Source organism: Triticum urartu, chromosome 1A (assembly GCF_056163025.1).
Source record: "Triticum urartu cultivar PI428250 chromosome 1A, HENAU_Tu73, whole genome shotgun sequence".
NCBI lineage: Eukaryota > Viridiplantae > Streptophyta > Magnoliopsida > Poales > Poaceae > Triticum > Triticum urartu.
Genome location: NC_141873.1, coordinates 544,615,973 through 544,687,400, shown reverse-complemented (window position 1 = coordinate 544,687,400; position 71,428 = coordinate 544,615,973). Strand labels below are relative to the sequence as shown.

General features: G+C 44.5%; 5 protein-coding genes and 1 pseudogene across 5 annotated transcripts; 2 read left to right on the top strand and 4 right to left on the bottom strand.

The window, feature by feature from the left end:
• The first annotated feature begins 30,292 nt into the window (after window positions 1-30,292).
• LOC147992457 (uncharacterized) lies at window positions 30,293-31,303 on the top strand (annotated as a pseudogene).
• A 4,245-nt stretch (window positions 31,304-35,548) lies between these two features.
• Window positions 35,549-40,471, top strand: LOC125527795 (U4/U6 small nuclear ribonucleoprotein Prp31 homolog). The gene is made up of 9 exons (XM_048692308.2): window positions 35,549-35,838; window positions 36,323-36,361; window positions 36,466-36,528; window positions 36,617-36,754; window positions 37,372-38,264; window positions 38,428-38,498; window positions 38,598-38,700; window positions 39,391-39,466; window positions 40,005-40,471. Exons 2-9 carry the CDS (start codon window positions 36,359-36,361, stop codon window positions 40,113-40,115), a joined length of 1,458 nt encoding a protein of 485 aa, XP_048548265.1. The 5' UTR covers window positions 35,549-35,838; window positions 36,323-36,358; the 3' UTR covers window positions 40,116-40,471.
• A 6,687-nt stretch (window positions 40,472-47,158) lies between these two features.
• LOC147992456 (uncharacterized) lies at window positions 47,159-47,932 on the bottom strand. Its single transcript, XM_087540610.1, has one exon. It carries the CDS (start codon window positions 47,915-47,917, stop codon window positions 47,159-47,161), a length of 759 nt encoding a protein of 252 aa, XP_087396736.1. The 5' UTR covers window positions 47,918-47,932.
• A 35-nt stretch (window positions 47,933-47,967) lies between these two features.
• On the bottom strand, window positions 47,968-49,569 carry LOC147992455 (uncharacterized). Its single transcript, XM_087540615.1, has one exon. It carries the CDS (start codon window positions 49,552-49,554, stop codon window positions 48,004-48,006), a length of 1,551 nt encoding a protein of 516 aa, XP_087396741.1. The 5' UTR covers window positions 49,555-49,569; the 3' UTR covers window positions 47,968-48,003.
• A 4,854-nt stretch (window positions 49,570-54,423) lies between these two features.
• On the bottom strand, window positions 54,424-56,392 carry LOC147992454 (FBD-associated F-box protein At4g10400-like). Its single transcript, XM_087530435.1, has 3 exons — window positions 55,239-56,392; window positions 55,008-55,142; window positions 54,424-54,899 (listed from the first exon to the last, which is right to left on the bottom strand). Exons 1-3 carry the CDS (start codon window positions 56,244-56,246, stop codon window positions 54,510-54,512), a joined length of 1,533 nt encoding a protein of 510 aa, XP_087386561.1. The 5' UTR covers window positions 56,247-56,392; the 3' UTR covers window positions 54,424-54,509.
• A 1,606-nt stretch (window positions 56,393-57,998) lies between these two features.
• On the bottom strand, window positions 57,999-61,787 carry TK1A (Thymidine kinase). The gene is made up of 4 exons (XM_087530439.1): window positions 61,060-61,787; window positions 60,335-60,479; window positions 58,920-59,041; window positions 57,999-58,729 (listed from the first exon to the last, which is right to left on the bottom strand). Exons 1-4 carry the CDS (start codon window positions 61,398-61,400, stop codon window positions 58,474-58,476), a joined length of 864 nt encoding a protein of 287 aa, XP_087386565.1. The 5' UTR covers window positions 61,401-61,787; the 3' UTR covers window positions 57,999-58,473.
• Window positions 61,788-71,428: the final 9,641 nt, after the last annotated feature.

Here is a 71,428-nt window from a genome sequence, read left to right as displayed (position 1 = left end):
TAGTTACTCCTGTCTTTCTACTTCCTTTCGCTGATATGTGAAGCAATCGGCAATGGGGTCCACGTGCCATATGCACAAATTAGAGTGAACAACTTCACGGTAGACACACCCCAGTCATAGCGCCGCAGTAATGCCCAATGAGCCGTCAAATCACAACCCCCCTTTCCAGCTTTAGCAGTAAGCTGGACGGACAAAGCGGCAATATTTCACTGGGCCTGAATCCCCTTCTCCCTCATCTGCTTGTTCAGAGAAAACCCCCTCTCGGCGATTGCATAGGGTTTTCTCATGGAGAACCAGGTACGAATTCTTCATCCATCCCCGATAAATCCAAGTCCCTTGGTTGCAGGTAATGCTAGGATGGCAGCCGCCGCCATTGATGCATTTTTCTTCCTACTGAATCTAATGTGTTTCATTTGTAGTGTCCAAAGTGCGAGTACCCTACAGGTTTCTGCGCCCTTGGCGAGACGCCACACTTGTTCCTTCTCATCCTAACACAGCATTTTGAAACACGCACAGTATGTTCCTAGAATCCTCTTTTCTATCCGGGAGGGTGGGATTTTTTTGAACATGCTGGGTTCTCATATTATTTTTCCTGCAGTGTATTATTTGCTCTGCCAGAACACATGTACTCAAGATGCTCGGCCTTGCCATAACTGAATACACTAGTTTAATGGTCACAGTGAAGACAAGCCATGGATATAAGTTCCGAGTTGGGTTCATGAACCAAGAAGATCGCTGCTTTTTTATGGCCGAACTTGGATAAACTTTCTCAAGTCTTACAGACTGAAAGTTGGCGCACGAATGTTGATGGAAATAGCAGAACCTGGTCTCATCTTCATTGTGATCTTCCACCCCGACGTCGTTCCAATTGTTCATCCATGTTAGTTTTGTATCTGGTTCTTGCGTGTTGCCTCGATTACTTCTTAATCCACCTATTATGTCTAACTAATCACAATTTAACTTTAGAAGTAGCAACGAATCTCTCACGAAGATGCTACTTCTAACTAATATTTTCTTATAATTGGTGGCACATGTAGGTTTTTCAGAGTTAAGCAGTCTGCTCGTTTGTTACTCTGTAATAACTCGGCTGTTACTAATGGCACTGAAGTTGACTGGATCGACACCCACAAGTTCCTACACTTTATTGATCATCTTGAGGTCCTTGTGGGGCGTTTCAATGGTGGAAGGCCACGTGGGATATGTGTGCCACTGCTGCACTCGTTGAACAGGTCCAACTGTGTCGAGAAACTTATGGTACGAGCTGTTTTCTGTTATATATGTTGTTCATAAACTATTGCTTATACACAGTTTTACAGCTGTGGTCTTCTTGAAACAGGAACTGCCGAGTTCTGTTGTTCCTATACAGATGCCTGACCATGGTCGGGTCAGACTTGCGCTTGGTCACAACATGATGTTTATGTCGACCTACTCAATTCCCCTTGGAGGTGAAAAGATACTTATTCATGGGTGGTCTCAAATAATGAAGGCCCGTCCATCTTGGAGAATAGGACAGAAGATTATGTTCATGCTTTTCCATGGCTCTAAAGCGAATATCCTGTTTATTGACCACGTTGCGAGATGAAGCCGCTTTCAGAAGGTTGTGGATGCGCGGGGTGGCGCCTGGGCCTTGTCCTGGGGCTTGGCGGCCTCACCCTTGGTTAACTGTAGGCAAAGTAGCACTGTTCGAGGCGTGCTTTGTACGGTTGAACCTGTATAAGTACTCATACTGCTTCCAGCTTTGGTTGTTAAGTGCCCCTGCTGGTTTCAGTTAAGGTTGTTAAGTACTCATGCTGATTTTATAGTCTGTCGTGTTTCTTCAGTCCTCTCTTCCTCCAGCCGCCAAAACCAAACCAGTGCCGGCGGGGCCGCCTGCTTCCGCCTCCCACGGCTGGCTGCGCCTCAGCGCACGCATCGCCGCCCCACCGTCTCCTAAATCGTTAACGCCGACGTCCTCCGCGCGCTTTGGTGCGCTCGTTGCGGCGCCGCCCTCTCGCGTTGTCAACATGGTCAACAAACAACAGGAATCGGCAGAAGTACGTGGAGAGGATGACAGTAGGGGCCCACCACGTTAGCGTATGGAAAAATAAAATGCTTCCTCCTAGCGTTTTCCTGACATCTGGGAGCCACGACATTGTGAGCGCATATAGTCAATAGACAAGAGAACAGCACAAGATCGGCTGACACCTGGGATGTAGCTACTCGAGTAGTATTTTTTTGTTTGGTATTGTTTAGACGGAGCAGGGTTTGAACTGGGTTGTGGCCCGTCTAGCCCAGGCTTATATTTTATGTTCACCATGTGACCAGCCCAGCTATTTTTTATTTGTGAAAATGAGCCCAGTTTATTTTTTCTGAAGAATACCCAATCCAGGCCTACTTATTTTTCTACGCCCTGATGGGCTGCAACTCTTTCAAGACGCCTGCAAATCTTGAAAGTAATATGAAATGGGTTGTAAATATAAAAACAGTTGACAAATTGGCAATTACTATATAATTTCTGAATTTTTTCACATTTTCAAATTTCTATTTCACTGGGCATTAACCTAATTTAAATATATCTTCAAAGTAATTTAAATCTGGCTTGACATTTCGGTATTAAAAATAGTTTGGAACCCATAGAAATATGCGAAATTGGCCCTGGCCAACCAAAAAAACGACTGCAATAAATTGCATAAGAAGTTGCCATGAGCTATATATAAATTATTAAAAAAAGAGGGAGTGGTCTAACTTGTGGGCCTGTTTAGTTGACGCGTATGCAAGATTTTTTTTAGTTATTATATACGTCAACAAACGATTCTAGCAGATGTAACCATTGGATGTCAATCCAACGGCCGTCGTGTTTCTTCAATCTCTGATCTTCTTGCTCCAGCCGCCAAAGCAGCGCCGGCGGGACCGCCTACTCCCGCCTCCCGTGGCCGGCTGTGCTGCCACGCAGGCCTCAGCGCCCTCTACTACTCCCACCGCTGGCCAGGGCATCCCTGTACTCACCCACACCCCCTGTTATTCTGCAGCGACGGCAGCCTCACACCGCAGCCGAACCGGTGAACCCTTGTACTCCTCTCCGCGCGGGCTTCCACTGCCGCGTCTTCCCCGGCTCCGCGTAGTCCCCTTCCTAGGCCTCGCCGTCGTCCACCGTCGTGGTGCTCTCGGCGCGGTGTGGTCAATGTGGTCAACGACCGACTTCCATCGGAAGAGTACTGTACGTGGAGAGGCTGACAGCTGGGTCCACGGCAGCCGCAAGGAAGTGCCTCCTTATTACGCGAAAAATAATTATTCTTCCACCTGACAGCAGGGACCCACCGGACAGGCCACCAGTATTTCACAAAAAAAACATTTCCCCCTAACTGCTGGGACCCACAGGACGGGCCACCGTATTTTGCGAAAAAATGTTCCCCCCACTGTCAGCTCGGACCCACCGGAAGTGCCTCCTTATTACGCACAAAAAATGAATACCCCCTGCTAGCTGGGACCCACCTTGGTGGGAGGCTGACTTGTGGGCCTACTAAGTTGAGTGGGACGGAGGCCTTTGTCAACTTTAGTCAATATATGAACGATTCTAGCTCCAGTGACCGTACGATGTCCATCCAACGGCCGTAGTGCTTCTTCAACCTCTGGTCTTCTTGCTCCAGCCGCCCAAAGCAGCGCCGGTCGTGCCGCCTGCTCCTGCCGCCCGTGGCCGGCTGTGATGCCGCGGAGGCCTCACCGCCCCTACTACTCCCATCGCTGGCCAGGCCATCCCTCTACGCACCCACACCCCCTGTTATTCTGCGGCGACGACAGCCTCACACCGCAGCCGAACGAGTGAACCCTCATACTCCTCTACGCGTGGGCATCCACTGCCGCGTCTTCCCCGGCTCCGCGTCATCCCCTTCCTAGGCCTCGCCATCGTCCACCGCCCTGGTGCTCTCGGTGCGGCGTGCTCAACGTGGTTAAGGAATGGCTTCCATCGGACGTGGACTATACGTGGAGAGGCTGACAGCTGGGTCCACGGCCGCAGCAAGGAAGTGCCTCCTTATTACGCGCAAAATAATTATTCCTCCAGCTGACAGCGAGGACCCACCGGATGGGCCACCGTATTTCGCGAAAAAAACGTTTCCCCCTGACTGCTGGGACCCACCAGCTACATCTTTGCATGCAAGGAAGTGCATCCGGAAAAAAACGATTCGCCCCCTGACTGCTGGGACCCACCAGCTACATCTTCGCACGCAAGGAAGTGCGTCTGAAAAAAAAAACGATTCGCCCCCTTGACTGCTAGGACCCACCAGCTACATCTTCGCACGCAAGGAAGTGCGTCCGGGCAAAAAAACGATTCCCCCCCTGACTGCTGGGACCCAGCAGCTACACCTTCGCACGCAAGGAAGTGCGTCCGGACAAAAAAACAAAAAAAACGATTCGCCCCCTGACTGCTGGGACCCAGCAGCTACATCTTCGCAGGCAAGGAAGTGCCTGACAGTCGGGACCCACCGGTCGAAGCGTACGTAGCGTTGTCATTTTGGTCGCGAACGTGTACGTACATATATACTGGTCGATGTAGAGGCGCACACGTGTCGTAGTAGAGGCGCGTACGTGTCGTAGTAGAGACGCGCACGTAGCATGTACACGTACGTACAGCGGCCAGGGTGCAAGAAAGAAAATACGGCCACATACGTACATACGGGTAGGGTCTCGAACGCCTACTCGCGCATACGTACGGCTAGGGCTCGTGTACATGGCTGGGTCGGAACGGAGAAACAGCGTCGTCGTCGTGTTCATGGGGAGGCAACGGAATGCGTCGTGTTCATGGGGAGGCAACAGAATGCGTCGTGTTCATGGGGAGGCAACGGAAAGCGTCGTGTTCATCGGGGGGCAATGGAACGCGTGGGTGCCAACCGGCTGGGTCGGAACGGAATGCGTGGTCGTGTTCATCGGGAGGGCTTGGACGGAACAGGCGATGGAAACGAGGCCTGGCATACCGCAAAACGGAGGAAACGACCTTGTGTTCGACCGGCCACATTCGAAACGTGATCCTGTTCATTGGGAGGGGTCTGGCGTACCGCAAAACGGAGGAAACGTACCTCCTACGGTCGAAACGGGGTCCTGTTGATCGGGAGGGGTGTGGCGTACCGCAAAACGGAGGAAACGGACTTGTGTTGGAGCGCTACGGTCGAAACGGGGGTCCTGTTGATCGGGAGGGGTGTGGCGTACCGCAAAACGGGACTCCACAGGATACTGTTCATCTCCACCGTCGACCTCCTCCAGCCTCCACGGGCTACCGTCGACCTCCTCTAGCCTCCACGGGCTCCTGTTCATCCAGCCTCCACCGCGCGCTACTCCACCGGCTACTGTTCAACCACCCCTCCACGGTCACCCCTCCATCGTCTACTGTTCATCCAGCCCTCCACACCACGGGGTCCTGTTCAACCACCCCTCCACGAGCACCCCTCCATCGTCTAATGTTCATCCAGCCCTCCACACCACGGGGTCCTATTCATCTAGAGGCAACGCCACCGGTCACTGTTCATCCAACCCCCCCGCAACGCTCATTGTTCATCCAATCGATCGGCTTCAGTTAGTAGCAGTAGCGAAGGAATCGCTCGATCGGGTTCAGTTAACAGCCATCGATCGATCGCTCGGGTTCAGTAACGCGTAGCCTGCAGTGCAATCGCTTGGGTTCAGTTAGAGCCCAACGCCTCGCTCGGGTTCAGTTAGAGCCAATGCCTCGCACACACGCGCGTACGTGTACGAGAGAAACGCGCATCGCTCGGCCCCCGACCTCCCACCGTAACCGGGAACTCCCCGAAATTTTCCTCCCCCTCGCTTCTACCATGGTTTTTCCGTCATGGACGGCCCAAAGAATGTCATGCAGCTGCTTCTCCGACCCGCCCAGGATGAAAAGCCTATTTTCTGTCATGATTTTTTTTCATAGAAGTAGGAGCCCACCACATCTATGATGATACCGGGTTTTGTCACAATTATCGTCATAGAAGTGTCATATGTATGACAGAATTTTTTTTCATTCGGCCCAAAATGTCACGGATGTGTCTTTTTTTTGTAGTGAACACAATGTGCTTGCCAAAGGATAAAATGTAAAAAGGAAAGTTATGACTCTTGCATAAGGGTAGAAGATAAAAGTAAAAGATAGACCCTTCGCAGAGGGAAGCAGATGTTGTCATGCGTTTTTATGGTTGGATGCACAAAATCTTAATGCAAAAGAACATCACTTTATATTGCCACTTGTGATATGGACCTTTATTATGCAGTCCGTCGCTTTTATTTCTTCCACATCACAAGATCGTATAAAGCTTATTTTCTCCACATTAATAGATCATACATATTTAGAGGGTAATTTTTTATTGCATGCACCAATGACAACTTACTTGAAGGATCTTACTCAATCTATAGGTAGGTATGGTGGACTCTCATGGCAAAACTGGTTTAAGGAATGTTTAGAAGAACAAGTAGTATCTCTACTTGGTGCAAAGAATTTGGCTAGCATGAGGGGGGAAAGCAAGCTCAACATGTTGGATGATCCAAGACAATATACTTTATTTCGGATATAAGAAAACATAACCCATTATGTTGTCTTCCTTGTCCGATATCAACCTTTTAGCATGTCATATTTTAATGAGTGCTCACAATTACAAAAGATGTCCAAGATAGTATATTTATATGTGAAATCTCTCTTCCTTCAATATTCTTTCATGAATTGTTCAAGTGACCAATTCTACGTTTACTAACTTTCAATAAGTTTACTACCTATACTTATTCTATGTGAAGTCATTACTCCCCATGGTATAAGCATATGAAACATATATAAATTCAGATTTATTATATTCAATTATGCAACCATTTACTCATAGGATATACGTGAAGCACGTGAGTAAATGGCAAACTACTCCAAAAGATAATAGTGAAGGACACTGAGTAGTCAAATAATTAACTAGCCATGGGAGGATTCTTTTTCATTTAATATTTTAGATCCAATGATTTTATTCAAACAGCAAGTAAAACTGAAAATACGCTCCAAGCAAAACACATATCATGTGACGAATAAAAATATAGCTCCGAGTAAGGTATACCGGTAGTTTTGAAGACGAAAGAGGGGATGACTTCCGGGGCATCCCCAAGCTTAGGCGCTTGAGTCTTCCTTGAATATTACCTTGGGGTGCCTTGGGCATCCCCAAGCTTAGGGTCTTTCCACTCCTTATTCTCCTCATATCGATATCTCACCCAAAGCTTGAAAACTTCAATCACACAAAACTTAACGGAACTTCGTGATATAGGTTAGTATGATAAAGAGTAAACCATTCACCTTGGTACTGTCAAAGACAAAGATCATAATTGTTATCACACAATGCCTACTGTACCATATCATTTCTACAATTTATATTGAGGAATATAAGTCATAGAAACTAGAAAACAAGCAAACTATGCAATGAAAATAGAATCTGTCAGAAACAGAACAGTCTGTAATGATCTGAACACTAACCATACTTCTGCTACTCAAAAAAATATGAAATAAATTGGTGGACGTGAGGAATTTGTCTATTAATATTATTCAAAAAGAATCAGCACCAAATAACTCTTCTGTAAAAAATGGCAGCTAATCTCGCGAGGGCAAAGTTTCTGTTTTTTACAGCAAGATCACATTAACTTTCACCCAAGTCTTCCCAAAGGTCTTACTTGGCACTTTATTGAAACAAAAGCTATTAAACATGATTGCTACAGTAGCTTAATCATGTAAACACACAAAAACAGTAATGGTAAATATTGGGTTGTCTCCCAACAAGCGCTTTTCTTTACTGGCTTTTAGCTAGGCATGATGATTTCAATGATGCTCACATGAAAGATAAGACTTGAACATAAAGAGAGCATCATGAAGAATATAACTAGCACATTTAAACATAACCCACTTCCTATGCCTAGGTATTTTTTGAGCACACAATTTATGGGAACAAGAATCAACTAGCATAGGAAGGCAAAACAAGTATAACTTCAAAACTTTAAGCACATAGAGAGGAAAACTTGATATTATTGCACTCCTACAAGCATGTATTCCTCCCTCATAATAATTTTCAGTAGCATAATGAATGATTTCAACAATATTACCATCACATAAAGCATTCTTTTCATGATCTATGAGCATAGAAATTTTACTACTCTCCACATAAGCAAAATTCTCCTCATTTGGAATCGCGGGATCACTAGTTCCTAAAGTTGACACTCTTCCAAACCCGCTTTAGATGATAGTATTATTCATACTCCAAAAGATATAAGTGAAGTTCATGGAGCATTCTACAATTAATATAAACTAACCAATGTCCAAGCTCAAAATGTATGAGTGAAGCACACGAAGCATTCTATAAAACCATACTCAAAAGATTTAAGTGAAGCACAAAGAGCCATTCTATAAGATCATACTTAAAAGATATAAGTGAAGCACATGAAGCATTCTATAAATCAATGAAGGGCTATCTCATACTAGCATGGTTCATAAAGGAAGAACAAAAAACACAAAGGACACAAATCATGTGAACGAAACAAAAATCGAGGTATACCGATAATTGTTGAAGAAGAAAGATGGGATGCCAACCGGGGCATCCCCAAGCTTAGATGCTTGAGTATCCTTATAATATTTACTTGGGGTGCCTTGGGCATCCCCAAGCTTGAGCTCTTGCCTCTCTTTATTCTTCTCACATCGGTAACTCCTCGTTCTTCGAACACTTCGTCCACATAAAACTTTAAGAAAAACTTTGTGAGATCCGTTGGTATAATAAAGCAAATCACTACCTTTAGGTACTGTTGCAAACTCATTCCAATTTCATATTAGAACTATATCTACTGTATTCCAACTTCTCTATGGTTCATACCCTCCGATACTAGCCATAGATGCATCAAAATAAGCAAACAACACACGAATAACAGAATCTTTCTAAAACAGGACAGTCTGTAGTAATCTGGAGGTTTAGTAAACTTGTGTAACTCCAAAAAATTATGAAATAAATTTGAACAATTTGAACAATTTGTATAGAAGTAATGTGCAAAAAGTTTCAGAACCATTTCACTTTCCAGTAAAAAAAATGTAAAATCACGCGCTACAGCCAAAGATTCTGTTTTTGTTCTGCACATAGTAAACAAGCAATCTAATCATCCTAAAACCAAAGCTTGGCACATTATTTTTGTAATACAATGGATATATATAAGGGGATAATTATTTACAGAGAAACTTCCATGAAAAATTCTACATTGTTTCCATGAGCATGAACACAAGTGCTTAAGGTCGACCCTCACTTCTTCAATGCATAACTTTCCAATCACTTCTCTTTTTGAAAAACTTTTTAGGCATGAGAGGCAAGTATTTTTTTGGGTATTTTCATTCATTTAAAAAAAGTTGTATGTTTCACCCACAACTAAACAGAAACAAAAAGGAAAAAGGAAATCTACTTAGTGAAGAAAGCAAACAAGCATACACGAGAATATCAACCCTACGCTATTGCTCCCCGGCAACGGCGCCAGAAAAGAGCTTGATAATCCCCAAGTGGGAGGAATCACCGTAGCAATTTCCAAAGGTGGAAATGATAAGTATGGAGTGTCGAACCCACAAGGAGAGAAAGGTAAAATCAATATTCTCTCAAGCCCTATCTGCCACCGATACGACTCTACGTACACCGAACGTTTGCTTCCAACTAGCAATGAGAAATAAAACTATGTTGTGGGTATGAAGAGGATAACTTTGTATGATATCGGAGAGCTAAAATATAAAAGTAGGTGCTGTTAGCATAAAGTTAGAATATATTACTAAATATTATAAATAGCGAGTGTGGAATAATGGTGGATCAGTGTGCGGAATTGTCCTAGGCAATCGTTAACAAGACTGGTAATCACTATTACAATTTCATATGAGGGAGAGGCATAAGCTAACATACTTTCTCTACTTGTATCATATGCACTTATGATTGGAACTCTAGCAAGCATCCGCAACTACTAAAGATCATTAAGGTAAAACCCAACCATAGCATTAAAGCATCAAGTCCCCTTTATCCCATACACAACAATCCCCTTACTCGGGTTTGTGTTTCAGTCACTCACCAACCCACTATAAGCGAATCATGAACGTATTGCAACACCCTACAGCGGGAACCCCTCATGCTTGCACGACACGGAGGGCACCATAGGACAGCATCAAAGTAAAACATACAACTCATACCAATCTAGATCATCAATCAACCCAAAGACAAAAGATATCTACTCAAAACATCATAGGATGGCAACACATCATTGGATCATAATATGTGGCATAAAGCACCATATTCAAGTAGGGATTACAGCAGGGTGCGGGAGAGTGGACCGCGTAAAAGAGATGAGGATGGTGATGAGGATGGTGATGTTGATGAAGACGATCACCGCGGCGATGATTCCCCTCCCGATGGCACTCTGGTGCCACCAAGAGAGAGGAGGAGAGGTTCTCCCCCTTGTGCTTCCTCCTCCATGGCCTCCCTTTGGTCCTTGGCCTTCATGACGATAATGGCCCCTCCGGGATCCTCCTCCATGCCCTCCGGTGATGATGGCCCCCTCCGGCAGGGGGCCGGAGAGGGCCTAGATTGGTTTTCGGTGGCTACGGAGGCTTCTGGCAGCGGAACTCCTGATCTAGGTTAATTTTCCGAGGTTTCTGTATTTATAGGAATTTTTGGCGTCGTTCTCATGTCAAGGAGGTGCTCGAGGCGTCCACGAGATAGGCCCACGCGCCTGGGGGGGCGCCCCCACCCTCGTGGATGCCCCGGGACTCTCCTGGCCCAACTTTTTTACTCCGGGGTCTTCTTTTGGTCCATAAAAAATCGTCAAAATTGGCACGTCAATTGGACTCCGTTTGATATTCCTTTTCTATAAAACTCAAAAACAAGGAAAAACCAGAAACTGGAACTAGGCACTAGGTTAATAGGTTAGTCCCAAAAATCATATAAAATAGCATATAAATGCATATAAAACATCCAAGGTTGATAATATAATAGCATGAATACTTCATAAATTATAGATACGTTGGAGACGTATCACCTGCTCGCGACCGAGCATCTGCTCGTGCCCGAGATGCTGCTCGCGGGCGCATCGGCCTCATGGCCTACCAGCGCCCGAGTGCCTGCCCCGCGTCGTCCTCATGGTCTGCCGCGCTGGCCGCTTCGAGCTCTAGAGACGATGATGCATCTCCATTTTTCCTCCTCTACGCTCGGTAAGGTCACCGGAGGCTACGAGCCATCTCCATCTCAACCTCAGCCATCGCATTTTTTTATTTGGCAGGAATCGAGCTTGTAAGGTGGCAGTCTCGATTGCAACGAGAGCGGTTGGCGCTGAAATTTCTGTCCCGTCAACCATTTTTTTGTTTTACACGTCCCTGCAAAAACTGCCTCCTGATACGTCTCCAACGTATCAATAATTTTTTATTGCTCCATGCTATTATATTATCTGTTTTGGATGTTAATGGGCTTTATTCTACACTTTTATATCATTTTTGGGACTAACCTACTAACCGGAGGCCCAGCCCAAATTGCTGTTTTTTTTCCTATTTTAGGGTTTCGCCGAAAAGGAATATCAAACGGAGTCCAAACGGAATGAAACCTTCGGGGACGTGATTTTGTCAACAAACATGATCCAGGAGACTTGGAGTGGGCATCAAGAAACAAACGAGGAAGCCACGAGGCAGGGGGCGCGCCTACCCCCCTGGGCGCGCCCTCCACCCTCGTAGGCCCCTCGTTGCTCCACCGACCTACTTCTTCCTCCTATATATATCCACGTACCCCCCAAACATCCAGGAGCACCACGAAAACCTAATTCCACCGCCGCAACCTTCTGTACCCGAGAGATCCCATCTTGGGGCATTTCCGGAGCTCCGCCGGAGGGGGCATTGATCACGGAGGGCCTCTACATCAACTCCATGGCCTCTCCGGTGATGTGTGAGTAGTTTACTTCCAACCTACAGGTCCATAGTTATTAGCTAGATGGCTTCTTATCTCTCTTTGGATCTCAATACAAAGTTCTACTCGATCTTCTTGGAGATCTATCCGATGTAATCTTCTTTTGCGGTGTGTTTGTCGAGATCCGATGAATTGTGGGTTTATGATCAAGTTTATCTATGAACAATATTTGATTCTCCTCTGAATTCTTTTATGTATGATTGGTTTATCTTTGCAAGTCTCTTCAAATTATCAGTTTGGTTTGGCCTACAAGATTGATTTTTCTTGCAATGGGAGAAGTGCTTAGCTTTGGGTTCAATCTTGCGGTGCTCGATCCCAGTGACAGAAAGGGAAATGACACGTATTGTATTTTTGCCATCAAGGATAAAAAGATGGGGTTTATATCATATTGCATGAGTTTATCCCTCTACATCATGTCATCTTACTTAAAGCATTACTCTGTTCTTATGAACTTAATACTCTAGATGCATGCTGGATAGCGGTCGATGTGTGGAGTAATAGTACTAGATGCAGAATTGTTTCGGTCTACTTGTCGCGGACGTGATGCCTATATACATGATCATACCTAGATATTCTCATAACTATGCTCAATTCTATCAATTGCTCGACAGTAATTCGTTTACCCACCGTAATACTTATGCTCTTGAGAGAAGCCACTAGTGAAACCTATGGCCCCCGGGTCTATCTTCCATCATATTAATTTTCCAACCCTTAGCTATTTCTATTGCCATTTATTTTACTTTGCATCTTTATTTCTCTTTATCATAGAAGACCAAAAATAGTATCTTATCATATCTGTCAGATCTCACTCTCGTAAGTGACCGTGAAGGGATTGACAACCCCTTTATCGCGTTGGTTGCGAGGTTCTTATTTTTTTTGTGTAGGTGCGTGGGACTCCAGCGTGATCTCCTACTGGATTGATACCTTGGTTCTCAAAAACTGAGGGAAATACTTATGCTACTTTACTGCATCACCCTTTCCTCTTCAAGGGAAAACCAACGCAGTGCTCAAGAGGTAGTGATACGTCTCCAACGTATCTATAATTTTTGATTGCTCCATGCTATATTATCTACTGTTTTGGACATTATTGCGCTTTATTGTCCACTTTTATATTATTTTTGGGACTAACCTATTAACCGGAGGCCCAGCCCAGAATTGCTGTTTTTTGCCTGTTTTAGGGTTTTGAAGAAAAGGAATATTTTGTGTGGTGAAGATAGAGCATAGCCAGACTGTATAATTTTGTAGGGATAACTTTCTTTAGCCATGTTATTTTGAGAAGACATAATTGCTTTGTTAAGTATGCTTGAAGTATTATTATTTTCATGTCAATATGAACTTTTGTCTTGAATCTTTCGGATCTGAATATTCATACCACAATTAAGAAGAATTACATTAAAATTATGCCAAGTAGCACTCCACATCAAAAATTCTGTTTTTATCATTTACCTACTCGAGGACGAGCAAGAATTAAGCTTGGGGATGCTTGATACGTCTCCAACGTATCTATAATTTTTGATTGCTCCATGCTATATTATCTACTGTTTTGGACATTATTGGGCATTATTACCCACTTTTATGTTATTTTTGGGACTAACCTATTAACCGGAGGCCCAACCCAGAATTGTTGTTTTTTGCCTGTTTTAGGGTTTCAAAGAAAAGGAATATCAAACGGAGTCCAAACGGAATGGAACCTTAGAGAACGTGATTTTCTCAACGAACAAGACCCGGGAGACTTGGACCCTACGTCAAGAAAGAAAAGAGGAGGCCACGAGGTAGGGGGTGCGCCTGCCCCCCCCAGGCGCGCCCTCCACCCTCGTGGTCCCCCTGTTGCTCCACCGACGTACTCCTTCCTCCTATATATACCTACGTACCCCCAAACGATCAGATACAGAGCCAAAAACCTAATTCCACCGCCGCAACAATTCTTATGGAAATTATAATAAGATGCCCTCTGATTTTGAATCTAATATTAAAGAATTTATTACTTTGCAAAAGAATTTTAATGCTATGATTGTAGAAAAATTGCTTAAGATTGATGATTTGGCTAGGAACGTTGATAGAATTTCTCTTGATGTTGATTCTTTTAAACTTAGATCTATTCCACCTAAGCATGATATCAATGAGTCTCTCAAAGCCATGAGAATTTCCATTGATGAGTGCAAAGAAAGAACCGCTAGGATGTGTGCTAAGAAAGATGCCTTTATAAGAGCGTGTTCTTCTAGTTCCTATGAAAATAAAGATGAAGATCTAAAAGTTATTGATGTGTCCCCTATTAAATCTTTGTTTTGCAATATGAATCTTGATAATAATGGGACTGAATATGATCCACCTTTACCTAGAAGGCGTTCCAAGAATTCGGAATTTGTTGATCTTGATGCTAAATTTGGTAAAAGTGGGATTGAAGAAATTAAAACCCTAGATGTTGCTAAACCCACTATTATAGATTTCAAGGAATTTAACTATGAAAATTGCTCTTTGATTGATTGTATTTCCTTGTTGCAATCCGTGCTAAATTCTCCTCACGCTTATAGTCAAAATAAAGTGTTTACTAAACATATCGTTGATTGCCTTGATGCAATCTTATGAAAAAAAACTTGAATTGGAAGTTTCTATCCCTAGAAAACTTTATGATGAGTGGGAACCAACTATTAAAATTAAAATTAAAGATCATGAATAATATGCTTTATGTGATTTGGGTGCTAGTGTTTCCACGATTCCAAAGACTTTGTGTGATTTGTTAGGTTTTCGTAATTTTGATGATTGCTCTCTAAACTTGCACCTTGTGTGTTCCACTATTAAGAAACCTATGGGAATAATTAATGATGTTCTTATTGTTGAAAATAGGAATTATGTGCCCATAGATTTTACTGTTCTTGACATAGATTGCAATCCTTCATGTCCTATTATTCTTTGTAGACCTTTCCTTAGAATGATTGGTGCAATTATTGATATGAAGGAAGGAAATATTAGATTCCAATTTCCATTAAGGAAAGGCATGGAACACTTTCCTAGAAAGAAAACTAAATTACCTTATGAATCTATTATGAGAGCCACTTATGGATTGCCTACCAAAGATGGCAATACCTAGATCTATTCTTGCTTGTTATGCCTAGCTAGGGGCGTTAAACGATAGCGCTTGTTGGTAGGCAACCCAATTTTATTTTTATTCCTTGCTTTTTTCTCCTGTTTAGTAATAAATAATTTATATAGCCACTATTTTGGTTGTGTTTAATTAGTGTTTGTGCCAAGTAGAACCGTTGGGAAGACTTGGGGAAAGTCTTGTTGATACGCCTAGTTGATGTGAGACTATCTTCCCCCTTTTTGTCTTCTTCACCACCACCACTCTATTCCACCTATAGTGCTCTATCCATGGCTCACGCTCATGTATTGCGTGAAGATTGAAAAAGTTTTGAGAATGTCAAAAGTATGAAACAATTGCTTGGCTTGTCATCGGGGTTGTGCATGATTTAAATATTTTGTGTGGTGAAGATAGAGCATAGCCAGACTGTATGATTTTGTAGGGATAACTTTCTTTAGCCATGTTATTTTGAGAAGACATAATTGCTTTGTTAAGTATGCTTGAAGTATTATTATTTTCATGTCAATATGAACTTTTGTCTTGAATCTTTCGGATCTGAATATTCATACCAAAATTAAGAAGAATTACATTAAAATTATGCCAAGTAGCACTCCACATCAAAAATTCTGTTTTTATCATTTACCTACTCGAGGACGAGCAAGAATTAAGCTTGCGGATGCTTGATACATCTCCAACGTATCTATAATTTTTGATTGCTCCATGCTATATTATCTACTGTTTTGGACATTATTGGGCGTTATTACCCACTTTTATGTTATTTTTGGGACTAACCTATTAACCGGAGGCCCAGCCCAGAATTGTTGTTTTTTGCCTGTTTTAGGGTTTCGAAGAAAAGGAATATCAAACGGAGTCCAAACGGAATGGAACCTTCGGGAACGTGATTTTCTCAATGAACAAGACCCGGGAGACTTGGACCCTACGTCAAGAAAGAAAAGAGGAGGCCACGAGGTAGGGGGGCGCGCCTGTCCCCCCCCCCCCCCAGGCGCGCCCTCCACCCTCGTGGGCCCCCTGTTGCTCCAACGACGTACTCCTTCCTCCTATATATACCTACGTACCCCCAAACGATCAGATACGGAGCCAAAAACCTAATTCCACCACCGCAACTTTCTGTATCCACGAGATCCCATCTTGCGGCCTGTTCCGGAGCTCCGCCGGAGGGGGCATTGATCACAGAGGGCTTCTACATCAACACCATAGCCCCTCTGATAAAGTGTGAGTAGTTTACCTCAGACCTACGGGTCCATAGTTATTAGCTAGATGGCTTCTTCTCTCTTTTTGGATCTCAATACAATGTTCTCCCCCTCTCTTGTGGAGAACTATTCGATGTAATCTTCTTTTTGCGGTGTGTTTGTTGAGACCGATGAATTGTGGGTTTATGATCAAGTCTATCTATGAACAATATTTGAATCTTCTCTAAATTATTTTATGTATGATTGGTTATCTTTGTAAGTCTCTTCGAATTATCAGTTTGGTTTGGCATACTAGATTGATCTTTCTTGCAATGGGAGAAGTGCTTAGCTTTGGGTTCAATCTTGCGGTGTCCTTTCCTAGTGACAGTAGGGGAAGCAAGGCACGTATTGTATTGTTGCCATCGAGGATAACAAGATGGGGTTTTCATCATATTGCATGAGTTTATCCCTCTACATCATGTCATCTTGCTTAATGTGTTACTCTATTTTTAACTTAATACTCTAGATGCATGCTGGATAGCGGTCGATGAGTGGAGTAATAGTAGTAGATGCAGGCAGGAGTCGGTCTACTTGTCTCGGACGTGATGCTATATACATGATCATACCTAGATATTCTCATAACTATGCTCAATTCTATCAATTGCTCAACAGTAATTGGTTCACCCACCGTGAAATACTTATGCTCTCGAGAGAAGCCACTAGTGAAACCTATGGCCCCCGGGTCTATCTTCATCATATTAATCTCCTACTACTTAGTTATTTCCTTTGCTATTTCCTTTGCCTTTATTTTACTTTGCATCTTTATCATAAAAATACCAAAAATATTATCTTATCATATCTATCAGATCTCACTCTCGTAAGTGGCCTTATAGGGATTGACAACCCCTATTTGCGTTGGTGGTGAGGATTTATTTGTTTTGTGCAGGTACGAGGGACTCGCGCGTAGCCTCCTACTGGATTGATACCTTGGTTCTCAAAAACTAAGGGAAATACTTACGCTACTTTGCTGCATCATCCCTTCCTCTTCGGGGAAAACCAACACAGTGCTCAAGAGGTAGCAGGTAGCAAGAAGGATTTCTGGCGCCGTTGCCGGGGAGATTCGCGCCAAGTCAAGTCAAGATTTGACTCCCGCAACGAGCCATTTCTGGCGTCGTTGCCAAGTCAAGACATACCAAGTACCCATCACAAACTCTTATCCCTCGCATTACATTATTTTCCATTTGTCTCTTGTTTTCCTCTCCCCCACCTCACCCTTGTCGTTTCATTCGCCCTCTCTTTTTCTGTCTGCCTCTTTTTTGCTTGATTCTTGTTTGCTCGTGTGTTGGATTGCTTGCTTGTCACGATGGCTCAAGATTATACTAAATTGTGTGAATTTACCAATACCAACAACAATGATTTTCTTAGCACTCCGGTTGCTCCTCTTACCGATGTTGAATCTTGTGAAATTAATGCTGCTTTGTTGAATCTTGTCATGAAAGACCAATTCGCCGGCCTTCCTAGTGAAGATGCCGCTACCCATCTAAACAACTTTGTTGATTTGTGTGATATGCAAAAGAAGAAAGATGTGGACAATGATATTGTTAAATTGAAGCCATTTCCATTTCGCTTAGAGATCGTGCTAAAGCTTGGTTTTCGTCTTTGCCTAAAAATAGTATTGATTCATGGAATAAGTGCAAAGATGCTTTTATCTCTAAGTATTTTCCTCCCGCTAAAATCATCTCTCTTAGAAACGATATTATGAATTTTAAGCAACTTGATCATGAACGTGTTGCACAAGTTTGGGAGAGGATGAAATTAATGATATGTAATTTCCCTACACATGGTTTGAATCATTGGATGATTATACAACTTTTTTATGCCGGGTTGAATTTTGCTTCTAGAAATCTTTTAGATTTGGCCGCGGGAGGCACTTTTATGGAAATCACTTTAGGAGGAGCTACTAAACTCCTAGATAATATTATGGTTAATTATTCTCAATGGCACACCGAAAGATCTACTAGTAAAAAAGTGCATGCAATTGAAGAGATTAATGTTTTGAGTGGAAAGATGGATGAACTTATGAAATTGTTTGCTACTAAGGGTGCTTCCTCTTATCCTAATGATGTGCCTTTTTCTACCTTGATTGAGAATAATAATGAATCTATGGATGTGAATTTTGTTGGTAGGAACAATTTTGGTAACAATGCGTATAGAGGAAATTTTAATTCTAGGCCGTTTCCTAGTAATTCCTCTAATAATTATGGTAATTCCTACAACAATTCGTATGGAAATTTTAATAAAATGCCCTTTGAATTTGAGACTAGTGTTAAGGAGTTTATGAATTTGCAAAATAATAATAATGAATCTATGGATGTGAATTTTGTTGGTAGGAACAATTTTGGTAACAATGCGTATAGAGGAAATTTTAATTCTAGGCCGTTTCCTAGTAATTCCTCTAATAATTATGGTAATTCCTACAACAATTCGTATGGAAATTTTAATAAAATTCCCTTTGAATTTGAGACTAGTGTTAAGGAGTTTATGAATTTGCAAAAGAATTTCAATGCTTTGCTTGAAGAAAAATTGCTTAAGATTGATGAATTGTATAGGAACGTTGATAGAATTTCTCTTGATGTTGATTCTTTGAAACTTAGATCTATTCCACCTAAGCATGATATCAATGAGTCTCTCAAAGCCATGAGAATTTCCATTGATGAGTGCAAAGAAAGAACCGCTAGGATGCGTGCTAAGAAATATTGCTTTGTGAAAGCGTGTTCTTCTAGTTTTCATGATAATAAAGATGAAGATCTAAAAGTGATTGATGTGTCTCCTATTAAATCTTTGTTTTGCAATATGAATCTTGATAATGATGGTACTGAAGATGAGCCACCTTTACCTAGAAGGCGTTCCAAAAATTCGGAGTTTTTAGATCTTGATGCAAAAGTTGGTAAAAGTGGGATTGAAGAGGTCAAAACTTTAAATAGCAATGAACCCACTATTTTGGATTTCAAGGAATTTAATTTTGATAATTGCTCTTTGATAGATTGTATTTCCTTGTTGCAATCCGTGCTAAATTCTCCTCATGCTTATAGTCAAAATAAAGCTTTTACTAAACATATCGTTGATGCTTTGATGCAATCTTATGAAGAAAAACTTGAGTTGGAAGTTTCTATCCCTAGAAAACTTTATGATGAGTGGGAACCTACAATAAAAATTAAAATTAAAGATCATGAGTGCTATGCTTTGTGTGATTTTGGTGCTAGTGTTTCCACGATTCCAAAAACTTTGTGTGATTTGCTAGGTTTCCGTGATTTTGATGATTGTTCTTTAAACTTGCACCTTGCGGATTCCACTATTAAGAAACCTATGGGAAGAATTAATGATGTTCTTATTGTTGCAAATAGGAACTATGTGCCCATAGATTTCATTGTTCTTTATATAGGTTGCAATCCTTCATGTCCTATTATTCTCGGTAGACCTTTCCTTAGAACGATTGGTGCAATTATTGATATAAAGGAAGGGCATATTAGATTCCAATTTCCGTTAAGGAAAGGCATGGAACACTTCCCTAGAAAGAAAATTAAATTACCATATGAATCTATTATGAGAGCCACTTATGGATTGCATACCAAAGATGGCAATACCTAGATCTATCATTGCTTTTATGCCTAGCTAGGGGCGTTAAACGATAGCGCTTGTTGGGAGGCAACCCAATTTTATTTTTATTCCTTGCTTTTTGCTCCTGTTTAGTAATAAATAATTTATCTATCCTCTGTTTTGGTTGTGTTTTTTGTGTTTAATTAGTGTTTGTGCCAAGTAGAACCGTTGGGAAGACTTGGGGAAAGTCTTTTTGATCTTGCTGTAAAAAACAGAAACTTTAGCGCTCACGAGAATCGCTGCCATTTTTATTTGGAAGGTGATATTTAGCCCTGTTCAAGAATTCATCCGATTAACTAGTTAACTTGCCGATTAATCCCTACTCATAGGGTCACCGAGTAGCCGATAAACCGAAAAATCGTCCGATTAATTGATTAAATGGCCGATTAACTTGCCGATTAGCCGATTAATCCCCTACTCGCTAGCCAACCGAGGAGCTATCAGTTAACGATTTCCTCAACAATGATATTTAGTTAATTATTTTTGCAGATGATTAATAGATAAATTCCTCACGTCCATCAATTTATTTTAGAATTTTTGGGGTTCCATAAGTTTGCGTTAGCTATAGATTACTACAGACTGTTCTGTTTTTGACACATTCTGTTTTTGGTGTGTCGTTTGCTTATTTTGATGAATCTATGGCTAGTAAAAGAGTTTATAAACCATAGAGAAGTTGGAATATAGTAGGGGTTTAACACCAATATAAATAAAGAATGAGTTCATTATAGTACCTTGAAGTGGTGTTTTGTTTTCTTTCGCTAACGGAGCTTACGAGATTTTCTATTTTGAGTTTTGTGTTGTGAAGTTTTAAGTTTTGGGTAAAGATTTGATGGATTATGGAACAAAGAGTAGCAGGAGCCTAAGCTTGGGGATGCCCATGGCACCCCAAGGTAAAATTCAAGGACACCAAAAAGCCTAATCTTGGGGATGCCCCGGAAGGCATCCCCTCTTTCGTCTTCGTCTATCGGTAACTTTACTTGGAGCTATATTTTTATTCACCACATGATATGTGTTCTACTTGGAGCGTCTTGTATGATTTGAGTCTTTGCTTGTTAGTTTACCATAATCATCCTTGATGTACACACCTTTTGAGAGAGACTCACATGATTTGAAATTTATTAGAATACTCTATGTGCTTCACTTATACCTTTTGAGCTATATAGTTTTTGCTCTAGTGCTTCACTTATATCTTTTAGAGCACGGCGGTGGTTTTATTTTATAGAAATAATTGATCTCTCATGCTTCACTAATATTATTTTGAGAGTCCTTTAGAACAACATGGAAATTTTCTTTAATATAAAAACTTTCATAGAAGTGCATTGAATACTATGAGAAATTTGATACTTGATAATTGTTTTGAGATATGGAGATGGTGATATTAGAGTCATGCTAGTTGAGTAGTTGTGAATTTGAGAAATACTTGTGTTGAAGTTTGTGATTCCCGTAGCATGCACGTATGGTGAACCGTTATGTGATGAAGTCAGAGCATGATTTATTTATTGATTGTCTTCCTTATGAGTGGCAGTCGGGGACGAGTGATGGTCTTTTCCTACCAATCTATCCCCCTAGGAGCATGCGCGTAATACTTTGTTTCGATAACTAATATATTTTTGCAATAAGTATGTGAGTTCTTTATGACTAATGTTGTGTCCATGGATTATACGCACTCTCAGCCTTCCACCATTGCTAGCCTCTCTAGTATCGTGCAACTTTCGCCGTAACCATAAACCCACCATATACCTTCCTCAAAACAGCCACCATAACTACCTATTATGGCATTTCCATAGCCATTCCGAGATATATTGCCATGCAACTGTCCACCGTTCCGTTATTATGACACACTTCATCATTGTCATATTGCTTGCATGATCATGTAGTTGACATCGTATTTGTGGCAAAGCCACCGTTCATAATTCTTCATACATGTCACTCATGCATCATTGCACATCCCGGTACACCGTCGGAGGCATTCACATAGAGTCATATTTTGTTCTAAGTATTGAGTTGTAATTCTTGAGTTGTAAGTAAATAAAGTGTGATGATCATCATTATTAGAGCATTGTCCCAAGTGAGGAAAGGATGATGGAGACTATGATTCCGCCACAAGTCGGGATGAGACTCCGGACGAAAAAAAGGAGAAAAGAGGCCAAAAAAGGCCCAAATAAAAAAAGAGAGAAAAAGAGAGAAGGGACAATGCTACTATCATTTTTCCACACTTGTGCTTCAAAGTAGCACCATGATCTTCATGATAGAGAGTCTCCTATGATATCGCTTTCATATACTAGTGGGAATTTTTCATTATAGAACTTGGCTTGTATATTCCAATGATGTGCTTCCTCAAAATGCCCTAGGTCTTCATGAGCAAGCAAGTTGGATGCACACCCACTTAGTTTCTTTTGTTGAGCTTTCATACACTTATAGCTCCAGTGCATCCGTTGCATGGCAATCCCTACTCACTCACATTGATATCTATTGATGGGCATCTCCATAGCCCGTTGATATGCCTAGTTGATGTGAGACTATCTTCTCCTTTTTTGTCTTCTCCACAACCACCATTCTATTCCACATATAGTGCTATATCCATGGCTCACGCTCATATATTGCGTGAAGATTGAAAAAGTTTGAGAACATCAAAAGTATGAAACAATTGCTTGGCTTGTCATCGGGGTTGTGCATGATTTAGATATTTTGTGTGGTGAAGATAGAGCATAGCCAGACTATATGATTTTGTAGGGATAACTTTCTTTGGCCATGTTATTTTGAGAAGACATAATTGCTTAGTTAGTATGCTTGAAGTATTATTATTTTTATGTCAATATTAAACTTTTATCTTGAATCTTTCAGATCTGAACATTCATGCCACAATAAAGAAAAAATTACATTGAGAAATATGTTAGAAAGCATTCCACATCAAAAATTCTTCTTTTATCATTTACCTACTCGAGGATGAGCAGGAATTAAGCTTGGGGATGCTTGATACATCTCCAACGTATCTGTAATTTTTGATTGCTTCATGCTATTATATTTTCTGTTTTGGATGTTAATGGGCTTTACACTTTTATATCATTTTTGGGACTAACCTATTAACCGGAGGCCCAACCCAAATTGCTGTTTTTTTGCCTATTTTAGGGTTTCACTGAAAAGGAATATCAAACGGAGTCCAAACGGAATGAAACCTTCGGGAACATGATTTTCTCAACGAACGTGATCCAGGAGACTTGGACTGGGCGTCAAGAAACAATCGAGGAGGCCACGAGGCAGGGGGCGTGCCTACCCCCCTAGGCGTGCCCTCCACCCTTGTGGGCCCCTCGTTGCTCCACCGGCCTACTTCTTCCTCCTATATATATCCACATACCCCCCAATATCCAGGAGCACCACGAAAACCTAATTCCACCGCCGCAACCTTCTGTTCTCGAGAGATCCCATCTTGGGGCCTTTTTCGGAGCTCCGCCGGAGGGGGCATTGATCACGGAGGGCCTCTACATTAACTCCATGGCCTCTCCGGTGATGTGTGAGTAGTTTACTTCCAACCTACGTGTCCATAATTATTAGCTAGATGGCTTCTTCTCTCTTGTTGGATCTCAATACAAAGTTCTCCTCGATCTTCTTGGAGATCTATTCGATGTAATCTTCTTTTGCGGTGTGTTTGTCGAGATCCGATGAATTGTGGGTTTATGATCAAGTTTATCTATGAACAATATTTGATTCTCCTATGAATTCTTTTATGTACGATTGGATTATCTTTGCAAGTCTCTTAGAATTATCAGTTTGGTTTGGCCTACTAGATTGATCTTTCTTGCAATGGGAGAAGTGCTTAGCTTTGGGTTCAATCTTGCAGTGCTCGATCCCAGTGACAGAAAGGGAAACGACACGTATTGTATTGTTGCCATCGAGGATAAAAAGATGGGGTTTATATCATATTGCATGAGTTTATCCCTCTACATCATGTCATCTTACTTAAAGCATTACTCTGTTCTTATGAACTTAATACTCTAGATGCATGCTGGATAGCGGTCGATGTGTGGAGTAATAGTAGTATATGCAGAATCGTTTCGGTCTACTTGTTGCGGACGTGATGCCTATATACATTATCATAGCTAGATATTCTCATAATTATGCTCAATTCTATCAATTGCTCGACAGTAATTCGTTTACCCACCGTAATACTTATGCTCTTGAGAGAAGCCACTAGTGAAACCTATGGCCCCCGGGTCTATCTTCCATCATATTAGTCTTCCAACCCTTAGCTATTTATATTGCCGTTTATTTTACTTTGCATCTTTATTTCTCTTTATCATAAAAATACCAAAAATATTATCTTATCATATCTATCAGATCTCACTCTCGTAAGTGACCGTGAAGGGATTGACAACCCCTTTATCGCGTTGGTTGCGAGGTTCTTATTTGTTTGTGTAGGTGCGTGGGACTCGAGCGTGATCTCCCACTGGATTGATACCTTGGTTCTCAAAAACTAAGGGAAATACTTACGCTACTTTACTGCATCACCCTTTCCTCTTCAAGGGAAAACCAACGCAGTGCTCAAGAGGTAGCAGGTTTCGTTCTCAAAAATGAAGACGAGAATGAGCAAGAGAAAAGAACCCTTAAAGAGGAAGAGAGGATGAAGAAGGAAGAGGAGAAGTGGTGCAGATTCGAATATGAATATCTGCTAGATTTCTGCTACATATGTGGCCTGCTCGATCATACTGAGAAGGAATGCTCAACTAGGCTGAAGAAGGGTGAGGCTAAGCAGTTTGATGCGTGGCTCAAAGCTCACATGCCACACATGCCATGTGAGAATAGTAGAGGAAGCTGGTCCGAGGGAAGGAACAAATTTGATGGTAGAGGTAGTAGGGGTGGAAGGAGTCTTAATTTGGGGAACCAGGGGTGTCGTTCGGGAAGTGACAGTGACAATTGGAGGAAGGGCAAACCAGGTGCATGGCATAAACCTACAGAGATGGAATCACAAGACCAGGAGGTAACTAGCCCAATAAAAAATCAGAGTAGGGACATGGAGATCGAAGAGAAGGATCAAAAGAGTGCTGAAGGAGAGGTGAATAATGGGAGCAGGAAGCAACTAACCTATGGGGCCATGAATGATGGAGGGGAGTTGGTGGGGGATGAGCTGCCCAGTAATCCACCTGTTATCACGGCTGCTGCTCCGTCTACTGTACTCCCACCCATTGCTAGAGATGATGCAGTGCCGGGTGGAGAGGTAAAGGAGTCGCATGATGAGAAACTGAAGGTTGCTAAGGGGAATGGGGCAAAATTTCATAGGCGGGAAAGGAAGGGAGGATACAGAAATAGCACCGCTTTGGGAGTCAAAATTGGGGCCAAGCATGGGGGGTGATGAAATGGAATGTGAAGCAGAGGAAGGTGGAAAGGGGAAGAGGAACAAGTTGGAGGCAAACACAGTTAACACCGATGAAGCGGGGCTGTCGGAACAGCTAGCCCTGCGAGAATCAATGAAGGTGATCGCATGGAATTGTTGGGGGCTTGCGAACCCACTGGCAATTCGGAGCCTTCTTGAGATACAGAGGGCGGAAGATCCTGATATTCTCCTTCTCTCTGAAACGAAGCTCAGGGAGAAGGAGATTGAGTTCCTACGGTGGCGTTTGAACATGGTGAACATGGTGGTGAAAGATTGTGAGGGGGGGAGTGGTGGTCTGGCTCTTTTTTGGCGAAAGGGAATATATGTTGCACTTCGGTGGAAGGGGCGGTATCACATCGATGCCGATGTCCAGGGGGAGGATGGAAACAAGTGGAGGCTCACTGGAATCTACGGGGAGTCGAGGGCAGGGGAGAAGGAGAACACATGGAAGCTACTGAGGACTTTGCATGGACAATCAAACCTTCCCTGGCTTTGCATAGGGGATTTTAACGAAGTATTGTTTGCGGGCGAAAAGGAAGGGGGGCCGGCTCAGGCCCAAGGTTGTATGGAGGCGTTCAGGCAGACTTTGGAACATTCTGAGTTGGCTGACCTAGGATATGTGGGTGACCCGTTTACGTGGAGAAATAACTGGAGGGTGGCTAGCGGATATACTAGAGAAATGCTGGACTGGGCGGTGGCAAATGTGAGTTGGCGCTACATGTTCCCTCTTCACAAAATCATTAACAGGGACCCTTGACACTCAGACCATCGACCTCTAGTAGTAGAGCTAAATGGGGTTGGCCCGAGGGGGGCAATATGGAAGGGCAAAAGTGCTTTCGTTTTGAGGCACGGTGGCTGCTGGAAGAGGGTTGCACACAAGTGGTAGAGGAGGCTGTAATGAAGCCTTTGATCAAGGAATGGGCTCGGTGGGGGTGGCGATCAGGAGGATAGGAGAGAACTTAAGGAGGTGGGACAGGGAGGTTTTGGGAGAACTGAAATGAAGAATCAAAAGGGCTAAGAAAGAATTGGAGCGTTGTAGAAGGAGTAAAGTCGATCAATATCAAGTCTCTTAGGAACACTTGTTAAAATATAAGTTGCACCGCCTTGAAGATCAGCACAACCTATATTGGCAGCAAAGAGCACATGCTAATTGGCTAAAGAATGGGGATCGAAATACTGGCTTCTTTCATGCCCATGCTTCGGAACGGGGGAGGACCAATGTTATTACGAAGTTAAAAAAGGAGAATGGGGGAGTAGTGGAGAAGGAGGAAGAGTTAGGACCCTTTATCACTAATTCCTACAAAAGTTTGTTCATGTCTACTACAGGTCCTCAGCTTGAGGATATCCTCCAATTTGTCCCAGAAAGTGTCACCTCGATGATGAATGAATATCTGACAAAGCCATTCTCGGGGGAGGAAGTGAAGCTAGCCCTTGAGGCGATTGGTGACCTAAAGGCGCCGGGTCCGGATGGCATGTCGGCGCTTTTCTATAAAAAGTTTTGGAACGTGGTGGGTTCGAAGATCCAAGATGAGGTCCTTGCAGCTTTGAACGGGGGAATGATGCTGGACGGCTGGAACGAAACAACTATTGTCCTGATCCCAAAGGTAAAAAATCCGGATAGTCTCACTCAGTACCACCCTATCAGCTCGTGCAATGTCCTATATAAGCTTATATCCAAGGTTTTGGCAAATCGTTTGAAGGTGGTACTCCCAGACATCATCTCACCCACCCAGTCTGCCTTTGTGTCGGGGCGTATGATCATGGATAATGTGTTGCTGGCATATGAGATTACACATATGATGCATAGGAAGAAGGGTGGCCGAGATGGATATGTGGCTGTGAAACTCGATATGAGCAAAGCCTATGACAGGGTAGAGTGGCAGTTCCTGGAGCAAATGATTATTAGGATGGGCTTCGCAAGGCAGTGGGTGAGTGTGACCATGAATTGTGTCTGTTCAGTCTCATATCATGTGAAGGTTAATGGTAAACTGATTGATGCCTTTACCCCGCAGAGTGGTCTCAGACAGGGTGATCCCCTGTCACCATACTTGTTTATCCTATGCGCCGAGGCCTTCTCTGTGTTTCTACACCGAGCAGAGTTGGATGGAAGTATTCAGGGAGTTAAGGTCTGTGTAGAGGCACTCAGTATCAACCATATATTTTTTTGCTGATGACTCTCTCATTGTGATGAAAGCTACAGTAGAAAGTGCTCAGAAGTAGCAGAAAATTCTAGCCTTTTATGAAACTCACTCGGGGCAAATGATTAACAAGGAAAAATCTTCCACGTTCTTCAGCAAGGGGGTGGGCCACACATAGAAGAAAAGTGTACTCCAGGCACTCGGGATTGTAGATGAGTCAAAAAATGACAGATACCTAGGACTGCCGGTTCACTTGGGCTTGGAAAAAAGCAAGGAGTTTGAATACCTGAAGGAGATGATATGGAAAAGAATCCAGGGATGGATGGAGAAGCTGCTTTCAAAAGTGGGGAAAGAAATCTTGGTGAAAGCAGTGGCCCAAGCCATTCCCACATATGCCATGTCATGCTTCGACCTGACCAAGTCTTTATGTGAGGAGATTAGTGCCATGATTGCGAGATATTGGTGGAGTCAGCAAGAGGGCAAGGATAAGTGACATTGGATTAGCTAGGCAAGAATGACTAGAACCAAGTCAACTGGTGGACTTGGATTCAGGGACCTCCATATTTTCAACATGGCAATGCTCGCATGCTAGAGTTGGAGGCTTCTACAAAATCCAGACTCCTTATGTGCGACTGTTCTCAAAGCCAAGTATTTCCCAAATTGCTCCATTCTTGATGCAGTAGCTCAACCGGGAATGCCATACTCATGGCGTAGCAATGTTCAAGAAATCGTTAACTAGTAGCTGCTCGGTCAGTTTAGGAGTAGCGATTAATCGGTGAATCGGCCTATTAACTGGATTAATCGGTCAACCATTTATCGGTAGATTGAATAGAAACTTGACAACATATATCTAGATTTTTTAATGTATTACACCATACTCTCATGCTCCCAGCTATGTAGTATACCAAAATATGCTGCCATACACATATGAAAAGCATAGAGAGGAGGTAAAATTATTAATCCTATCTATTAAGGAGCGGCATGGGGACGGAAGGGGGTATGAGCCAAAATTTTGGGCTTTGTTTGCCCACCCGTTAATGGGCTAGCAGGGATTAATCGGCATGACAACTGATTAATTGGTCTAACTGGCCAATTAATCGACCTAACAAGTTAATGCGACGAATAGGTGTTATTCGATTCGGCCATGCTATGAGTAGCAATTAACTGGCCCGTTAACTGATTAATCAGGTGAATTCTTGAATAGTGTGGCATAGCATTTTGAGAGGCCGTGACCTTCTCAAGGAGGGTATTGTTTGGCGGGTTGGAGACGGCGCTGGCATTAATGTGTGGAAGGACCCTTGGCTCCCGAGAGGCCCAACGAGGAGACCGTGTACTCTCCAGGGCCAGTCCATCGTTACTAAGGTGAGCGAGTTGATCGATCCCATCTCTGAAACCTGGGACGAGGAGCTGGTGCGCGAGCTTTTCTATGTAGAAGATCAGGAGGTAATTCTTGCCATCCCAATTAGGCCCGACATGGAGGATTTTTTTGCCTGGCACTTTGATAAAAAGGGTGAATTTTCAGTCAATTTTGCCTATCAGGTTGGCATTACAATCAGAGATGGTGAACTACACAGGGTCACGAGTTCGTCAAATGGAGCGAAGCACATGGAGCCCAGCTAGAATGACCTTTGGAAAATCCCCGCTCCTGGCAAAGTTCAGATGGTTCTTTGGCGCCTTGCACACAATAGTCTTCCCACTAGACTGAATATCAAGAGGAAACAAATTGACATGGACACGCGCTGCCCTATGTTCCACCGCCTTGACGAGGATGGGGGTCACATATTTCTCAAATGTAAGATGGTGAAGGCCGTTTGGAGAGAGCAGTGCCTTGAAGATGTGAGACTGGCACTATGTGAATGCTCAAGTGCACGTGGAGTGGTTCAAGCGATTTGCTCTTTGCCGGCAGAGAAGCAACTCCGGGTGGCAGTACTCCTTTGGGACTGGTGGACATCGAGAAACAAGGTCAATGCGAGTGACAAACCAAAAACTCCGACCGAGGTGAGCTCCTTCATTAGCAAACATGTTCTGGAGTTTAGTCCGAATGTGAAGAACCAGCCTGATATACAGGAAAATGTTAACCACAAATGGAGACATCCTAGACTAGGCTGAGTGAAAGTGAACGTCGACACAACTTTTGATAGCCAGTCAAACACGGGTGCATGGGGCTTCATCGTGAGATATGGTGCCAGAGACTTCATTGCTGCCGCCGCAGCAGGGAAGCTTGCTCACATCCGTGATCCCCTGCATGCGGAAGCTGAGGCTAGCCTCAAGGCAATTGAAGCAGCGGCGGATCTGGGTGTGCAGAGAGTTGTTTTTGAATCAGATTACCAAGTTCTGGTCAATGCACTGAAAAGCAAGGAGTATGATGCTGCGGAGGTCGGTGTTTTAATTCGTGAAGCTCACAGTTTATGCCACGCTTCTTTTGAATATGCTGGATTCACCTTCTGCCGTCGGGAATGTAACAAGGTCGCACATGTGCTCACACAACATGCCTACAGGGCTTTGGTGCCTTTGTCTATTTGGACTGAAAACGCTCCAGTCTATGTATCTGTACTGGCTGCCAGCGAATGTGCTGAGCATCAGAGTTAACTGGAATGTTGTAGAGAAGTATTTGCGTGTGCGTGTGAGAATCGCGCTACATGAGCCAATCAAGAGTAGGGTAGAATTTACTCCCTTAGGTAGCAAAGAAGAACTTTAGTATGATGTTTGCTATGAAAAACTACCGTCATATTGTGAGTGTTGTGGGCTTGTAGGACATGTGTCTAAGCGGTTTTGTAGGATTCCTAAGGAGAGCAGAGTAGCAAATTTTGCAAAAAAATCTAGGTGTAGAGGCCTACTGGAAGGGTCAAACATCTAGTAGAAGAGCCCTTTTGTACACAGGCTACAGGAACAACAACACATCCAAGGCCACCTAAGGAATGGTGGTCAAAGTGACCAAAGCTGTAGGTGATATCACTATGAAGGAGAAAGCTGCTGTGTCGTCTACGAAGATGACGATCTTGCCGACTGGGGGACCAGGCCACGGGGGGCACTCACTCGGCCAGGAGGGTCGGGGTCATGTGCCTCCTCTGCCAGCGTCCTCGGCTACACGTCAGGTGGACCTGGCTCGAGGGCCGCTCGTATGCGCCGGTCTTGGCCAGGAGGGCCAGGACCTAGCGGCAAGGGGGGCTTCCACCACGGGAGCACTACAGCTCGTCCAGGAGGGCCGAGCCTCTGTGGCGTCGCTGCTATCCCTGGGAAGTGGAGACCCTGGTCAGGAGAACCAGGCTGCATGCCTGGGCACTACTACACTCCTTTGGCACCAAGGCCAAGAGGGCCATGTGCGGCTGCTTTTGGGAACGCCCCAAACCACACAAGTCATAGCTACTAATGTTGTCCATGTAGAATGTCCTGCTTGTTAGGAGGGCCAGGGGATCCATTCGAGGGGTGCAGCTAGTGTTGTACCTGATGCGGCTGGTTCTCTTAACATGCAAAATCAGGTTGTGTTCGCGCCTGGTGTGCTGGAGGCACTTACAGGAGCTGTGGCCGCGAGGCTAGCTATCCCGGCTGCGGCAAAGGAATCTGCAATGTTTACTTTTGCTGCAAAAAAGAATCCTATGCAGGGCCACACAAAGAGAAAGGAGAAGAAAGGTAAAAATAAAGGAGGGGATGAGAAAGCTGAGAGTGCTCGAAAAGAGACCATAGGGAAAAAGAGGGGTAATCCATTTGGGGTACCACCAACAGAGAGTGGCCAAAATTTTTCTTTTGAGAGGGAAATGGATAGCTATGAACATGTGTTGTATGGTGAGATGAGTGTTTCTTCTAAAAGAGTTTGTATGGGTAGAGTTGAAACTATGAGGGGTGGTGATGGGATAGCCACACATGTAGCAAAGGAAATTAGAGGAGGAGGAGGCCTACGTGCAACAGAGGAGGGAATCAGTTGGAGATGATGGCGCATTGGTGGCCTCTGAGGAGGAGGACCGCCGGGCCAAATGAGGAACCTAGGATGGAACTGTCGTGGTATGCTCTCCCCCACGGCAGTTCGTGAGCTCTTGGAGCTCCAACACCGCACCAAGGTTGATTTGATTTTTCTCTCTGAGTCGCACTTGAATAAATGTAAAGCCGATGAGGTGCGTTGTTTTTTATCTTTTGATTCGATGATTGTAGTGGAGAGTGATGGTCGGGCCGGTGACCTAGTCTTGTATTATAATAAGTTGAATAAAGTTGTTTCGAACTATGTGTCGTCTCATTTTATTGATATTCTTTTTATGAATGATGAAGATGTACATTGGCGGTTCACAGATTTTTATGGTCATCCGGTTTGGACTGAACGCAAGTTATCATGGGATAATATTCGAAATTTACATAATCTGGGTCATCACCCCTGGGTGATCTTAGGGGATTTTAATGAAATATTACTATCGCCAGAAAAAGAGGGTGGAAATGCGACACCAAATGCTATGATGAGAGATTTTCGAAATTGTTTAGGAGAGTGTGGCCTCGAGGATATGTGCCGTATCGGTGACCCTTTCACTTGGAGGAGAGGCGATACTAGAGAGAGACTTGACCGTGCCGTGTGCAATGTGGAATGGGCGAACAAATTCCCTCAGGCCGCGATTATTAATGAGGAACATGTTCATTCTGATCATCATCCACTCGTATTGGATACAGAATATTTTGACGGAAATATTTTTAATGCCCTAAGGGGACGAGTAAAACAGTTTGAAGATCGATGGCTCAAGGAAGAGACAGTCGGTGAAATTGTTCGTACAACATGGGAAAAGGCAAAAATGATGGGTATTGGGCCAAAGCTCGCTGATCGTACTCATGTGGTTCAGTCAGATTTGCATATTTGGGACCGTGAGGTTTTAAGAGGCCCAAAACAAAGAATAAAAAAGCTCAAAAAAGAGTTGGAAAAGATACGAAGGGGTCCTGTGAATGTGGATTCCCAAGCACGGCAAAAGGAGATTTTGGTCCTCATTGAAAATTTGCCAGAGCAAGAGGAGATTTACTGGGTACAACGTGGTCATGCAAATTGGTTATTGCATGGGGATCGCAACACTTCTTTTTTTTCATAATGCGGCAACAACAAAAAAGAAAAGGAATCAGATTAAAAATTGCTTGGGGATGACGGAGCCTGGGTGCAAGGTACGGAAATGAAGGATTATATCAAAAGGTATTTTTCAACTCTCTTCACATCAGAAGTCTCTCAACCAGACCCGAAAGTTCTCTCTCTTGTCAAAAGAAAAGTGACAGATGAAATGAATAGGGCCCTCATGGCCCCATATACGGCAGAGGAAGTTAGAAAAGCCTTATTTGACATTGGTGATTTAAAAGCGCCGGGTCCAGATGGTCTACATGCTATTTTTTATAAGAGATTTTGGTCTATGTTGGGAGAGGACCTAACAAAAGAGGTCCTCCAGGCGGTGAATACATGTTCAATACCGGCAGGATGGAATGATACTGCAATTGTCATGATCCCAGTTAACTCCCCGGAAAAGGTTACTCAATTTGGACATGTTAGCTTACGCAATGTGGTGTATAAGGTTATTTAAAAAATGATTGCATCGCGTTTGAAATTAATTCTGTCAGATATTATCAGCCCAACTCAGAGTGCTTTTGTTCCTGGGAGACTGATCACAGATAATATTTTAGTAGCATATGAGTGTTTCCATGCAATTAAGAAAAGAACATGGAGGGAGGGCTGTGTGCTATCAAGTTGGACATGCACAAAGCTTACGACCGAGTGGAATGGTCTTTCTTAAAAGCAATTTTGGGGAAGCTGGGTTTCAAAGAAAACTGGGTGAACTTGATTATGCAATGTGTGTCCTCTGTGGAGTACAGGGTTCGGTTTAATGCAGATGAGACTGATAACTTCAAACCCACCAGAGGGGTAAGGCAGGGGGACCCCCTCCCCCCTACTTATTCTTGTTATGTACGGAGGGCCTGACTGCCCTTTAGCAAATGCGGAGGAGAGGGGAAATAGTTCCGGTGTTAAGGTTAGCAGGGAAGCCCCTTCAGTTTCCAATCTATTATTTGCGGATGATTCTTTGATCATCATGCGAGCAAATGCTGCAAACACGGAGGCCCTTAGAGCAGTTCTGGACTCTTACTGTGCCGCCTCGGGGCAAATGGTGAGTGTCGAAAAATCCAGTATATTTTTTAGTCCCAATACAAAAGTGGAGGACAAAGTGCAAATCTGTACAATTTTAAATATTATGACTGAGGCACTTAACGATAAATATTTGGGACTACCTGCCAATGTGGGCATGGATAAAAGCGATTGTTTCCAGTTCTTGATTGATCGTATTATTATGAAGATTAGTGGATGGAAATAAAAGTTGTTATCGGCTGGTGGAAAGGAAATTTTGCTTAAGTCTGTTGTTCAAGCTATCCCAACATATGCAATGTCTGTATTCAAAATTCCTAAAAAGATTTGCAAAGGAATCATAAATGCGATGTCGCAATTCTGGTGGGGTGACGAGGACAATCAGAAAAGGATGCACTGGATGGCGTGGTGGAAGATGTGTGTTCCAAAAGACCAAGATGGAATGGGTTTCCGTTATATACACTGTTTTAACCTGGCTTTGTTAGCGAAACAAGCATGGCGCCTCTTGGAAAATCCTGAATCGTTATGTGCAACAATCGTAAGAGCAAAATATTTCCCGAAGGGCGATTTGATGAGCACGGTATTAAAAAATGGCTCCTTTTTTACGTGGCAAAGTATTATGGCAGGAGTGGTTTCACTCAGGAATGGCTATATATGGAGAGTCGGAACAGGAGAAAAGATTGACATATGGAGAGATGCATGGATCCCAAATTGTGCAGATATGAAAATTATTACACCGAGAAGGGGGAATCTCCTGAAGGAAGTTTCTGATCTTATTGACCCAATCACAAATTGTTGGGATGAAGATTTGGTGAGACAAACTTTGTGGCCAATTGATGCCCGTAGAGTCCTAGCGATCCCGATCCCTATGCACAATATGTCGGACTTTATTGCATGAAGCTATATAAAAATGGTGTATACACTGTACGATCAGCGTATGTGGAGGAATGGAAAAAGCAGCACGGAAGGAAATTGGAATACTCAGATGGCATGGGTAGAAGTAAGGTCAATCCTATTTCGGGTAAGATCTGAAAATTAGCTTGTCCGGCGAAGGTTAAAAATTTTATTTGGCGGACGCTCCACGAGACTCTACCGTGTCGCGTTACACTGCCAACAAACATATAAAAACTCAGCCAATATGCCCAACATGCTTGGATGGGCAAGAGGACACGAAGCATGTATTATTTCTCTGCCAAAAGGCAAAAGAAGTGTGAGAATATTTGGGGATGTATGAAGTGGCAAAAAAGCCTGCATCATTGCCCGTGCAGGAGAGGAAGTCCTTGAATTCTTACTCCTTATGCCTGATGATGAATTACCTATCTTGGGCTCCCGGAATGCAGGGGAACTAATCGCTATAGCTGCTTGGTATTTATGGTGGAATAGACGGAAACTAGTCCATGAGGGTAAGTCTCAAGAGGCGTCTCAAACCTCCATGGGGATTAGGGCTATAACAACAAATTATATAAATGCCCACTCACCTAAAGCAAAGAGAAAGAATGAAGGATGGCGCAGACCTCCCATGAGGTTTGTTAAATTGAATGTGGATGCTTCTTTTGATCATGATCAGCTACGGGGCACAGCGGGTGCTGTTATCAGAGATGACAAAGAAAATTTCATAATAGGTGGTAACTAGAAGATTCAATACTGTGCGGATACTCTGACAGCGGAGGTGTTAGCACTCAGATTTGGTTTACTGTTAGCACAAAAAACGGGCTGCAATCGTCTCATTACCAATTCTGATAATATGGATGTCATTGACACAATAAAGAACGGTGGAGAGTCTGCGGGAGCAGCGGCGGCAATTTTTGAGGATTGTTTTTTTATGGGCTGTGATTTTCCACAAATCAGTTTTGAACATTGTAATAGAGAAGCGAACAAAGTAGCTCATGAGCTTGCTAGATTAGCAAAATGTTGCATGACTAAGGATTGGATAGAGAAGCCCATGAAAAATCTTGTAACTCTTCTGATAGACGATGTAACTATTATTTTTAATTAATAAAATTCAAGCTGTTTTTCAAAAAAAAGTGGAATGATGTATTCCTTCTAAAAAAAACAACAACACCCCTCCTTCTTGTCTGTCAAAAGGAAAAAAAACGACACGCCCCCTCCCCTCGCGTATATCTCCCGACCTCGCCCCCGACCTCGCGAGCGCCGACCCCGACCTCGCCCCCGGCGGCCCCTTCCTCCATAGCTTCTCCCACGGGCCTCAGTCCCTACCGCCGCCTCAGCCTTCTCACGCCGTCGGCGCCGCCGCAGTCCCTATCGCCGCCTCAGCTTTCTCACGCCGTCGGCGCCGCCGCAGTCCCTACCGCCGCCGACGAGCTTCCCCCACGGCCCCCCTTCTCCGGCGCAACCGGTATTCCGGCATTCTCTCCGGTAAGGATCTCCTCCCCCTCCCCCTCCCTCCTTCCCCCCTAGGGTTTCGTTGTCGATGTTGGTCTCACCACTGCTGCGGCGAATAATTGGTGGATTTCGGCTTGATAATTTTAGGGTTTCATTAGTTTAGGGTTATTCTGTAAGATCCGCCCACAGTTTCGAGGGTTGTCCGTTAAGGGCTCAACGTTTGTGCCACTGACCCGATCAATTGATGACCAAAGCAAAGTGTCTAGTTATCTTAAATTTCACCACCACAAACAAAAACATACCAGCAGTTTGGAGTTTGGACAGGCTTGCTGTATATTAGTAACTACCAACAGAATTTTGCTCACAAGCTTTAGATTAATCCATGTTTGTCTGTGCATTAGTATTTTATTAGCAGTATCCACATCCTATCTGTAGTTTTTGCCTTTTTGGGAGACTTATCCGGGCACTACATATTTATTGTGATTGAGCTAACCGTCTTCTTCAACTTCTTTTATAGGTCTAGCCTGTCGAGGGGAAGGCTTGGGACGAGATAATGGTGAGTTCATTGCTCCTCCTGTTAAGCAGCTAGGCAATCTTATAAATTTGCAATTTATTTTGGCATTGGTCTCATGCCTTTTCCTAAATGGTGCCACTTCACAGGCAAGCCTTGCTGATTCGTTCTTGGCTGATCTTGACGAACTTTCAGACAATGAAGCCTACCCTGTGAGTTGATTTCTGTGCCTACTGCGTAACCATGTTTTATAAGGATATATTTGTAGGCAATTCCTTAATCTATTGTCAAACTTTTCAGGAAGAAGACAATGCTGAGGCAGTGGGTATGGATGAGGATGGTGACGATGATATGCCTGACCTTGAGTCTCTTAATTATGATGATCTTGACAGCGTCTCAAAACTGCAGAAGACACAACGTTATTCTGACATAATGCAAGTATGTGATCAAACTCGTGAATCTCCACTAACCTTATACCTTTCTCTCTTGCACAGATCTATGTTTATCTGGCAAAAAGTAAAACCTTTTTTGTGTGGTTAGGGTAATAACTCAGTTATAAGATGCTGCACAGTGTTTTCCACCAGAACAGTGTTTACTAGTTTGAAAAGAAAACTTAAATAACACATATTATATGGATTTTGGGGACACACTCAGTTGATTGTTCTTTCATGTCTGATTCCTGAATATTACTTTATATGTTCTTAGGGAGCAAATGGAGATATTTAGTTTGTTTAGTGTACAATAATAAACAAAAAGACCAACCAGAGACTAGTCCCTCGGGACCTTTCTTAGTGTAGTAAGACGACCTGATTCACCTGCAGAGGTAGGCCTCAAATGCAGGTCAGCTGTGACACAGCGTGCACACTCGTGCTGCTAGCAAACCGAGCAATCCTCAGTTCATGCTCAATGTCACAAATGGTCCATGTGGAAAATATGGTCCATTCATTTTGAGTCCATATAGGGCATGTGGCGCTGTTCATCTGTATTTTAGCCTTAATCTGCAACCCCCATGCATGACAATAGATTAATAGACAGTTCCATTTTTGTGTGTGCAGAAAGTTGAAGGAGCACTTGAGAAAGACACATATTTGTCTAATCAAGGGTTCATCCTGGAGGAGGATCCAGAGTACCAGCTTATTGTAGATTGCAATGCCTTATCAGTAGATATTGAGAATGAGCTCATTATAATACATAATTTCATCCGTGACAAGTATAGGCTGAAGTTTCCTGAACTGGAATCCCTTGTTCATCATCCGATTGATTATGCCCGTGTTGTTAAGAAGATTGCAAATGAGGTGGATATAACACTAGTAGATCTGGAAGGGCTCTTGCCTTCTGCAGTTATAATGGTTGTCTCTGTGACAGCATCGACAACTAGTGGGAAGCCTCTTTCTCAAGAGAATTTGGTAAAAACAATTGAAGCATGTGACAGAGCCCTTAATCTTGATGCTGCAAAGAAGAAGGTGCTTGATTTTGTAGAGGGTAAAATGGGTTACATCGCACCAAACCTATCTGCAATTGTTGGCAGTGCTGTTGCTGCAAAATTGATGGGAATTGCTGGTGGTTTGGGAGCACTTGCAAAAATGCCTGCTTGCAATGTTCAGCTACTTGGAGCAAAGAAGAAAAATCTTGCTGGATTTTCTAGTGCCACATCTCAGTTTCGTGTTGGCTATCTTGAACAAGCCGAAGTATTTCAGAGCACTCCTCCAGCTCTGAGGACCCGTGCTTGCAGGGTTATAGCTGCAAAGGCAACTCTAGCAGCAAGAATTGATTCAACTAGAGGTGATCCAACTGGAAAAGCTGGCCGCAACTTGTTAGAAGAAATTCGCAAGAAGATCGAGAAGTGGCAAGAACCACCTCCTGCAAAGCTTCCAAAACCACTTCCTGTTCCAGATTCCGAGCCTAAAAAGAAGAGAGGTGGTCGCCGCCTTCGAAAAATGAAAGAAAGGTAAACTTTTCTCGACCTTTTTTTTTTGCAAATAAACATATTGAACAACCTCATGCTTATTTTTCCCTTGAACTAGTTGCTAATTTGCATTCCATGCTGAAACTTGATTCATCACATAAACAGTATGGTATCTTGTCATAATTTTGGTAACTTGGTTCTGCAGATATGCGGTGACTGATATGATGAAGCTTGCAAACCGAATGCAGTTTGGCATACCAGAGGAGAGCTCATTAGGTCAGTTGTTTTTGACAGGGCTGCTGGAATGACGTTTTGTTAGTTAGTTTAATTTCACTTGACCTTAATATTGACACGATCACATCTTGTTATCACCAGGTGATGGTTTGGGGGAAGGTTATGGCATGCTTGGGCAGGCCGGAAGTGGGAAACTACGTGTCTCAGCTGCGCAAAACAAACTTGCTGCTAAAGTGGCAAAGAAGTATGCCTTCTTAATTCCCACAGTATTTTATTTTCTTCCTTTCTGTTCCTTGCCATTTGATGTTAGCATAAAGCACATGATTACTACTTGGCTCCGCAATGGAGGTTTTATGCCGTTTTACTCCCCAAAACATGGTATAACTTGTACTGTACTGTGTTCTTTCTGACTTTCTAAATTCAATACAAGCTGGTTCAAACTATTAGAGGAAAATGTGCAAACATTGGAACTTAGATCCTCAATTTTAAGCTATCAAGGCATACATCAACAAGAACTGGTTCGCGCTGCTTTCTCTGCACTGTGTTTATAACCACCTTGATTCCCACTTCCCAGAGCTTAATATGTACTCCCTCCATCCAGAAATACTTGTCCTAGAAATGAATGTATCTAGACTTATTTTAGTTATAGATACATCCATTTTATCCATTTCTAGGACAAGTATTTCCGGACGGAGGGAGTAGTGCTTTATGCTTTATACCATCCTTATATCTATGTTTCCTGCACATTCAGGTGTTTGGGAGCATTTTTTTATGTTACGGATTATTTGCACCCTGTACCAGTTGCAGTAGCCTGGCAGGCAATCGTTATGCTGCAGTATCTTCACATTGTTGTTTATATTTCGATTTGTGACCTCTTTTGTGATATCATGCACCTGCAAATCTCTCTCTGATTCCATATACTTTCTAATATCAGATTCAAGGAGAGGAGTTATGGTAGCGGCGGTGCAACATCTGGACTGACATCTAGTTTGGCCTTTACACCAGTTCAGGTGAGTTTATTTTTCCCTGGTTTGTTATGCATGATATTTGGCTGATCCAGCTGTGGAACATGGGACTATGGCTGCTACAGTGCTGCCTACTCTAGGTCGCTATGTAATTTTTATCTTGTAGTATTTGCTTAGCTGTTGCTTGCCTTGCTCATGTTTGAGGGATCGGAACAGGCAGTTCAACCATGGTTTATTTTACCCTTTTTTTTGCTGTGCCAGTAGAAAGTTCCTAGATTTTGCTTCTGTGAAGTCATCATGGACAATATAGTTTGCCATGTTGTTAGTTTTACCTATGCTACCGGAGATCATTGCATATTTGCTTTCTTGTAAACCAGGCACTGGATGGTTTCCTGTTGTTAGCCTTTTATACATTTAGCACCTTGTGTATAGATAGATAGATGGTAATCAGTAGGTTGTAGCATCTTCGACGTCATTATATATTATCTTTTCAGTCAGCTTTCGTTATTTTTAAACAGGTCAACCTAAGATCCTTGTCATCAATCACTCCTTGTTTCTAATATACCATTGCTTTCACCTGCAGGGAATAGAGCTGTCAAACCCACATGCCCACGGCAACCATCTTGGAAGTGGAACCCAGAGCACCTATTTCTCTGAGACGGGCACATTTTCTCGGATCAATAATAGGCCATGACCGAGCTTGGAATCTGAAGGCAAAAAGGTCCTGAGATTAGAAGAGGGGATCGTTCCCCGGCCCCAGCGATTCCATCTCATTCTGCACACAACACTCAAGAGTTCCTGGGATTCATGCACTTGCACAGAATCAGCTTGTATTCTCAGCTGTATCGCGGGGTTTTGTAATGTAAGTACACAAAGCGCACTACAACATCACGAGGTCTGAAGTCAGGCAGTACCCAACGTTACCTATGCTTCGAGCGTCAATAATCGTTCTAGAAAACCCGCTGGAATTGAATTGTTGAACTGTCTTGCCTGAAACATCTGCCATGCTGGATCATTCCATTACCACAATGCGAGTTGAGCTTTGAATGAGTACTCGTGGTTTCTTTTTTGATGAATATGATTGTGGTTCTGCTTCATGTGCTGCGGCGTTTGGTAATGGCAGGTCCTACTAAACATGATCATGAGATGTTACAAAGAAACAACACAACCAGTAAATGTTTTCTGAGTTTTTTTTTTAGTGTTTTAGGCGTATTATTATGAGTTTTCCTAGTGGAAGACGTAGCCTAGCATCTCCAGACTACTTGTTTTTCTTTTTCTTTTCTTAAGTGGAATTTCGAGGGTATTATTTAGAGGGCTCTTTCGCTGGCCATTGAGCCAGCGCGCACCCACTCCTTCCCCAGCGCCCCCTTTTAGGTTGGCCCATGCGCGGGGCAGGCTGCGCCCTGTTTTTTTCATTTCTCTTTTTGCCTTTTCTAGTCTGTAAAATAATTCGGGATTTCAAAAAAATCAATTTTCAAAAAAAGAGAATTTTGAAAAATGTTGAGGGTTTTGCTCCTCCTCAAACGGTCGTCGTTTTGAGTCTTCCTCTCCGTATCTGCCTTGCATCCACTTCGACAACTTGGCTGTTCCAGGGGTGTGTTGTGTGCACCTTCTTTGCCTTGGTCAAATTTTTTCTAGGCCTATGGGGACCGAATGGAGCGGATCGCAGAAGAGTTAGAGGAGGAAGGAGAAGATCATAGAGGATCTGATTGGTAGCCACAAATTGCGGCAGGGGGTGAGGATGATGAGTTTGTATGGGAGGAAGAGGTGGCTAAATTTCATGTTTTGACCCTTTTTTCAAATCTATTCGAGATCTAACCCTAGTTTGGAAAAATTTCGAGATCAGACCCTTTTGCTACCGCTAGGGACCATGGCGGTAGGGTATAACAGCCTACCGCCAAGGACCCTGACGGTAGGGTTGCATATGTCCTACCGCCAAAATCCGTCTAAGTATTGAACACAGTGTATGCTCGTGCCTACTGCCAAAGTCTCTGACGGTAGGCTGTTAGACCCTACCGTCATAGACTCTAGCGATAGCAAAAGGGTTAGATCTTGAAAAAATTTCAACTTAGGCTCAGATCTTAAATAGGTTTCAGAAAAGGGTTAAAACACAAAATTTTGCCGAAAGAGGTGATAGATCAAACTGCACCAACGAAGTGGGCCCCTGGCTAGGGTGCATATGTCGAAAAGCATCAGTCCGGCGACGCCATTCACACACGTGCTATCTGCATACGTGCTATCTGCATGGGACCCTCCTCTCATGATAAAGTGCAGAAGAATCAGTGGTAACACCTTGTTGGCCGTACAATTTGGCTGCCTAGCAGATTGGAGCAAGGTGATGCATGATCGAATTTGGATGAGTTATGGACGATTTATAGGCTTCGGTGCTGATTTTTTCTTATATTTTGGATCCTGATAACTGTCATACGTGTGGCATATTAAAGATCTGCTCACACGCCCTGTGTGGCAGGCCATGTATGGGCGAACATTAGAACTGCCCACACGTGTGGGCACAGCTACTTCGTGCCATACGTCCAACAAGTACTACTCATCCCTACTCTGCGTGTGTGGCACCAAGCAGATATGCCCACATGTCTTAGCACAGCTACGTTAGTTACCCCCGGGATGACGCTTTAGTTACCTCAGGATGGTAACTTTAGTTATTTGAGATGGCAAATGTAGTTGTAAAAGCATGACAACTCTTTTTGTTTTGGTTAACTATAGTTGCCATGTCTAATTTATGATAGTTCCCGCGTGTAATTAAATCATAGTTGCCACATGTGTTTACCTAGTTGTCACATACATGCAACTGCAGTTGCCATCTATCACCGTACGAGCGTCCTGTGAGCGAAGAGCAGTTCACCCACACACGCGTGGACTGGTTCGCCCACACGGGGCAGCTGGCAACCGCGCGCGCGGGTCGTGTAGGCGATCGCTTCAACGCCCACAACACGTTATGCCTACATGGCACTGAAAATCCAACAGATTCCTTCAAGATTTGTGCAAAACATAACAGACGGGGATCAAAACATGTGGGCGAAATGCAGATATGCCACATGTAGACGTTATCATTCGGGTATATTTGAGTTTTTATCGGGATTGAAGTTACCCCTTCAATCAAAAAGGATAATATAATACTCCCTCTGTTTTCTTTTAGTCTGTATATAAAATTTGGTCAAAGTCAAACTTTGTCAACTTTGACTAAGTTTATACAAAAAAATATCAAGATTCACAATATGAAATAAATATTGTTAGATGCATCATAAAATTAATTTTCATACCATATAGTTTTAGTATCGTAGATGTTGATATTTTTTCAAACAAAGTTAGTCAAAGTTTACAAAGTTTAACTTTGACCAAATCTTATATACATACTAAAAAAACGGATGGAGTATTTTGTACTATCCAAATCAATATATTTAATACGTTTGATCTAGATGCAAACAAGTCAATTGCCTTTTTTATAAGCAACTTAAAGATCATGTGAGCTTTTAAGGGAAGCAAAACTCAAAACAGCACAACGATTTGAAGGACCCTAAGAAAGATCACATCAAAAATCAGTCTTGTAGTCGGCTAACATTCGATTGAGCACAATATAAAAAAGATGTGTCTAGGACACATTTAAATATGACATAGTTATGTCTTATCTAAATATGTTGATTGTTGTTTGTCCAGAGCTCCTGTTTAGCGGGCTAAACGTCGGAAGACTCATTTAGCAGGCCGTGGCGCATTGGCAGCTCGCACGATTAGAGTTACATGGAAGCTGGCCTAGCGGCTGGATGCCGTGGCCATTTGACGACTAGCTGCTTTTTGCTCGTCGTTGACCGTGAGACCGCTAGTGATGCATTAGGTACAGGTTGCTTGCTAGCTTTTGTTTCCTCGCGTGCGCCTAAAAAAAGTTTAGGAATTTTAAAATCATGATCGTTGATTGTTGACTTAAAAAACACGGATTTGAAAAGAGTTCATAAAAGTTAAAATAACATGAATTACAAAAAGTTCATAAATTTAAAAATTTGGGACTTGAAAAGGTTCGGTATTTAAAAAAAGTTCATGAAAATGAAAAAAAATCACATCTTTTGTCAATTTCAAATACAACAAATTTGGAAAAAGTTCACTACTTGGCAAAGCTTGTAATTTCAGGAAATCGTGAAAATGAAAAAAGATCATGAATTTTAAAAACATTCACAAATATTTTCTAAAAAAAGTATGTAAAATAGAAAAAAGATTCATGAAATTTTGAAAAAAGTATATGAATTTGGAAAAAGTTCATGCAATTGTAAAAAATTAAAAAGAATAAGCAAAAAAAGAAAGAAAAAGAAAGGGGAGAAAACATACCAAACCCGTTCCGGAAAAAACTACAAAATAACCCGGCCAAAAAATTTACTAATTTTGAGAGGACATTCCCTTCCACAAAGAAGTATCTTAATAACGTGAGGGCGTGGATGAGGAAGAAAATGGTAAAAATGACACTGATGCAGCCCTGCACTACTTTAGGGGGAGGCAGGCTATTGATTCAAGATTGTACTATTCAAAGTAGACCCAAAAGATACAAATAAAGTCCTATACATCTTCTTGTGTGATAGATGCTCAAGGAAACTATATGATTTTTAGTTGCGAGTCGATAGTTGACTTGCAACTGGGCTCTTACAAACATACGTCTCCCCTAGTTGCGAGTCGAAGGTTGACATGCAACCGGAGCCACTACAAAAAAATACGATGCGTCCCAGTTGCGAGTCGATGATTGACTTGCAATTGGGCCCCTACAAACATACATCACCCTAGTTGCGAGTCAATGATTGACTTGCCACTGGCCCCCAACAAACATTCACCCCCCTATTTGCGAGTCGATGGTTGACATACAACTGGGGCCACTACAAAAAATTATGCCGCGCCCTAGTTGCGAGTCGATGGTTGATCTGCTACTGGGCCCCACAAACATATGCCCCCTAGTTGCGAGTCGATGGTTGACTTGCAACTGGGCTCCTACAAACATATGTCCCCCTAGTTACGAGTCGATGGTTGACATGCAACTAGAGCCACTACAAAAAAGTAGACTCGTCCTAGTTGCGAGTCGATGGCTGACTTGCAACTAGGCCCCTACAAACATACTTCCTCCCTAATTGCAAGTCGACCTTTGGCATGCAACTGGGGCTACTACAAAAAGTACGACGCATGCTAGTTGCAAGTTGATGATTGATTTGCAACTGGGCCCCTACATACATACTTCCCCCGAGTTGCGAGTCGATGGTTGACTTGCAACTGGGGGCCGTACAAAAAATATGCCCCCCTAGTTGCCAATTGATGGTTGACTTGCAACTTGTCCCTCCCCCCTACAAACATAAGTTCCCCTAGTTGCGAGTTGATGGTTGACATACATTTGGGGCTACTACAAAAAATGTATGACACGTCCTAATTGTGAGTCGATGATTAACTTGCAACTAGGCCCCTACAAACATACGTGACCCCTAGTTGCGAGTCGATGGTTCACTTGCAATTTCCCCTACAAACATACGCCCCCTAGTTGCGAGTCGATCGTTGGCTTGCAACTGGAGAAACTACAAAAACGTATGATGCGTCCCAGTTGCGAGTCGATAGTTGACTTGCAACTCGGCCCCTACAAACATATGCCCCCTAGTTCCTAGTTGCTGGTTGACTTGCAACTGGGCCCCTACAAACATACTTCCTTCTAGTTGCAAGTCGATGGTTGACATGCAATCGGGATTACTACAAAAAAGTATGACGTGTCCCAGTTGCGAGCCGATGGCTGACTTGCAACTGGGGCTCTACAAACATACGTCCCCCTAGTTGCGAGTCGATGGTTGACTTGAAACTGGGGCAACTACAAAAATGTACGACGAATCATAGTTGCGAGTCGATGGTTGACTTGCAATTGGGCCCCTACAAACATACGCCCCTAGTTGCAAGTCGATGGTTGACTTGCAACTGGCCCCTACAAACATACGGCCCCTAGTTGCAAGTCGATGGTTGACATGCAACTAGGGCCACTACAGAAAAGTACGACGCGTCCTAGTTGCGGGTTGATGGTTGACTTGCAACTGGGCCCCTATAAACATATGTCCCCTGGTTGCGAGTCAATTGTTGACTTGCAACTGCCCCCTACAAACATACGCCCCCTAGTTGCAAGTTGATGGTTGACATGCGACTGGGACCACTACAGAAAAGTACATCGCGTCATAGTTGCGAGTTGATGGTCGACTTGCAATTAGGCCCCTATCATACCTCCCCCCTAGTTGCGAGTCGATGGTTGACTTTCAACTGGGCCCCGACAAACATACTTCCCCCTAATTGTGAGTCGATGGTTGACTTGCAACTGGAGTAACTACCAAAAAGTACGATGCATCCAAGTTGTGAGTCCATGACTGACTTGTAACCGGGGCCGGTACAAACATAACGCCCCCTAGTTTCGAGTGGAAGGTTGACTTGCAACTGAGGCAAGTATAAAAAAGTATTACGCGTCCCAGTTACAAGCCGATGGTTGACTTGCAACTGGGTCCTTACAAATATTCGTCCCTCCTTGTTGCAAGTCAATGGTTGACTTTGCAACTGAGCCCCTACAAACATATGTCCCCCCTAGCTGTGAGTCGATGATTGACATGCAACTGGGGCCACTACAAAAAGTACGACATGTCCTAGTTGCAAGTCAATTGTCTGCCGTTGTCCACCACTTGACCAAAGGGCACGATCGATCGGAGCTTCGAAAAAACTACAACCCACAAAATAAACTCAATGCACAAAATATAAAAACGGCCAACTAAAAAATAGTCATATCAGGCCTCGCTGCTTCACGAAGGATGAACAAAAAACATAACACAACGACAACGAGCACAACTCAAAAAGCACCTATATCTAAAAGTATGAGAGTTGGACGAGACATGGTTAACTCTTATCTAGATGAAAATTAGTTCACGCCGCCTGAGTTCGTGTCGCGAAAATGGCAAAACAAAAGATGCATGCGCAAGCAGGCTGACCAGTAGACACCAGACATATGACGCGACACGGGACACTCGCGACAAAACAATCCGATCAAGATTTTCACGACATTTAAAGCAAACAGATGACAGAGTGAAAACAGTATAAGGATTTAAACAAATAAATAAACATGAAAAAAGGAAGGAAAAATAAGAAATGGAAAGGAGGAAATAGAGAAGATAAATAGAAACAAAAAATCATAATTTAAAATAGTTCATAATTTAAACAAATAGGGAAATAAAAAAAAGAAAACATAGAAATACATGCAACTTGGTCGTGACAAAAAAACTTAATCAAGTCGAGACATTAAAAGGCTTGACTATTTTCACAACTAAATCATGCTTTTACTTTTTGAGTGTGTAGTTTTTCAAAACAAAAAAAAAAGGACACATCAGCCTACAATTTTGCTAGCATGACAACGGCCCGAGGAAGCAAGAGGACACAATCATCTAAAGAAAACAAAGTCAGCCCAGGTAAACACAAGCCCACACCGGGCACATGCAGGAAACGGCCACAGCCACGACACGAGAAAAAAGCGTGACAGGGGGACACCAATGGAACGCACGCGGGAAGAAAAATATTTTTTTCACGAATCTTGAAGCTTTAGTGTGTGATGGATAACTTAGATGTGACATAACTAAAAAACATCTAAATGTGTTTTAGTCAAACTGATATAAAAAATGATTAACAGAGATAACCGAGGTAAATGATGATGCTGGAATTGCTACAACTTTGACGACGTGTGTATCAGCTCTGCGACAGCCGTTTTGCTCTGGCCAGGCGGCAAGGATAGCAGGCCAAGCTCTCCTCGTACACCATCGGAGCCAGCGCCGCAGCTCCATCCTCCATCCTCTCCAGCGAGCGCAGGTCCTGAACCGTCTGCTCGGCCGGATCATACAGCCCGATCCTCCTCCCGGCGCTCAGCAGGACCCTCCCGTCGTCCGGGTGCACGGCCAGCGGCACCACGTCGTTCGTCCCGAGGTCGTACCCCGGCGGCGCTCCGTCCAGCCGTATCACGCACGCCCTGCCCCACCCGCTGCCGCCGCGCTCCAGCCTCCACACGTCCAAGCTGTTCGCCGCCGGGTCCGCGAGGACGGCGTGCAGCGCTCCCCCGAGCTCCGCCACTGACGCGCGGCAAGGGCTGGTGCCGCTCCACGCCGCGATGCACGCAGGGCAGGGCACGACGTCGAACGTCCTTGTGGCCACGTCGAACGAGAGGACGGCCCGCTCGCGGCTCCGGCCCAGCCGCGGGTCGCTCATCCAGTACAGCGCCCCGCCGACGTGGACCGGCGGCGCGTCGTCTGCCACGGGCAGGGGCGGCGGCGCCAGCACGTAGTCACGGCAGTGGTGCCCGTAGTTGCCGCACTGCAGCATCGCGCTCACCGCGAAGTAATGCCGGGAGTGGAAGTCCTTGCTGCGGTACACGATCTCCACCAGCGCGTGCTGGCGCGACAGCGGGTCGAAGGTCAGGCCGACGCTCCTGCCGGCGACTTCTTCTTCGTGCATCCTCGGGATTCTAGTGTTGGGGTAGGATCCGTGGAAGCCGGTGGCCGGGTTGTAGAGATAGTCGCGCGTCGCCGTGCTCACCAGGTTCATCCCGTGGCAGGGCTTGGAGCAGACCACCTTCTCGTCGCGCCGCCATGGCCAGTCGCCGGAGCTTCTTCGGCTCCGAGCCATGGATCCAAGGGGGCGAAGCTGAAGGCCGCCTCCCCGCCGGCGCCCTTGCCGACAAGCATGAGCTTGGGCCTTCTGCCCATGTTCCTGTATTGAGAGTACGCCTGGAAGAAGCTCTCGCTCTCGATCAACCCGAGCCACTGCTTGCAGACCGCCTTGTACCGCACCACCGATTTCGCCGGGAGGCGGAGCAGGATCTCTTTCGCCGCCTTCGCCGGAGCAGACGACAACGCCATCTCCTCCTCCGTCTTGTGCACCGGTGCAATCATGCGCTCTTCGTATAGGCTGAACCTCGAAGGAGGTGGCTTGCCATATCCGTTCCACGACGTGTTCGTCTCGATGGCTGTGGCTATGAGGATGGTCTCCAGAGCTTGGGACCGGAGGTCGTAGGTGAGCACCTTCTTCTCGAACTTCTCGATGACTCTCACGGTCTGCGGATCGCGTAGCTCTCTCCGGGCGGGATGCGATGATAGGTCGATCCAATGGTCCAGCGACCACTCGCCGGAGGTGTAGTCCAGCAGCCGCCAGATCTCGAGAGCGCTGGTGTAAGGGTCGCCCCGGAGGTCCCGGACCAGGCACAGCTGGTCGTCCATCGCCGCCAGGTGCCCCGCCGGCGCCTCGGGACGGGGCATGCCGACTATACCCCCGTGAAACGTGAGGTGGTGATCCGGCCGAACATCTGGTGGCGGGAAGCAAGGCTCCCGGACGCATCCGAAGGTCTCGTCGGCGACGGAGAAGAGCACGATGGCGCACCTCGGCCTGCTGAAGACGTTGTGAGGCTCGACCAACCAGTGCAGGAACCCGCTGGCGAACACGGGCGTCAGCCTCTGCTCGTCGGCGTTGGCCACGGCGGAGGCCGTGGCCCTGCGCAGCCCGAAGGGCACCCCTCCGGAGGCGGGCGGCCTCCAGCAGCGATGACCGCCTGCTGCAGGCGTGTACACCTCGCAGCTGACCGTGTCCTGCTGCTGCCCGCGGGGCGGGTACGCCCGTCTGACCAGCCTCACCACCTTGTGCTCCCGCGACCGGGCGTCGAACCCCAGCCCGGTGCTGCAGCTGCGCCAGTGCGCCGGCGCCGCCTCGTCCGACGGCGGCAGACGCGCGAAGGCCCGCGTGGCCGGGTTGCAGACGTAGTAGGCCCTCGCGATGGCGTCGTACAGCAGGGTGAGGCCGTGGCACGGCGCGGGCGTGAGCACCTCCACGCGGTTGCCGCGGGCGTAGTCGAGGGTGAACAGCCTCTCGTCCTGCCCGGGGCCCGGCGACGGCGACAGCGGGCGCGCGTACGCCGCCGTGGCGTCGAACCCCGCGGTGGGGGAGAAGTGCAGCAGCTTGGGCACCGGCGACGCCGCCCTGGCGACCGCACGGTAGAGGGCGCAGAACTCGTCCGAGGAGAGCAGCGCGGCCCAGGAGCGGCAGACGGCGCGGCACCTGGCCACGGACTTGACGGTGAGCCGCAGCAGCACCTCCGCCATGCTGTCCTCCGCCACCGTCGCCCTGAGGCCGGGCACGACGACGGCCGCCTTCATACGCTTGCTGTCCGGCGCCGGCATGGCATCGACCTTTGCGTTCTCGGCGTTACTCATCATGATGTGAATGTGATCCTGCAATCAAATCAACAGAGCAAGATCGATCTTGAGTAAGGCGGATCCGATCGTTGGCATCAAGAAAAGGAATCGATGAAAGAACGCGAGGACCTCCTTGATTACGAGGGAGAGCGAAGGAGCCGATGGCGTCCGGGGAGATCTTCACCGCGGGCAGGCCGAGGCGAGTCCGGCGATCTTTACCGAGCGAAACGGGTAACAAAAACACAACACACGGGGACGAAGAAAAAGGAGAAGACAAGAGCAGGAGAAAGAATACAAGCAGCAAATCGCAGCGAATTGAAGGAGGTGGGGATGATGCCATACCGGCGAGACGGAGCAGAGGGTGGATCTTCTTCGGGGCTGAAGGCGGCGGGCTTGATCTCTTCTCTTCCTCGCGGGGTTTTCTCCGAGGATAGAGAGGGACGCTATTTATCGGACGTCCTGATCTGCCACGTCGAGACTAAACCCTAGTTTTTTTTTTCTGTGAATGACTAAACCCTAGTTAGATCTCTAGAGTCCGTAACAAGAGCTCGGTTTTTCTAGACAAAAGACGAGTCTATGAATGAATAATCTGATCAAGAGATAATAAAAACTACGACATGACTCGGGCATCTCCAACCCCCATACCGGACACCACGGACAGGGAACCGGCGCGGAGACGCAAATGCGGAAGCCGACCATCTAACGCTATCTTTTAAATGTTCATCAATTTTAAAATTCAAATCCATCCGATCAAATAGCACTCCTTGGATCACAACAAAAAGGGGCAAGTATGCATAGTTTTTACATGTCCGGTCACAAAAGAATATCAATCTGGCAGTCCATACAAAAAATTGGATTTACTGGCCTGCCGGGCATGCAATCCGAGCCTCCACGCTCAATTTATCGTCTCCGTCTCTGCCTCCTTCTCCGCCGTCTCAGCCGCCTCCTTCTTTGTCGCTGCCTTCTTTGCCGCCTCCAACTCTTCCTTCTGCTATCTAAACATCGTGAAACGGACTGCTTGCACCATCATACTTGCGTCGTCATCTAAACCCTCAATTCAAGGTCAAAACCTTCGCGTCTTCTGAAGCTTCGATCATGGCTTGTTTGGAGGCATAGTAGTACGAAGCTTTGTAATGCTCCGACCATGGTGGTGTCTGCACGCTCGGTGACAGCAGCGGGGCCGCACATCCTAGGCTCCACCCTCCACCACGTCCACCACCACTCCACCTCCGCCTCTGTCGGCCTTTTGTTTCTTGAGCGGTGTCGTCTTTGCCTTCGTTTTGAGGCAGCGATTTTGCCTATCTACGAGTTGATCTTCCGGACGAGTGTGATCGCCAGATCCTCCACCACCGCCACCTCCGGCAGCTTCTCCTACGGGTCCATGCATCAGTGGCAGCGAAAAAAGGCGGGAATTGGGTGAAGAGTGGCGGGATGAAAACGGAGAGTAGGGGATTTTATCGCGGAAACGGTGTAAATAGCTACAAGCACAGGCTCCGCCTTAGTTTTGGGTGGGTTAGTGGGTGTCAGATTCTATGTGGCTTGTGTCCGGACTCCCGCAAACCCCCTTTGTTTGGTTCTAGTTTTCGTGAAAAATATAATCCGGACCGCTCCGCAGACTAATGAAGTTTGCTATTGGAAGGCTTGAAGGGTCCGGACAGTTGGGTCCTAACAGATTTGAGCATTTTGGAGGTCGGGTTTGGAGATGCCCTCATGCCTTGCTTAAAGATTGACATTCTCAGAGCAGATGGAGGACTAGGGACGCCCGTCGCTTCCCTGCAAAATGTTGGACTGTGACTGCAAACATCCAACCGTGACTTGAAATCACTCTTGAGAAAAAATAAGTTCTTGATATACTTGTGTAATGACGATGGCCACTCTTAAGGCATCTTCAACGCGTGGACCTTCAAATCGTCTGCATCCGTCCGAGCCGCGCGCTTCAGACATGTTTTGCCACCTAATATGGGTATGTATCCGTCCATGGACAATTCCGAGCGTCCTTTTTTCCGCAAACCGGAAGCAAACAAGAGGGAAGGGGTTCGCGGGAGTTCGAACCATCGCCACGCACGCGCCGACAACCATGGCCCTCCCGAAAACCCTCTCCCACACCTGCGCCCTTTCCCACAAAAGCGTCAGCGCCACTTTCATGTCGGTCCAGACTCCAGAGCAGACCTGACCTTTCACTAGAGCCGACATTGAAGCGGCGCGCCGGCCGAGAGCAACGCCCACTGCGCACGCTTTCTCTCTGCTTTGAAACGACATTCGTCTGCGTGCCTACCTCCATCAAACAAGCGTCTGCCGGGGAATCTACTCTAGCGCCTCAAGCGCAACACATATATCCCTGTGCTGACCGGCATTAAACACCTCGTTGGTTGGCGTCTCGCATCCACCTGCTATCTAAACGTGCCAGGCGCTGGGCAAGAATCACAAACACCTCCGCTCTCCATTCCTCCTTGCACCACACTCACTAAGGCCTCTGGCTCCAACACTCTGTGGGGCGACCTCTCCGGTGAGGAGAAGAAAGGTACTCTCCGGCATTGGAGCTGGCTGGGTAGCTCGGCAAGCCAGCCGGATACAGGCTGGCTTGCCGACAAGCTCTCCGGAGCTGGCGCCACTAGATGGCCAACGCCGTCTCCCACCAAATCCGCCGCGAGCGATGGCGCAACGTTGCTAGTAGGCTTGAGAAAGAAGTCATGTTCGTGAAGGCTGATGCGGCAGAGGAGGAATATGACCGGGGCACCGACGACAACGTGGCCAACTCCGCATTGGCCACGCCCTGCATGCCAACGAAGCCGGCACGTCCAAAGAATGAGTTAGGAGGCCACCTTGTTAGTAAGAGCAAAACAGGAGCGACCACGTGATAAATGTGGTAAGCAATCCAAACTATTTATGAGCAAACAAAAAAGAGAGCAAAACAGGAGCAAATATTAACTGAAAAATGATAAACTATGGAAAGAATGATACCGGAGTTACTAATAGAACCGTAAGCAGACAATTCTCGTCCTCTACAGTGCAGCCGATTTGGTGGGCCAAGAGTCAGGAAAACCTTATTTTTGAACCGTACAATGCCACAATCGCCAGCATAGCACCGCCGCCGAGAAACCAAACTCTAAACCTAAGAGACCTAACCTAACTACAACGCCGCAATGCAGATCCTAGGTTCCCACCCCCTTCCGCCACCGGAGCGGCACGCTGAGGAGGAGGGAACCGTGGCCTTGCCGGCGGGGATTGGGTGGAGCGGCAGCGGCTGACGTCTTCGATAGGGTGCTCTCAGCGGTTCCCCTGTTCTTCTTACTTTGATTTCTTGCTTCAACTGTCAAGAAAAAAAAAATACATGCTGCTTGCTTGCTTGCCTGATGGTAGAGAAGAGAGCAATCAAGTGTCAGGTTCGTTCTGAATTAGTGTTACGTACAATCTTGAAAAGAAAAATAGTGTCCGGTATTGGGCTTTGGACGTCTGCTAGTCTAGTCGGCTGAGCACATCATATTTCAATGGATCACTGGCCATACTGATATGGCCCAGTTCCATTTGTGCACCATGGCTAACATACACATGTGCTACTTCATTATATCCACGTATGCAGTAAAGTACTGGTTGCATGCTTTGGATAGCATCCATGAGTTTCCAGTACTGAATCAGCAAAACCTCCTGACCGGTTCTACAACCCATCGATCGGCTGTGCTCTGCCTCTGATACGCCATGCACCGTCGATTCGCTAACAAGCGCAGGACGCGTGCAATTACCGAATAATTGATTCACTGGCATTTACGTCGTCACACAACAAAAATCGAGAAATAAATTGTGCAGCTCATGGATTCCGACAGCAAGCGGAAGAGGCAAGAACCCTGCACAGAGAAATGAGCAGCAGCCATGGTTGGAGCTTGATCAGAGCAGCTCAACATCAGGGCTATTTATGTGCTGGAAAGACTAGGTTCGAGTCTCCTCATTCTCCTATAAGAATAAGACAGGGGGCTTCTTTCCCTCTGTTCTTATTTTTTTTTATGTGCTGGAAAGAAGTGGAATAACTGATTCACCAGCAAGTTTACAATGTTCCATCTTCAGCATTTATCGTCGGCACGAAGCGAATCGACAAACAAATTAATACTGTCCAGGAATTCTGAACTGTGACAGCAAATGAAAGAGGGCAAGAAACCCGCACAAGGAGAGGAGCAGCAGCCAACGCTGGAGCAGACTTTGCCAAACAAAGCAGTTCAGCGTCAGGAAACAAAGTGCATTTCTTGCTTCCAAGATGAAGTCCCAGCCCTACTGCAAATAGTTGATGCAAACCGGAGACATCATGCGACATTCCGAATGTGCAAGGAACCACATCCCACGCGAACCATGCTATTGGGCAAGGGGCAAAAAACAATGACTTTTAGCACCACGGTTACTTTCAGCATCAAGAAACAAAATGCATTTCTTGCTTCCAAGACAAAGCCCAGGTGGAACTGCAAATAGTTGATGCAAACTAGAGACATCATGCAACATTCAGAATGTTCAAGTAACCACAAATCATGCCATTGGGCAAGGGGGCAAAAAACTATTGACTGACATGACTTTTAGCACCACAAGGTGAGTGATACCAACACTCAGAAGCATATCAATTCGTGCGACTTCATTCATAAATGATAGAACGGTTTAATGGATACACTTGACACTCAAGGGCACAAAACAATGTATGTGCTTTCTCATCAAGCTGGTTTCAGCAGGACCAACATCATGAATATATAGCATGCTTAACTGCCGTAAGGTTCCAAGATAATACAAACTTAAACGAGCTGAATAGAAATTGGTTTCAACAGAACTAACATTATTATGAACAGCATTCTTAACTGCGATAATAAGGAGATGATACAAACTAACAGTTAGCAAAGCTCAAATATGGTATCTCCTTGCAAAGGGTGTGTCCTTTCAAAGGGGTCAGCTCGACCCAAATCATGGACACTAAACTTCATATGGTAATTATAGCACCAATCGGTAGTAAAACGAATCCGAGCACCTCTTGAGGCCCTACTATCCACCTGAAGCTTCTTATGATGTTGTGCAAAAAAATCCTCGTTGAAATCTTCAACATTAACCTCAAGAGTCATTAATTCTAGCACGCGAGCATTTAGTACAAAAAATGTGGCCAAGTCAACATGTGACTTAATTCCCCGATAATAATTCCATACAATAGTCTTCAGACGGATGTCAAGTGATCTTATAAGAGCCCGGTGTTTACGACGCCATAGGTTGCTAATCCCTGGTCCACTTGACTGAAAACGAACAAAGAAAACAAAATAAAAACCAATAATTTCAGAACAGTAAATGAATCAAAGGAGCAGTCAATACTAGATGAACCATCATCACAGAAGAAGTATCACCTCAATGTACAACTTTTCCAAGCACGGGAAGCATCTCATCAAGTCAAGAACAACATCAAGACTAAGAGAATGCATAAGGATAGCTAAAATCTTGACAGTGCGCACCGCTGCCGTCAGGCGGTCAACACCCATTCGCTTCATGGAGCATGAAAGACGATATTAGACCATCTATAAGTGCAGATAACATGTAATTCAGCAGCACATTGAAAGCAAGTAGGGAGGGCACACTACCTGAATAACCGTCGAGTCGAACGGTGCCGAGTCAAACGAGATTCTAATACCATAATGAGTAGAAAGGCAGCCCATGACCTCGAGTTTAGGCGCGGAGATTACCGATATAAGACGGCACTCGCATGAACCAAGTGTGAGCAAGCTTTCAAGACAAGGGGCATTCTCGATGATGAGTTCCTTAAATTTGGTCTCTAGCCGATTGCTATAACCGCTCACACCAATGCTTCTAAGGGTAATGGAGTTGATTCTGACACAACGGAAGCCCCCACTGTTCTTAATAAGCAAGCACTCCAGAGCGGGGCAAGCGGCAATCATGGTGTGCAGCGAGGATTCGGATATGCTGACGCTCTGAAGCGCGAGCTTCTGAAGCTTAGGGAAGTGAAGCGCTTGAATGATGTCGTCGGGAAGGTGGCAATCTCCAATGATGGCAACACAGAGGGTGTCGGAGAAGCGGAAGGCGGCCGAGGGCGGCATCTGCACCGTTGCCGGTGGACGCGGTAACTTATGATTGAAGCTGCACAGCTCGAGCTCCTGGAGGTTGTTGAGGGCGGGGGACCGGAGCCAGGCATCCGCTCGGTCGCCGGCGAGGTGGTAGACGGGGGCGGAGAAGCGGCGGCCGGGGCCCTGGTGGGCGGCGAGGACGCGCGATATGGCGGCATCGAGGCCCTCCTCGTCGCGTAAGAAGGAACGGTGGTCGAGGTTGAGCGGGGCGGTGCGCCAGAGGCGGCGCCACCGGGAGGCGAGGACCTGGGTGCGGCCGCCTTCCTTGGTGGGGAGGAGCGAGACGATCTCCCCGAGGACCTCGTCGGGGAGGTCGCTGATGCGATCCACGCCGGCGCCTCCTCCGTCCGCATCGGATCCGGGAATCTGCTGTCCACGGTCCTCCGATGTAGGTTCCGCGGCGGGCGCCTCCGCAGGCGTCGGCGCCGGCGCCGGGGCGGCCGCCTCGCGTGCCGTTGCTTTCCTCTTCCTCGACCTAGAACCAGGAGCGCCTGCCTCCACCCCCATGGCTGGCGGTTTGTGCGGCGGGAGCACGCGAGGAGGAGGAGGCTGGCGTCGACGCCCAGCGCTAGGCCGCCGCCGCCGAAGCCGACGCGATCAGAGAGGGCATTTTTTGAGATCAGAGAGGTGGGCGGCGGCGGTTTTGGGGGGGAAATGCGTGAGAGCGTGGCGGGTCACAGGAAAATGAATTCGAAGCCCACTCACAGGCTGACACGGTCGGCCCAGCGTTTGCTACCAATATAATCGTTTTTCTTTTTATTTTACGGTTTGATAATATAATAGTCTGGACAAGTCGCTGCTGATACTCCTTAAAAAAATCAAATACTGCTGATGATTTTCTCTTAGGTAGCTGATACATTGGGCGACACATCATTTTTCCAATTTGTACATATAGATACCCGTATTATTGATTCAGTGACAAGTGCAAATACTACAAAATTTGTCAGAAATACTAACGCCCATACGTGTGGGCGTTTGCATCGAGCGTTTGAGTTTACATGAATCTTGACATGTTTTGCCAGATTTTTTATGCCACGTAGGATTGGACTGGTGTGTGGGCATTCATCCGGTCACCCACACATCCCTTTCCACACACGGAGGTGATGGTGCGTGGACGTTTAGCAGTTCGTCCACACGCCAGTTTTCAACGCACGTACAGGGGCTGGTGTGTGGGTGTTTGTCAGTTCACCCACACGCTCATCTCCTCTCCCACACCCAAACCTATCAATTGTCATGTGTTTTGCAGGGTATATGACAACTGCCTTAGTATACTTGTAAGCAGATGGCAACTCTCTTTTTACCTGAACATGTTATTTTGCCATGTCTTTTTGTAGTGCTATGTGGCAACTGCCTAGTGTTTAGTAGATGGCAACTCCTAAAGATACCACCGCGCCCACACGCCCGTCTCCTCTCCCACATCCAAAGCTGTTAGTTGCCATATATTTTGCAGGGTACATGGCAACTGCCCCTGGTGTGCTTGTAAGCAGATGGCAACTCTCTCTTTACCTGAACATATTATTTTTCCATGTCTTTGTGTAGTGCTATATGGTAACTGCCTAGTGTTAGTAGGTGACAACTCCTAAAGTTTTTAAATCATGGCAACTGTAATAGACCAGACCACACATGGCAACAGCTGAAGTTGTCCAAAAATGGCATCTGGCACTTGACCTGAGATGACAACTGCCGTTGAGCAACCATGGCAACTGTAGTTGTCCGATATGGCAACTGTATTTCAGCAACATGGCAACTGTAGTTTAACAAACATGGAAGAGGGTCCAGCCCATGGCAACTGCGAGGACGCGTGGTGACTGTCACGCGGGGGCATGCGTCACCATGAGGTAGGACGCCTAACGTACAGGCGGTTGGGCGTTATCTATTTTGCCCACACGTAGACATGTGGGAGGAACCGCGAGAAAAAAAACATATAAGCATTACTTGTTTTGCCCACACATAGGCGTGTGGGCTGATTCTCTTAGACACCACATAAAACGTGTGGCCAGATCTCTTAACGCCCACACGTGTGGGCGTTATCGGCGTCCAAATTTATTGATTTGGTAAAAACTTTACATTGTTCCGTCTTCGACCTTTATATCATCAGCCCGAAACAAATTGACAAAAAGAAATACACTCAAGGAATTCTTAATCCAACCACAAACAATAGCGGGTGACAGACCTGCACAGAGAAAGGAGCAGCAGCGGGCGTTGCGCAGCCTCTGGTCTGCATGAGTGACCAAAATATTTTTTTTTGCACACACAATATTTCCGAACTGGAGCATCCAAATTACAGTGTATAAGACATGTCCAGAAATAAATAGATAACCATTTGTTACCTCTTCAGTTTCTCATTCTACCTAATACAGGGACTAACAATTTCGTGCTAACCAATGTTTCTTACAAACAACCACATATTACTACGCATTCACCTCCCTTCCAGAATCTGTCTCATGCGTGCGCAATTTTGGCACAAGAGGTCATCATTTTCGAATTAAAAGGTGGGTATTCTAAAAAGAAGAGCTGTTTGCACCAACATCCCCAACTGGTAAATATTTACAATCTGCTCAAATTGCAACTTAATTAAGTTCTCCTATGGTAATATGGCATTGCCTCATAACTTGAAATTCAGGCTGGCATGCTGCCACAGATGATCAATAACAGGTACACACTGGTAGCACATCTCAACACGCTGTTGGAGTACTGAAGAGAGGGATATTCTGGATAAGGCACACACCCCTAACTAGCAGCGAGCTACTTCCGTGGATCTTTCGATATCCATAACAATCCTTGTGGCCTCGATGACAATCTGCCCGTCCAAGTAGTGCTGCCTGCACACAGGCATATACACATTGGCTCCACCAATGAGTTCGGTCCTGGTTTCCTGTGTCTTCCTCAATGTGAAGGACGCCCGGCGATCGCACAACTCACACCGTGCTGTCAGCTTGGTGACCGAGTTGGCCAGGGGAATGATGTCCAGTACTGAGCCAAACTTGTTCCTGTGAAACAACTCAACCATCAAACAGTAGGCATGATAAAAAAAAAGAATTGCAATACCTTCTGAATGAAACTTGGACCATTTGGATGATTTTATTTATTTAAGTCTTTTAGGAGATGTACAGAGATTCAGCAAATGGCCACATCATAGGGAAACTAAACAAGTTATGAGATAAATCAGTCAGCAAGTACCTTTTGTAATCACCATCTAGCCCTGCAACCACAACGATTTTTCCATCATGATCAGCGGCTTTGCTGCAAAAATCATGAAGATCATCGAAGAACTGGGCTTCATCGATACCTATGACATCTACCTGTAGCAGCAAATTTTGATGAGATTCTTACAGACAACCAAAACCAACAGCTTCAATACCACCATGCCACACCATGACATGAAAAAACCAACAGCTCTTATCTCAACCATTGTTGGCTGGCTAAAGCTTCCAGGCCATTTCCCACAGCAACGGTACAGATAGGAGGTGGTACCATCTCACATAGCAACTGTACGATAAGTTGTGATGATAACCAGATAAAAGGAAGTTCGCACACAAACATGTATTTTTTAAGAATGGCTGAAGAACAGATTAGCTAGTCAACCCATATCATTGACAATCTACTTACTAAATCAGGCAAGTAGATGAACACTAAGCATGACAACTGCCTCCTGCTATCATGTGACAAAACTAGGTCCTCTAATTACAAGCTCGTCAATTTTCAACACAGGATGCTTGTAGATCAAACTTTTTGTTGTTAGATAAATAATGGCTTCTTAGGCATACACTGTTCAAATTAACACAAGTACATTTGGCAATTTCTACAGGCTTGCAAATATATTATTGAAAAACAAATGGCTACAAAAAGTCAACCATAACATGTTTTGATTGGACTCAGTAAGTTTTCCAGTCAGCTACCTTGCCACAATTATTCAATTTTCACTTCTTTATTCACAAACCTCAGCTAAATGGAAAACAGGAGCAGTACTACTATTTCAGGCCAAGACCAAAAGCAATTTTTTGTAGCCACAGACTGGGTGAATTCAGCTTCCTCAATGTGACAAAATAATGTGACCTTGAAATATGGGTTATAGGTCAAACGAGGTGAAACATGATAAGTTCAGAGAAGAACTAGACATTAACATAGCTGGCTAACTTAACTGTGCAATATTGTGGCATCCAACCAAACGCGCCCAAGATCATACAACTACCACTCCAGTATTAAACTTTTCCATCTATGCAGGCCCAAATGATAGCATTTTGCATATACATACAGATCTCCTTTTCAAATAATGCTTGATGGCACATTTACTTTTATGAATTCACTGCTAGCACAAGCACATATAGCAACAGTCTAGATTGCTCTCTTTTCTACCTTGTTGTGAGAAAGCACTGTAAAGGTATAATTTTTGTGTACATTTTTGCAAAAAGAATCTAAAGCAATACAGCATAAAATGGAGAAACGATATATTGCAACGAGAAATAAGACTACCAAACAAAAGCAGAGTGATGTTTGAAGCATCCATTGAAACCACTAGAATATTTGAAAGGCAGTAGTAATTCACAGTGCACAGCATGATTAACTAAATAGAAAGCTGAAAGTGCTTGTCACACCTTATCATAAGCATCTCTCCCTAATTTATCTTGGAAAGTTGAAAGCTCTGGTAGAGCCCAGCATGCCATCTTTGTGCCATCATGGGTCACAACAGAATCCAATCCATATCGATTGTCTTTGTCAGACTTTATGAGTGCCACAGTCCTGTATTGCAAGGAGCAAAGATGTCAAAATTCTACCACGACGATTTGTCCCACATATGGAAGTAAATGGCGAAGTCAAAAAGCATGGAATTCAGGAGACAGAAAGAGCAAGACACATTGTTTTTCATCAAAATCTCTGCAATAGCAATCTTCTTGCTGACTAAGAAAATCACTCGTAACATAGCAGCCTTTTTAAGAAAGAAAGTAAATATCAGTTTGAGTGTGCTAAGATCATTGATTATGCCATCACTGACCAGTGAAACTCTGACAGGCCACCAGTTTTCTATGCAAGGTATTGACAATTAGAGTTATATAAGAAGAAGATTAGTTATTATATACTTAGACAATATCATGAATTACTCCATCACCGACCAGCGAACCTCTGACAGGCCACCAGTTTTCTATGCAAGCTATTGACAATTAGAGTTATAAGAAGGACATCAGTATTATATACTACTTGGCTCCTACTCTTCTGAGCATTGATTTTTCTTTGGTCTTATCAGAAACCCTGACTGACTGACAGGAACCGGGGTTCACTGGCAGTAAACAAGAGAGAGAGGAGACTGGACGGGGGTCAGTACCTGCCGGTGCCGGCCTCGGCCTGGACCCGGCGGAGAAGCGCGGTGGTCTTGCCAGCGAACATGGGGCCGACGATGATGTGAATCTCGCCGGAATTCGCCGCCTGGACCTCCATCCCCGAAACACGTTCGTCTATCCGAGCCCTGGCCGCCGCCGCCGGCGGTGCCGTCTTAGAGAGCGACCTGGCCGGGGGGGCGAAGGGCCTGGGGCGGGAAAGATCCGGCCGGAAAGGGAGCGAGAGCAGCGGGCGGAGGGCGGTGGAGCGGGGCAAGAAAGCGGGGGAGGAGGAGGGGGCGGAGGCGGAGAGGAGGAGCGACCTCATGGCGGAAGAAATGGAGCGCATCCGGGAGGGATTTTAATGGGTAGTTTTCTCGGGAGGGTAGGTGGGAGTGGGATCGGGTCCGGCGGGAGGAGGATTGAAAATTGGGGGCAGGGTTTGAATCTTTCGTGGAGGGAATGGGGAATTTTTCGCTAGGGTTTTGGAGGGAAGCCGGGGAAGGGAAGGGTGGCGGCGGCTTTGGCTTGGCGGGGGAGGTGGGAGGGGGAAGGCGTGGATGGTGACGGGGAGGCGAGCGGGTCTCCGAATCGATAGGGGTGGTCGTGGGCTGCGGCTGGTGTGCGCCGGTGGACGGTGGGCGGCGGCGGCGGCGTGACGGTCACCCGTGGGGCGGCGGCCGGCCGGCGGCTGCGGTGTGCTGAGCGCTGCGAGGGTTGTGACTTGTGAGCTCCTGGGCGTTGGGCGCTGGGCTGCTATCTCGTGGAACGCTGTGACAGGTGTGGGCTTGGGCCTAGGAAAAGTTATTATTCTTCTGCTCCAAGAAGGCTTGCTTTGGCGGGCCGCGGCCCAGGTTGGCCCTCATGAAACTCTGCCCTATTTTTTCTTTAAAAAAACATAACTCCACCCCCATACGCACCAGAGCGCGCCCTCCGGCAGCCGACGACCTGGCTCAGAGGAGCACGGCGGACGGCATGATGTAAGCCCATCACTCTTCCCTTCTCTTCTCCTCCTATACCCCAGAACGATAATGCCCATCCCAAGTCTCAACTCCGGCCGATCCTCCTCCATCTGCCAGGGGTGGCCCATAGGCTGGCCAAAAGGGGCAACCGCCCCGGCCCGAAGAGGGAAGGGCCCGGCTACTAATTAAACTAGTGCTCTATACGGTCATACATCACATTTGAAAGATTATTAAATGCATGAAATAGAGCCTTAATTTGAAGGAGCACAAATACACAACACATACTAATAGTTTATACCATTCAGAGGCAAACCAATCTGATTGATGAAGTTGAGTTTAATTATATTAGTTTCCTTTTATGGTGAATGTCTTAGTATCATAATGGAATTTATGATACCAAGATCTGAATGTTTAAACCAGTGCATAATTTTTCATTTGAGAAACTGGTAGAAAATCGCATTTGCACCAAATCAAGCCAAGTGAATTTAGATGAGCATGTCAGATAATCAAATCTTGTGCAATTGTGCAATCAACATGTTTGGTTCTTCGATGATTCTATTAGTGAACCCAACTTGTAAGTCCCATTTGTTATACCCTAAAAGTTTTATAAATATGGTTGCCTAATATATACTAGAATTCACTATTAAAATATTTGTTTGTATCTATGATTTAGAAATATCTACCATGTTATTCAATAATATTAAAAGATATATGAAGAAACACACACACACACACACCGAGAGAGATATATCAAATATATTTGTATACACTATATAGTTTATGCAATATGAGAAAATTAATTTGAAGGAATTTTTAACAAGAAATAGATTTGGAAATTATGCAATTTAAATTTTGTAGAACCAAAACATTCATTCATATAAATTACAATTTTGTAATAATGAATATATTATTTGAAAACATTCTTATGTCACTGAGCAATAAAATTGTATTAATTAAAATTGTAATATGGTCACTTAGTTTAGAATATGTATAAAAGTTCAATACAAAAGATAGTCATTTTACATCGTCCCGGGCCCCAAAATGATTTGGACCGGCTTTGTCATCTGCATGCCCTTCCAGATTATTAATTTGTATATACTATCCTAGTTAATTTGGAGTTAGCAGCATGGCTCTTGTGACATCGAGATGATTGTGTAACTGTTTCAAAAAGAAAATCATAATGTACCGAGTATCTCGATGGCTTAAATATTGAATTTCCCTTTTTCTTAAGGGCCGGAAACATGCTGAAAGTCAAGAGAAACAGAGCAAGCTCAAGTCTAAGGCAGGAAACACGCAAGCTGGGCCAAAGGACCAGTGAGCCACCTCTTGCCAATCCTTCTCTGCCACGCTTATTTCTACAGATTTTTGTTCAGAGCCTTCACATATATATAAATATATAATGCTTCTGTCAACTAGGAAACTCGCATCGGAACAAAGCGTTAAAAGATCTGATCAAAGGAGGGCTCAGCGAGGAATCCGCTTCGAAGCTGGCATTGAGCATCGTCTCGCTCATCTCGTATTACGGTGATCGTAGTAGTACTACTGATATATGTGCACATTGCTTCTCCATCTTTGTGGCATGTTTACTCATCATGACCGAATTTGTGATCACCGTACCCTTGTGTAGGTAAAGAGATCCGTTGTCGATGCATGGGCATAGTTGTCGAAAGCGATCAATACGCTACATCTTTCCTCACATCTATAGATCTGGTTACGAGAGACTCAGTTTTTCTCCCTGGATGCCAGGTTGGTGCTGCCAATTTTACTTTTTTCTGCATTACATCGCTTGCATATCTTGTTTTTCAGCAGCATGCACATTGTCTCTTGTCGTATCACTGCAGATCAAAGTGCGTCTACCAAACAGGAAAGTGGCAAAGGCACATTTGCAATATTACAGCGTGAATCCTGACATGCTTGTTGTGACCATTGGACCCTACCCTCATCTTTGCGCAGCACGTATCCGTGACAGAACTCAAGTTGATGAGTCTTCCGGTGACTTGTTTGCTATTAGTTGCCGCTACAGGACAGGCAAATTATCGGTCAGGCGTGGCATGCTGGCTGGCGGTCCAAGTGGACTCGACGGCGAACGATCTACGTGCCAAATCACTGCGGTGCGCTGTCGATTTCTCTGCCTTGATTTTTCTAACCCTCTCTTTTGAGGCAAGCATCACAGGCCATTTTTTGTGCTACCAAGGTTGGAAACGGTGGACCTCTTGTTGGAGTTGATGGGAATATTGTTGGGATGAACCTCTGTATGGAAGAAGGGATAACCCCATTCGTACCAATCAATCAAATTTATAAATGTTTGTCCAATGTTGGGATACGGTATGTCATCTATACTTCGATCCTTTAATCGCACCGGTGAAAAGTACAGAATGCATAATGAAGTCTATGAATGTGTTTGGTTCACAACCAAAGCTGGCTGTACAAAAAAATGGTTACCCAGCCTGATTTGATTGTTCTTTGGACTGGCTGCAAACCAATTAGAAACCTAGCAATTTGGCCAAAATATAATCCAAACAACATCAACTTACCAAAAAATTGGCCATGCCTCTGCTTTGGTCTTCATGCCAAAAAATTTGGTTGTGCTAGTTAGTTAGGACTGAAACCAAATACATCCCGCAAAAAAATGGCTATTTGCATTTGACTAGTTAGTATGCACGTGCAACGCACATCTTCCTTAAAAAAGTTCTCCACAAGTTTTTCAAATCTACATTATCACTACATGATCACACATTTTTTCTGTTTCTTGTCTCCCTCAAGATTGCTCCGAATTCAAAATTGTATTTTTCATTGTGAAATTTTACTGAATTTGAAAGATATTACAAGACAAAACCAATCGTATCCTCTTATATGAATAGCAACAGCCTAGAACAATTATTACCACACCATACCCTAACAAAAATAATCAACAAAATAATCAGGAATGACATGTACTTCTCTTCTCAACTTGGAGTAACATGGAAAACTAATTGTATGATTACTTATCATCTCCTTAGCAAGTTTTACTACAAAAAAAAACAATACAAACTCTGTCTTTGATGGAACAAAATAATAAGCATCACATGCAAATACGAAGTCAAAGTGACAAGGTCTAAAGATTTAGACACAAATTCAGCCTTGCAGACATGTTGTAATAAGGGTTTTCAATGGTCTATGATAGGCATAGAGTTGCAAATGAGCAAAGAGATCACATATCAATCAACTATCTAACATTGAAGCAAAAGAGATTTGAGTTGCATTCGCCCGCAGTCTCGGACTTCGAACACTCACATGCATCCTAGCCTAACCTCGGCTAATTTTAAGAACATGGGAATTTTGCAAAATTTTCATAGTTTTCTCTATTTTCACACACGAATAAAGAAAACATGTTTTGTTCAAAATAATAATAAATATTGGACTAATACATCACGAATTTTCGCTTACAAGCAATTCAGAGTATTAAAATAATAAACCTAATACAATGGCCTAATATAAAAATATCCAGTGACTTGTACCCAAAATCCAAATTAACATATTATTACTCCCTCCATTTTTGTATACAAGGCCACTATCAAAATTACAATTTGCAGCTATACAAGGTCACTAACACCAATCGAGATAAAATTTATGAGGTTTGCCTTGTACTAGCAACCGAGGACATTAATACCGCATGCATGCATGCATGCGGGGGTGAGAAGGTTGGTTTTAATGCACCATATTAATCAACCAATGAGGAATGAGAGAGTTGTCTTGTTGTGCGTTGGAGAGAAAAATACACATTAATTAACACGTCAAGCGAGGAGAAAAAACTAGTTTGCAACATTGGCTTAAATGGCCATTAGTTTCTACCTTGGTACCTGTAATATGGGTTTGTGGCCTTGTATACAAAAATGAAGGGAGTACCATGAGTCAAACGACGCTCTTGACCAAACCCCGCACAAAGGTTTCGAAGGTTGTAATAGTCATGCACATACATTTATATAACTATCATGGAAATCGCATGCCTACAATACATATGAATATAGAATGTAGACTATTCATCATGACAACCGGGTAATGCCAGCTTTTCTTGGTCCAAGCCATTGGTCCTCAAAGTGAAATCTTATGAATGTGTGTATACCACACATGAGGTTGTGGACATAACTTGATCAACTGGTCAAATATAACTTCCACCTCAATGTAATGTGCCTTATTCCCCATCAGACAATAGCATTCATCTCGACATACAACTGCACGTGAATATCCAAGTCATGTGCTTACCATGTACAATTCCAGTTTCTACATATTGCACCGAAGAACCATGCTTGACTGTTTAAAATTTCAGGGCCCTCTAGGACGCGCATGTTGCGTATAAAGCTGTTGCCACTATTCTTATAGCAGCAATTAAAGAGTTGATGTTCTTCTCATAGGCCCAAGAGTATCTTCTCGATCAGAATACAATGGAAAATGAGAGAAATAAGTAACCAATTAAGCATCAGGGGGAATTTCTACATAGTTCTTTCATTTTGTAAAAACATCAACAATGAGACTCTATTCTAAAACTGTATATCGCAAAGACCAAAAGGTCAATCTCGTGCTTACTTCTCTCAAACCACTGCATATGAAAGAAATGACTTGATAAAACTCAACATTAGTGTTGACAACTCTCTGCGAGAAGGAATTAGATGATGCCATCGTGCACGCGCGAGACACCCATGAAGGAAACAGAAATAGCTGAAGGAATCAGGAACCGTCATGCCCCGCCACACATGTCATCGAGGGTGCCGTCGCACACTCCCGAGACAACGTCCTGCATGGTAGTGAAGCGCACGACGTCCAGCAAGTCACGGCGAACGCCATTGAGGGCGCCTCTGTTGTAGATGGCCTAAGTGCCATGGGCAATAAAAATCAGACAAGCCATTTTGCACGAACAACAGAACAATTTTTTTTCTCACGACACAAGTAATCGACCAAAAAAAAGTTTTTGACAACAAAATGAAGAAATACAACTGCCATCCAATTTGGGCCTCTTTGTAGTACTATGCCATCCAATCCAATCCCCAGCGCGAACTCAAAACCAAACCCAAAAAACGATGCAATCTTGGCTATTGGAATCAACAATGAATACACACAAAGTTCTTGGTACATGGAAGCGAGAGGGGCACACGGATGGACCTCCTCAATAACTTGGTACATGGAATTGGGGAAGTTGTTGAGTCGTAGATGGTGTCATTGTTGTCGTGGATGACGTCAACGGCCAGGGCCGGCACCACCAGGATGGCGCGCGGCACCTCGGTGCCTGCAACGACCGCTGGCTGCCACGACTTGAAGAAGCTCCACGCCGTGATCGTCTCGTCGATGAAGAGCATGGGCGAGCCGTGCCATGGGAGAGCATGTCGTGGCGAACGCCATTGAGGGCGCCGACGTTGTTGTCGTAGGTGCCACACACGCCATAGACAGGCCCGGTCCTGAGATTTCAGGGGCCCGGGGCAAGATAACAAAAAGGGGCCCTAAAGCCGTATAAATATATATGTTTTTTCTATATTAATTGCAAATTACTATTCATTTTACACTATAATTTATAATTTATGTTGCCTTGTCATCTCAACTATTCAAAAAAAATGGCACATAAAAGTTGCTCGCTCTTTTCAATCGATACATTTCTTTACTCGTTTCAATCGATACTTATTTTTTTATTAGGTGAATTAGTTACACTTCTCTGCAACTCAAAGTTTTATCATCCAATAATATTTTGCTATGTTGTTCTTCAACAGTAACTAAAGCTAATTACTCGAAATCCCTAGTAGAAGTACTTACTTTATTTCTGAGGAAGCACTAGAATACTTTTTTCTAGGACTCAATCAACTCATATGCATGTTCTTTTTTTTCTCTTTGTCGGATGGATAGTTTCCAACTAAATTAATAACATTATTGCTAAATAGCACACACATATGATACAAGAAATTAAGAACACTGCTAATTAAATATACAAGAAAGAGGCATGGAACAAGGTACCTTGATCGCTAGAAAATAGAAAATTGCAAGCTTTTGTTGCTGCTTATGAGTCATGAACAGAAATCACAGTTTTCCTTTTCTGTTCCCAAGCAATACAGGAAATTGGAGTGTGTGTGAGAGAGATTTACAATAATTAAAAACTTTATGAACTGAACAATTATACAAGTCTGTATAAAAAGAAAAGGAGGTTGACGGAATCTTGAAAATCACATTACCTTCCTCCACTAATCGCGTCCAGCAGCGAAAATCACAAATAGACGATGCCGGTGACATGTCATTGAACTTGGCATTGGCATGGGTATGTGAGTTATCGGCTCTGTTATGCGTGTATTGTCATGCTTTTACACATGAGTCATTTGGAGGTGTTTTTCAACAACATCTTTTCTCGAGTTAACAACTTACCACACATGGGCTTAGTAAGTTATCATCTCTGTTGGGTGTATATTACCATGCCATGTACACATAGGCTACAAGGGGTGTGTTTGTCAAAAATATTAATCTAGGGTCAAAAGTTATCGCAGTGTTTGTACGAGAGTTATCATCTCTATTAGGCATATATTTACCACACTATTTTCACAGGGTTATCAGGGGCTATGTTTTTCAGCAACTTTTATCCACGGGATCAAAAGTTAACACACCATCAGTACATAAACTATCACGCCTACAATACATAACTTATCATGATGTTTACACTCAAATTATCACGCCTACAGTACGGCGGTATTTTTTAACTAGATTATCAAGTCTGCAAGACCATTGTCTGCCATCGGTGTCGTGAGTGGGCTGCGAGATGAGGTCCATGAGCCGAGTCGTGCCATGCCCCGGCCTCTGGCCCGTTGGCCCTCTATGATCAGGCCCGTGGTACGTAAAAATACAATGTTATTCTCACAGAAATTACCGGGATATGTTTTTCAATAAATTATTTTCCTCTTGTCAAAGTTACTGCGAAGTTTGTACATAAGTTGGTAGGTCTGCTGTCGAATATTATTACACAAAAGTTATCGAGATTATGCTTTCCAAAAAAAATCTTCTAAATTAAAATTACCATGGTGTTTGTACATGAGTTAACAGCTCTGTTGTACATATATTACCACACTGTTTACAAAGAAGCTACCACATTTATAGTTTTGTCAACTTTTTCATCGTGTTTGAAACTAAGTTATCAGGTTTGCATTGCTTAGATTACCATGCTATTTATACAGAAGTTATCGTAGAGGGTGGTGGTGGTGGGGGGTGTATTCAACAAATTTTTCCCAGGTAGAACTTACCGTTGTGTTTGTACCTACGTTATCAGGTTTGTGGTATGTATATTACCACACTACTTATACAAAAGTTACCGGGGTTATCACATAAACAAAGTTAACAACTCCCCCTACTCGGGTCAAAGTTATAATGGTGTCCGTATGCAAGTATCAGATATATGAAGCGTATATTAACATGCTATTTGCACGGAAGTTATAGGGGGTATATTTTTCCAATAACTGAAGGAAATATGCCCTAGAGACAATAATAAAGTTATTATTTATTTCCTTATATCACGATAAATGTTTATTATTCATGCTAGAATTGTATTAACCGGAAACATAATACATGTGCGAATTCATAGACAAACAGAGTGTCACTAGTATGCCTCTACTTGACTAGCTCATTGATCAAAGATGGTTATGTTTCCTAACCATAGACATGAGTTGTCATTTGATTAAAGGAATCACATCATTAGGAGAATGATGTGATTGACTTGACCCATTCCGTTAGCTTAGCACTTGATCGTTTAGTTTGTTGCTATTGCTTTCTTCATGACTTATACATGTTCCTATGACTATGAGATTATGCAACTCCCGTTTACCGGAGGAACACTTTGTGTGCTACCAAACGTCACAACGTAACTGGGTGATTATAAAGGTGCTCTACAGGTGTCTCCGAAGGTACTTGTTGGGTTGGCGTATTTCGAGATTAGGATTTGTCACTCCGATTGTCGGGGAGGTATCTCTGGGCCCTCTCGGTAATGCACATCACTTAAGCCTTGCAAGCATTGCAACTAATGAGTTAGTTGTGGAATGATGTATTACGGAACGAGTAAAGAGACTTGCCGGTAACGATATTGAACTAGGTATTGAGATACTGACGATCGAATCTCGGGCAAGTAACATACCAATGACAAAGGGAACAACGTATGTTGTTATGCGGTCTGACCGGTAAAGATCTTCGTAGAATATGTGGGAGCCAATATGAGCATCCAGGTTCCGCTATTGGTTATTGACCGGAGACGTGTCTCGGTCATGTCTACATAGTTCTCGAACCCGTAGGGTCCGCACGCTTAACGTTTCGATGATAGTTATATTATGAGTTTATATGTTTTGATGTACCGAAGGTTGTTCAGAGTCCCGGATATGATCACAGACATGACGAGGAGTATCGAAATGGTCGAGACATGAAGATTGATATATTGGAAGCCTATATTTGGATATCAGAAGTGTTCCGGGTGAAATCGGGATTTTACCGGAGTACCGGGAGGTTACCGGAACCCCCCCGGGAGCTTAATGGGCCATAGTGGGCCTTGTGGAGAAGAGGAGAGGCGGCCAGCGCAGGGCCGCGCGCCCCTCCCCCCTAGTCCGAATAGGACAAGGAGAGGGGGGCGACGCTGTCGTGGTTCTAGCTCTGACAGTGATGTAGGGGGGTGTGTATGGAGAGGCTAGATCTCAGCTATTGGGAAGTTGTAAACACACGAGGATTACGAGTTCAGGCCCTTCTCGGAGGAAGTAACAACCCTACGTCTCGGTGCCCGGAGGCGGTCGATTGGATTATGTGTGTATGAGTAACAGGGGTGCGAACCCTTCATACTGAGGAGGGGGGTGGCTTATATAGAGTTCGTCGGCCCTCTCCTGCCCTCAGTGATGCAGGGTTTAAGGTACATTTAAGGTTGGGCGTTACTGGTAACGCCCCTAATAAAGTGCTATAATGACCATAAAGACTACTTAATAGCCGACCGTTTGCCTGCGGAGTGACTTTAGATCTCCTGGCAGTCGAGTGGTTGGCTTCATGGTCGAGTGATAGCTTCTTGGTCGAGTGTCTTCAACCCGTCGAGTGGGATACCTTCAAGTCGATTGAAAGGTGACTTCTTCTAGGGATGTCCTTGGGTAGGGCTCTTTTGGACAGGTCCGTGCCCCTACCCTAGGTACATAGCTTCATCATTAGCCCCTGAATGGATCGAGGTTAGAGTGGGGAAAGAGTTGGGGATCTTTCCGACTGGTTCTTCGGGCTACATGAGTGTCTTGTTTTGGGCCAATCGTCACGGATGACGTCACCAACCTCTTTCAGTCGCCTTGATCCATTCCAGGCCTTTCGTCGAGTGAATTTCTTTATTTGTGACATACCGAGTGTCGGCGCGAGCGGGGTCTTTCGTTTTGACAAGTTGCTCTGCAGCCCGTGGATGTCGCGG

Bases quoted from the DNA above. Each gene is read 5' to 3' on its own strand.
- LOC125527795 (XM_048692308.2), top strand. The intron at 38,265-38,427 runs GTAAACTTTTCT...TTGGTTCTGCAG, and splicing joins CTTCGAAAAATGAAAGAAAG to ATATGCGGTGACTGATATGA. The intron at 38,701-39,390 runs GTATGCCTTCTT...TTCTAATATCAG, and splicing joins GCTGCTAAAGTGGCAAAGAA to ATTCAAGGAGAGGAGTTATG.
- TK1A (XM_087530439.1), bottom strand. From the start codon at position 61,400: ATGCGCTCCATTTCTTCCGCCATGAGGTCGCTCCTCCTCTCCGCCTCC. The intron at 59,042-60,334 runs GTGTGACAAGCA...TTGCTGCTACAG, and splicing joins GGAGAGATGCTTATGATAAG to GTAGATGTCATAGGTATCGA. The intron at 58,730-58,919 runs GTACTTGCTGAC...GTTGTTTCACAG, and splicing joins CTAGATGGTGATTACAAAAG to GAACAAGTTTGGCTCAGTAC.
- LOC147992455 (XM_087540615.1), bottom strand. From the start codon at position 49,554: ATGGCGGAGGTGCTGCTGCGGCTCACCGTCAAGTCCGTGGCCAGGTGC.
- LOC147992454 (XM_087530435.1), bottom strand. From the start codon at position 56,246: ATGGGGGTGGAGGCAGGCGCTCCTGGTTCTAGGTCGAGGAAGAGGAAA. The intron at 55,143-55,238 runs GTAGTGTGCCCT...TGCTCCATGAAG, and splicing joins TCGACTCGACGGTTATTCAG to CGAATGGGTGTTGACCGCCT. The intron at 54,900-55,007 runs GTGATACTTCTT...GTTCGTTTTCAG, and splicing joins TGGAAAAGTTGTACATTGAG to TCAAGTGGACCAGGGATTAG.
- LOC147992456 (XM_087540610.1), bottom strand. From the start codon at position 47,917: ATGCACGAAGAAGAAGTCGCCGGCAGGAGCGTCGGCCTGACCTTCGAC.